The sequence below is a fragment of the Elephas maximus genome, chromosome 4, assembly GCF_024166365.1.
Source record: "Elephas maximus indicus isolate mEleMax1 chromosome 4, mEleMax1 primary haplotype, whole genome shotgun sequence".
In the NCBI taxonomy this organism is placed as follows: Eukaryota; Metazoa; Chordata; class Mammalia; order Proboscidea; family Elephantidae; genus Elephas; species Elephas maximus.
The window spans coordinates 114,393,411-114,454,832 of record NC_064822.1 but is presented as its reverse complement, the minus strand read 5'-3'; the positions used below and the strand labels follow the sequence as shown (position 1 = coordinate 114,454,832).

At 35.2% G+C, this 61,422-nt stretch overlaps 2 protein-coding genes and 3 pseudogenes across 2 annotated transcripts; all 5 read left to right on the top strand.

Moving 5' to 3' along the window:
- The first annotated feature begins 12,725 nt into the window (after window positions 1-12,725).
- On the top strand, window positions 12,726-13,664 carry LOC126076414 (olfactory receptor 6C2-like). The gene has a single exon (XM_049884938.1). It carries the CDS (start codon window positions 12,726-12,728, stop codon window positions 13,662-13,664), a length of 939 nt encoding a protein of 312 aa, XP_049740895.1.
- A 1,204-nt stretch (window positions 13,665-14,868) lies between these two features.
- LOC126076413 (olfactory receptor 6C2-like) lies at window positions 14,869-15,806 on the top strand (annotated as a pseudogene).
- Window positions 15,807-31,156: 15,350 nt separating this feature from the next.
- On the top strand, window positions 31,157-32,091 carry LOC126076412 (olfactory receptor 6C2-like; annotated as a pseudogene).
- Window positions 32,092-41,534: 9,443 nt separating this feature from the next.
- Window positions 41,535-42,468, top strand: LOC126075608 (olfactory receptor 6C2-like; annotated as a pseudogene).
- A 13,108-nt stretch (window positions 42,469-55,576) lies between these two features.
- On the top strand, window positions 55,577-56,512 carry LOC126075607 (olfactory receptor 6C2-like). Its single transcript, XM_049883444.1, has one exon. It carries the CDS (start codon window positions 55,577-55,579, stop codon window positions 56,510-56,512), a length of 936 nt encoding a protein of 311 aa, XP_049739401.1.
- The last annotated feature ends 4,910 nt before the right edge of the window (window positions 56,513-61,422 follow it).

The window sequence follows — 61,422 nt, the reverse complement described above, 5'->3', positions numbered from 1 at the left end:
ACTAACTCATAAAGCAGGCTGTAGGTTGATTTCAATATATTCATTTCATCATATTAAAAAAAAAAAAAAACACAAAAAAAACCTGCCTTAAACGGTTAAGTGGATATTTTCAGAAAATATCAAAATTATCTGTTTATACATCTTATTTGGACAAAACACGTTTTTCTGAGAAAAGCATCATTCCAGAATTATGTAAAATTGATGATAATTGACCAAGATCAATATACTTACTCTTCTGACAGTCATAGCTTCAGATAGTCATTTAACCCCCAAGCTCTTCAGGGTGATAAAAGCTGGCCAGAAATGTCTGACTGGAGACAGGTGGGTGGCTGCCAGTCACTCATTGCTACAAACCCACGCTAACACTCACAGGTAGAGATTTCTCTGAGTTTTCCATCCAGAACCCATTTGAGAGATATATTCATCAAGATTTTATCTCACTTTCAACTTAAGAGGTATTTCGTTTTACTCTCTTTAATGAAGAAGCTTACGTTGGCATGCAGCACTTCTTTCTGGTTTTTTAGAGAACTTGATGAGTGGATGTCTCTGGACAGAGAAAGATATTTACACAATGACAGAGTTTTTTTTTTTTTTTTTTTAACGTACCCAGTCTGTAACTAAGTTAATAAACACTCACATCCTTGGCAACCCTTGTTCAAAATCCCTAAGGAGTCTATTGTGTAACTTTTGGGAAAAAATGCTCCTATAGGCAGCCGTGGGGAAAGTGTTCCCAGAGACATGATAATAATATGCGTATCAGAAACAGGCCAGGACAAAATACATCACTGCAGACACTTTTAAATTAATTGGGGTCCATTTTCCTCATTTATTAATTTTCATAAATGCTTGATTTTCATTGTATAAGTAAATTAGGTAATCAAAGAAAGATTATATGTAAAATCACAAATAGTAGAAAGATACATATCTTTGATATTTTGAATATACAAATCCAGACATTCTATGTTTGTGTCAAAAACATATGCACATTTATTAGACACATTTAAAATAGGGAGCACTTTATAAAAGTAAGGCACTGTGTTTTTCAATCTACAAAAATAGAAAACCAAATATTTCAATTATTCAGATATACTAGAGTACATAAAGTACATGTGTATAGTGTTTAATTTATGATGCTCCAGTACTTTTTAAACAATCTGTATTGTTTGATGCCTTTTTTTTTTGTTTGATACTGTTGCATTTTAAAATTTTTTAAACTTTTTAAAACTTTTTTTAAACTGTTGCATTTTTCAGTTGTATGAGCTTATTCTCTAACTAATTAAAAAAAAAAAGTCAAACCCTTTGCCGTGGAGTTGATTCCAACTCACAGCAACCCTATATGACAGAGTAGAACTTTCCCATAGAGTTTCCAAGGAGTGCCTGGTGGATTCGAACTGCTGACCTTTTGGTTAGCACCCGTAGCACTTAACTATTACACCACTGGGATTGACTAATTGCTATGTATTTATTCTTAACTTTTAACAATTACCAAAATTATTAAAAGAATCATTTAGAAAGCATTGTTAAAAAACTTTGACATAAGTTATTGCAAATGGAACTCACAGAGTGTACATCATCATCAGGATTTCATATTTTATTGCAAAGTGCCATCCAAAAAGGAAATGCCAATAGATGCTTTCAACGCCAAGGTATAGAACTGCCACTATTTGAACACTCACGTAATACTATTTTTTATTTTTAAGATTATTTACATATTTTGGCGTATAAGTTTTAACTGTATTTTTATGTCATTAGTTTAAGTGTTAAGAACTTTTTGATGGGCAAAAATCCATAATTATTTTTTTATTTAAGTTTAGGATTTGAAGATCTTTGACCACCCCAAGCTAAATTATTAAAATATTCTTGGTTTTATTTATTAGATATTTACATCTTTGGTCCATTGCTAATATATTTTCCAATAAGATGTACAGTAAATGTTTTATTTTTTTTTCTAATCATAAAACTACTATTAGTCTTGTTTTGCATGTCTTTTGATGGACACGTGGATTTATTTCTCTTGAATATATACTTAGGAGTGGAATTTAAAGATAAGACACATGTTTAGCTTTATTAGGTATTTTCAAACAATTTTCGAATTGTCACATCTCTTCATACTTCAATGAGCAAATTCATGAAGTTACTCTGCTGTGCTTCTCTTCCTGCTCCCTCTTTCCCACCTCATCTACCTCTCTTCTCCTCCTGTCTTAGTCATCTAGTGTGGCCGTAACAGAAATACCACAAGTGGATGGCTTTAACAAAGAGAAATTTATTCTCTCATAGTCTAATAGGTTACAAGTCCATATTCAGGGCATCGGCTCTAGGGGAAGGCTTTCTCTCTCTCTCTGCTCTGGAAGAAGGTGCTTGCTTGTTTTTGTTTGTTGTCTGTTTTGTAGGTATCCTATAATAGATGGGGACACTTTCTTCTATTCCTGGTTTTCTGAAAGTTTTTATAATAAACAGATGTTGAGTTTCAACAGAAAAATTTTTTTTTTCTGCATTGAGATGATCTAAATATATATTTTCCATTCCTTAAAAGTTTTGAATTATATTCATTGATTTTTAGAACTGTAAAAAAGGTGTGCAGTCCAGTAATAAATCCTATCGAATATCATAGGATTTGATTTGGTAATATTTTATTTAGCATAATTGCTTATGTGCTCATGAGAACTATCATTCTGCAATTATGTTATTGTGATGTCCTTATAAGATTTTGATGTCACAGCTATGTTGATATTTTAGTTTCCTAACTGGAACATTCTTCAAATCCCCCCATGTCTGCCTGCTCTGTGTCTAATATGTTCTCTATAACTCAAAAGTGATTAGATTTAGAAACTACCCTATGCTGGCATGATCTATTTAACTTAAGAAAGAAAATTCTATTCCCAAACAGGATCACATCCATAAGTACAAGGGTTAGGATTCAAACACATATTTTGAGAGAACACAATCCAATCCATAACACTCACCTTGCTTGTTTCCGTTCTCCCAGGGGCTACAGTCATGCATGTCCAGTTTTCTGGTACCTGAAGATAAGTGTTTTATACATTTTGACCAGTTTTCTAGTTATTCATAGCAGGAAGAGATGTCCCAATAAGTTTTTTTTTCTTTGTGAACTTAAAGAATAAGAGTTAAAAATTTATTTTTCTTGATTTATAGGAATTATTTGTTTTGTATACACATACTCCATTAAATACATGTATTGTGAATATTTTCTACCCATCTATGAGTTGTCTATTACTATAGTTATGAGACTTTTCATAAGCAGAAGAGCCTAACTTTATGCTAATTTAATTTTATTAAGTTATAATTAAAAAAAAATTAATAGACATTAATGTGCAGACATAAATGAACTTTTAAAAATATATACAGTTATGTGGGCATGTCTAAGTTGGAATCTCTAGAAGAACAAAACCAGTGAGACATATTTAATTTAATATATATTTAATATGGAGTCTCTGGGTGGCACAAGCAATTAAGCGCTCCACTGCTGACCAAAAGATTGGCAGTTCCAACTCACCCAGAGATGCTTCACAAAAAGGCCTAGTAATCTGCTTCTGAGAGTTCACGGCCTTGAAAATCGTATAGGGTGCAGTTCAACTCTGAAACACATGGGGTCGCTGGGGAGTTCAAATAGATTCAAAGGCAACTGGTCTGAGTTTTTTATGTACACTGAAACTGTGGATAAAAATCCCATGTACAATGGCATATAATAAGGAAGATATCACGTAGTGAACAAGAAACAAAAGATTTGAACATATTTTTAGGGGCAATAGTAAATCTTCATGACAGAATTATTTTTGGATAAGTTCTAAGTTTTATTTTAAAACATCAATTTTGTGTTTAACCATTTTATTTCCTAGTTTGTGGCATCAGTATCAAGGAAAATATACAATCAAAGAAAAAATATTATTGATAATTGTATAAAATTTTATTTTTGGTTGGCTTTACTTTTTGTTTTTTCCCACCTTAATAAATTAAATATTATTTGCACCTATATTTAGTTTTTCATAAGTTAATTGCTTATTTTTAGTATGACAAAACACAGGTAAAGATCTTTCTAGAATTCTCTGCTGTCAACCAAGATCCACCTTACATCAATGATGATATCCTTTGTACCAAGTCTTCTTCTGAATCCAGCTTGAATTTCTGGCTGTTTCCTGTCAATGTACTCTGCAAACATTTCTTATCTTTAGAAAAAATTTTACTTGTGCGTGATATTAATGATATTGTGTGGTAATTTCTTCATTATGTTGGATCACTTTTCTTTTGAATGAGCACATATATGGATCTCTTCCAGTTGGTAGGTCAGGTAACTGTCTTCCAAATTTCTTGGCATAGATGAGTGGGCACTTTCAGTGTTGCATCTATTTGTTGAAACACCTCAATAGCTATTAAGGTCAATTCTGGAGCCTCGTTTTTGCCAATACCTTCAATGCAGCTCGGACTTCTTCCTTCAGTACTATTGGTTCTTGGTCATATGCTACCTCCTGAAATGGTTCAATGTTGACCAATTCTTTTTGGTAAAGTGACTCTGTATTCCTTCTGTCTTCTTTTGATGCTTCCTGTGTCATTCAATATTTTGCCCAATAAAAAGAAAAGAAAAAAAAAAAACTCATACCCTAGAGTTGATTCCAACTCATAGCAACCCTAAATAGCAGAGTGAAACTGCCCCCATAGGGTTTTCAAGGGCAACTAGTGGATTCAAACTGTGAACCTTTTGGTTAGCAGCTGAGCTCTTAACCACTGGGCCAATCCTTCAATATTGCAACTCAAGGCTTGAATTTTTGTTCAGTTCTTTCAGCTTGAGAAATGCCAAGTGTATATCTTCCTTTTTGGGGTTCTAACTGCAGGTCTTTGCACATGTCATTGTAATAATTTTCTTTTTGAGCTGTCCTTTGAAATCTTCTGTTCACTTCTTTTCCTTCATCATTTCTTCCATTCGCTTTAGCTAACTCTACGTTCAACGGCAAGTTTCAGAGTCTCTTCTGACATCTGTTTTGGTCTTTTGTTTCTTTTTTGTCTTTTTAATGACCTTTTGCTTTCTTCATGTGTGTTCTTCTTAATGTCATCCCACAACTTTCCTAACTTATCATCATTAGTGTTCAAAGCCTAGGAGAAACATCTCTAAGTATTTCACTTTATTTCTGGCAACTTACAATTTGTCCAGATTCATAGATCATAATTCTGTGTTCCAATTTTTCATGGATATTTGCAACTGTTTCTTCTCATTTTGAGTAGTATCATATCACAAAATAAAGGTCACGAAAGTTTGTTCCATCCATGCCCTTAAGATTGACTCTACTTTGAAGAGGCACCTCTTCCTCAGTTGTCTTTTGAGTGCCTTCCAACCTGAGCATCTCATCTTCTGACAAAATCTATCAAAGATCAGCTGCTATCTATAAGGATTTAACTGGCCAATTTTTTAAAAGTAGATGGCCAGGTCTTTCATCCTAGTCTGTCTTAACCTGGAAGCTCCGCTGAAACCTGTCCACCATGGTGAAGCTGCTGGTATTTGAAATACGGGCAGTTCCAGCATCACAGCAACATGCAAGCCATCACTGATAGATGAGTGGTGGCAGGAAAAGAAATGAATGAGGAAGTGAAAGAGCTGAACAGAAGATTTCAAAGGGTAGTTTGAAAAGGCAAAGTAAAGTATTATAAAGAAATGTGCAAATACCTGGAGTTAGAAAACCAAAAGGGAAGGGCATACTCGGCATTTCTCAAGATGAAAGAACTGAAGAAAAAAATCAAGCCTCTAGTTGTAATAGTGAAAGATTCTATGGGCAAGCAAAAAAAAAAAAAGCACAAGAAGCATAAAAAGAAGATGAAAGGAATACACAGAGTCACTGTAGGAAAAAAAAAATGGTTGATATTCACCCATTTTAAGATGTAGCATTTTAAGATGTAGCATATGATAAAGAACCAATGGTATTGAATGTAGAAGTCCAAACTGCACTGAAGGCATTGGCAAAAACAAGACTCCAGGAACTGACAAAATACCAATTGAGGTATTTCAACAAATAGATGCAACACTGGAAGCAAGCACTTGTCTATGCCAAGAAATTTGAAAGACAGCTACTTGACCAACCAACTGGAAGAGATGCATACACATGCCTATTCCAAAGAAAGGTGATTCTACATAATGTGAAAATTATCAAACAATATCACTAACATCACACGCAAGTAAAATTTTGCTGAAGATAATTGAAAAGCAGTTGCAGAAGTCCATGGGCAGGGAGCTACAGAAATTGAAGCCAGATGAAGAGGATGTGGAATGGGGGATATCATTGCCAACATCCAATGGATCTTGGCTGACAGCAGAGAATAGCAGAAAGATGTTTACCTGTGTTTTATTGACTATGCAAGGCATTCAACTGTGTGGATCATAATAAATTATGAATAACATTGTAAGGAGTGGGAGTTCCAGAACAGTTCATTGTGCTCGTGAGGAAATTACTGAGACCAAGAGGCAGTTGTTCAAACAGAACAAGGAGATGCTGTGTGGTTTAAAATCAAGTGAGCGTCTGTGTTGTGTCCACTCACCATGCTTATTCAATCTGTATATCCGAGAACAACCTAATAATGATATGACGTTACAATAAAGAGTCTTGCCCTTTGCTATGTAATCTGATAGTTACTGTTGCACGTCTGGTCTGTTTCTGATGCTAATGTGGTTTAAATATGTGTCTCTGAAGACATGTTCCCCAGGGCTACTTGCTCCCCTCCCTACCACAAAGTCTATTACACGATAGATTCATTAGTAACATTTGAAATAGGGTCAACGAGGAAATGTGTTTATTTCACTTAGTTAAAAATTGAGACGGATTTTAAAAGGGCAATTTTGTCAGTGTGGAAATATCTTTCTATGTTCAGAAAGGTCAGAGCATCAACTTTTCCAACATAAAGAGAGATCCTGCCCTGGTCATTTAAAATGTTGTTTGCTCTGGAATTACAGGGAGTAATGAAAATACTTTCTGAATTCAAGCAGAGGCAGGATTTTTGTTGAAAAAAAATCTTTGCCTTATGTGGGTGTTGGAAGACTTGGAGAAAACTGTGTTTCTAGAGCGTGTCTGAGTGTGACTATGGGCTCATAAGAATGAACTATCAGAAGCCACCTTCCTATCTCCACTAAGACATTCTTGGACCTTTACAACTTAGTGATTCAGTGATCCTCTAAAGCCATAATTAAGAGAAAAGCAAGTATTCTTGTTATGTTTCTTTTTTCTTCTTATTTTGTGAACTTTTTTTTTTTTTATAGTGATGCTTTCCTGTACAAAAAGTGTCTATGACAAAATAACTCATATGATCTGTTATTTTACTACTTTATAAAAGGTTTAACTACCATTTATGAAGTGTTGCTTTTTAATATGAGTGATTTAAATATAGTTGTTTACAACCTGTCTTATGTATCAATAACACGAAGGTCATCTAAATGTAGTGTAATTTGTCATAATTTATTCCCACTTAAATGAAAACTGTATATAAATTTACAAAACATTAACCTTCATTGGGTGACTTATTTGCTGATGTTTTATTATTTGATGACCATAAGAATAGTCTTCTAATAGCCTTTTGATCTGCATCTCAACATCAGTGCCAATTAATATTATGACATTGCTCTTAGGATTGTGGGCTATTACTGACTGGCATAGTTCTTTTTTTTTTTCAAGAAGGATACTCTTCTAACTGTATACTAACTGAATGAGGTGCTTAGAAGGGTTAGATATCTGTAAGTTGAGGTGAGAATTGAAGGGAAGTCGCTGGACTGCAGATATAATTTATTTCTGTACCCCAGTTGAAAATGTTGTATATGCTGCCTTTGTGACCCTCATGTTAAGGCAGGGAGTCTATATTTTAGGCATATTGTGACCTGTCCTTCCCCTATTTTGTTATCTTTAAACTCTGGAGGCTAAACTATTGGATTGGCACAACCTGGGAGCTGATAACTGCCCTTATCTAATTAGGAAGGAGGTATTTTAAAGCAGCCAAGTGAAACTCAATATAGCAATCTAATTGTGGTTTCCAAGGCAAATGCTTTTTAGTTCAACAATGTAAGAAAATGAAAACAGGCTCTTAAGACCCCAGACATTACTGAGTGTGAACTTTTAATTTTGAAATAATTTTATATCTACCGAAGAATTGAAAAGATAGTACAGACATTTCACATATTCCCTTCATCCTAATTAATGTTAATTCAGGTCATACATTACATTTGTTTGTCATGTCTCTTAGTCTTCTCCAGTGTGTCCCATTCTCAGTTTTATCTTGTCCTTCATGATTTTGACACTTCTGTAGTTTACCTGTAAGGTATTTTGGGATTGTCTGAAGTTTTCTCATGATTAAACCAAAGCCAAACCCAGTGCCGTTGAGTCGATTCCGACTCATAGCAACCCTATAGAACAGAGTAGAACTGCCCCATAGAGTTCCAAGGAGTGCCTGGCAGATTTGAACTCCTGACCCCCTGGTTAGCAGCCGTAGCTCTTAACCACTATGCCACCAGGTTTTCCTTCTCATGATAAGACTTAGGAATAGATTTTTTGAAAGAACATCACAGGAATGATGTGCCCCTCTTTTATCACAACAAATAAGGGGGCACATGATATCAATATGTCTTATTCCTAATGATGTTATCCTTGATAAAACAAAACAAAAAAATGAACAAACAACAACAACAACAAAAAATTGTTGCCATAGAGTTGATCCTGACTCATAGCAACCCTGTAGGACAGAATAGACCTGCCCCATAGGGTTTCCAAGGCTGTAAATCTTTATAAAGCAGACCACCACATCTTTCTCCTGTGGAGAGGCTGGAGGTTTTGAACACCCAATCTTTCAGTTAGCAGCCGAGTGCCTAACCACTGCCCCACCAGGGCTTCTCTCTAGCTTTAATATTTTGATTAAATTGGTGCCTCCCATGCTCCACTGTAAAATTGCCATTTTTTTTTTTTTCATTTTGATACTGTATTGATTAGAAGTCCATTCCACACTCGGGGAGGAGAATTAAGCTCCACTTACTGGAGGAAGGAAACCCTGGTGGTGTAGTGGTTAAGAGCTACGGCTGCTAACCAAAAGGCTGGCAGTTCAAATCCATCAAGCGCCCCTTGGGAACACTATGGGGCAGCTCTACTCGGTCCTATAGGGTCACTATAAGTCAGAATCGACTCGAGGGCTATGGGTGGTGGTGGTGATCCTGGAGGATAGGGCATCAAAATGTTCATAGACATACAGTTAAAACCACTACTATAATTAATATATCTTTTGGGAAAGATACTCGGACACTATGCAAATGCCCCTCTAATTTTACATTGGGTGGTTCATGTCTGCAGCTTTTGTGGTGAAATTCTATTTGCCTCATTCCTTCTACATTTATTAATCTGAATTCTTCTCTTGGGAAGAATTGCCTCCCACTTTTAATTTATTCTTGTATATCGGTATGGTAACATGGATATTTATTTTATTCTTTGGATAATAAAAGTTGTTGACAAACTACAGTCAATGACCCAAACATGTCCTGTGGTCTGTTTTGCTCTAGCCTGTAAACTAAACATATTCTTTTTTACATTTTTCAAATATCGTCAAGAAGAAGAAGAACAAGAGTAAGAAGAACAAGAAGAGGACAAAGTAACTGAGACTTTATGCGGTCCACAAAGCCTAAAATATTTACTATTTGCCCCTTTGTGAGAAAATTTGCCAATCTCTGGGTTATAATCAAACACTCTTGCTATTTAGTACGTTGGTCAAATTATTCTAGATTTGATCATTGGGAGCTCTTTCAGGATGGCTATTGTATCCTTTCGGTATGCTCTCTCAAAACTTTCTTTTTTTTTTTTTTTGGAGCATTTATTTTATGGCAAGGTCCTTAGATGCTGCAAACAATTTGTGCTGGACCACTAACCCAAAAGGTTGACCTTCAAAACCACCCAACCCAATGACAATGAAGAAGATAGGCCTGGCGATCTGCTTCCATAAAGATTACAGTCAAGAATTCCTTATGGAGCAGTTCTACTCTGTAACACTTGGGGTTGCTATGAGTTGGAATTGAATGGATGGCAATGGGTTTGGTTTTTTGTTGTTTTTTTGTTTCCTTGTTTGTTTTTTGGTTTTTGCTTCATAGGATATAATCTAGGATCATCTTGAGTTTTCCCTATCTGAGTTTAAGATTCGGCTATTTCTCTAAGAAACCTTGATTTCTTTTATTGGTGAATGGCATTGGAAACAAAGATTAGGAGTTATGGTGGCTTTTTAATACTGGAGTGTGACTGATTCTAGAGCCTTTCAGTGGGCAGAACTAGGATTTGTACATATATATGTCACCAGGTGCTCCTTGGAAACTCTATGGGGCAGTTCTACTCTGTCCTGTAGGGTTGCTATGAGTCGGAATCGACTCGACGGCACTGGGTTTTTTTTTTTTTTTTTTTTCCGCTATGTGTGCACATTAACTCACAAATATATACATGCGTATTTATTTCAGTACCTATGTACCTGTATATATGTATCTGTGTGTATATATATACACATATATATATTTTTTTCCCTGTTTGCTTGTTTGGGCCCTGGGTGGCACAAAATGTTAAGTGCTAGACTACTAGCAGAAAGGTTAGCAGTTTTAACCCATCCAGAGGCCACAGAAGACAGGCCTGGTTATCTGCTCCTGAAAGGTCACAGCCTTGAAAACCCTATGGAGTAGTTCTCTCTGCACATGTGGGGTTGCCATGAATCAGAGTTGATGGGCGACAATCAACAACAACAGTAAGAAATACCGGCGAATGAGTAGCAATGGAGCTGTGAAAGGTTTTGGACATGCTGATTCTGATATATATATATATATATATATATATATACTTAAATTAATTGCTCAATAGATTTTACATGGTTATAAAAGTTAAGAGTGATCAAGAGTCAAGAATCAAATGCCTAAGAAAAATCAAGTAAAAATAAAATGCTGTATTTTTGGAGAAGGATGTGCTTAACAAGAGATATTTCAATCGGATATTGTGGCAAGATAAGATTATCATGGATTGAGGACTGAATGATTAGTAAGGAGCAAGAGAACTATCAGGGTAGATGATTTGTAGCAAAGGAAATAAGTGAGGATCAGGAGACACTTGTTACATGTACTTTTTGTTTTTAATCTGATTGTAATCAGAGTGAACTCGACAAAATGATTACATATACATAGGTAATCCCCAATTTATGATGTATTTCAGTTACAACAAACTACACTTGCAACCGTTCTTATTTTGGTACATCTTATCAATGTTGTAGTGCATAATTTGCTGATGTTATCATTCTCAGATGTAAGGTTTCCAACCCACAAAGATAAATAAAAATGGGATTTATAAAGATACTGATAACAACAGGGCAATAATAATCAAAACTAAAAAAAAAAAAAAAAATGAGTTATTTGACTTACATCAGAACCAACATATGACAGAGTAGTCTTTGGAACAGAATTCCATCATAAGTCAAGGACTGCTTGTATATATATATATAGGAGTCCTGGTGATGCAGCAGTTAAATGCTTGCTGCTAACCAAAGGAAAGGTTGGTGGTTTGAACCAACCCAACCGTTCTGTGGGAGAAAGACCTGGCAATCTGCTTCCATAAAGGTTACAGCCTAGAAAAAAAACTATAAGGTAGTTCTACTCTACCACATGGAGTTGCTACGAGTGGAAATCAACTCAATTGCACTCAACAATGACAACAATATCTATATAATAACAATAATGAAAGCATAAAAAAGTCAAGGTGCTATTCTTCAACATTCTTTATCCCCAACAATTTCTTTACCTAATACTATATTATACTGTATTTATGTATTATATTTCCTGAAACCCTGGTGGCCTAGTGGTTAACAGTTTGGCTGCTAACCAAAAGGTCAACAATTTGAATCCACCGGGCACTCCTTGGAAACCCTATAGGGCAGTTCTGCTCTGTCCTATAGGGTCTCTATGAGTTGGAATTGACTTGATGGCAACGGATTTGGTTTTGTTTGGTTTCTTTATATACTATATTTCAAAACACTGAGTTGTATATAGGAATGAATTTGGAGTAAAAGAGAGAATTAATGTAGAAACTTAGAGGTAAGCAGCAGATTTGGAAAGTGATGTTTCTATTTTGGATGACTTTCATTTGATACCAGAAGTAAAATGAAATCACTTCTTTGTTCATAGTAGTGGAAGAAGACATTTAAGTACTATACACATGACCCATAGACTGCATAACTGTCAAACTCATTAGCTATTTGTTTGCATTTAACAGGAAACAACGCTTCAGTAAAGTCGTTCAATTCAAATTGTAAGTAGTGAAGAATTAATTGGACCAAAACAACATTATAATACCTATCAGCTTTTATCACACCAGTGGTCTTTTCTAATTCTATAGAAAAATATATTCCAGATAATAAATGACAGATATTACATTAACTGAAAATAGATGTGACAATGTGCAAGAAGCTATAAAAATAAAGATTATTATAGAGTTAAACTAATATTTAAAGAGAAACTTAAACTAATATTTAAAGAGAAACTTACACTTAACTGGACATATAATGTGCATCAAAGCCTGAGACTGCCAGGCTTTTGAAAAGATTCATTATGAAGTGAAAGAAGAAAATAACTACTAACTGTGATGATTAGATTTTCTAGCCAATGTCCATGGCCATATGATTTCACACAACTTTTCTCAGTTCATGTTAATGAGGAGATTGAGCAGCAGTGCGTGTCAATGATGAGAAACCATACATCAGTAACTACATTCATACTTCTGGGACTGACAGATGATCCTCAAATGGAGGTTCTGATTTTTATATTTCTGTTTGTCACCTACACATTGAGTTTAACTGGGAACCTGACCATCATTATACTCATTTTAGTGGATTCTCACCTTAAAACTGCCATGTACTTTTTCCTCCAAAACTTTTCCTTTTTAGAGATTTCATTCACCACAGTCTGTATTCCCAAATTCCTATATAGCTTATCAACTGGGGACAATACTATTACCTATGATGCTTGTTTTGCTCAAATATTTTTTATCATCTTCCTTGGAGCTACAGAATTTTTTCTTCTGGCCATCATGTCCTATGATCGCTATGTAGCCATCTGTAAACCCCTGCACTATGTGGCCATCATGACTAGAAGAGTATGTGGAAAGCTAGTTTTCTGCTGTTGGATAGCAGGGTTTTTGGTCATAATCACACCACTTTGTCCACTCTTAACCCTGGAATTCTATAACTATAATGTCATTGATCACTTTCTCTGTGATGTTCCTCCTCTCCTGAAGATTTCTTGTTCAGACACATGGTTTATGGAACAGATGACTGTAGCTGTTGCCGTTTTGACTACCATCATGACCCTTCTGTGTGTAGTTTTGTCCTATATGTATATCATCAAGACTATCATAAAGTTCCCTTCTGCCCAGCAAAGGACGAAAGCCTTTTCTACCTGCTCTTCCCACATGATTGTGGTTTCTATGACCTATGGTGGTTGTATCTTCATCTATATAAAACCTTCAGCAAAGGAAGGAGTGGCCATTAATAAGGGTGTGGCACTGCTTACTACTTCATTTGCCCCCGTGTTAAACCCATTTATTTATACCCTGAGGAACAAGCAAGTGAAACACGCTTTCATAGACTTAATCAAAAGAATTTCATTTATCTCAAATAAATGAAGGAATGTTGAAATTGGGCCTCCAGCATACCAGAAAAAAAAAAAAAAAAACAGTAGACCTTGTTAAGCTCGTAGACTTAGACTCTTAATTATTTCATATGTGTCTTGTCCTCTTTTTATTTATCTCTATTTCACATCTTTCCTTTTGCTGCAAATGAACGTCTTCCAAGGTAGTATCTGTCACCAAGAGAATGTTAGTCCATATTTCCAGGAAAAGTTCTTCACCACCACTCAAACCAGTCTTAGAAGAGTGAAAAGATATTACAGCTTAAGTAACAACAACAAAAATGAATTATTGAATAAACGGGAAAAAAGAGAAATAGTGCGCATCACTTCTTTAAATTAAAAAATTCAGATGACAACAGAAAAAAAATTTACATATTATATATAATTTATATAGGAAACCCTGAGGATGTAGTGGTTGAAGCTATGGCTGCTGAACCAAAAGATCGGCAGTTCGCATCCACCCGGCTCTCCCTGGAAACTCTATGGGACAGTTCTACTCTGCCCTGTAGAGTCACTATAAGTCAGAATTGACTCCACGGTAACGGTTTATACATACATACAAACGTATATATATATATATACATACATATACACACACACATACACTCTTATCAAGAAAGAATAAGATAATTTATTAAAAATAAGAAAACTAGAATGTTAGTATAAAAATTAACATATTTTAACACTGAAAATGAAAATGCAAGTTTAAAACCTAGAGACATCTACCTTGGAAAAGGAAACTTTTAGTTTCTTTATTGAGTAAGCAAAGAAGTAGCATCAAGAAAGATCTCCCAAATATGTCAAAGCAATAAAGAAGGGTGGTGGATAAAATTCTGGAATAAAAACACTTGAATGAAAGAGGAAAATATAAAGTCGTCTTGAAGGATACAGTCATCCTTATAAATAGTGTTTACATTTAGGAATAGTCATAGCAACATGGTTCACAATAATCCAAACAAGAAGTACAAATACCCATCAATAGTGGAGTAACCAAAAAAAAAAAAAAAAAAGCCAAACCCGTTGCTGTCAAGTTGATTCCAACTCATAGGGACCCTATGGAATAGAGCAGAACTGCTCCACAGGGTTTCCAATGAGCGACTGGTGGATTCAAACTGCCAACCCTTTGGTTTCTTATCACTGACTCCTGACTTCGGCCTAATCTGTTTATAAGCTTTAGATTGAAAATTTTAAAAAATAGTATGAGAAACCATGCAAGACTAATGACATTTATCCTGCTGAGAATGACAGATGACCCACAACTACAAGTTCTGATATTTATCTTTCTGCTTGTCACTTACATGTTGAGTGTTACTGGAAATCTGTCAATCATCTTCCTCACCTTAGTGAGTTCTCAACTTAAATCTGCCATGTACTTTTTCCTCCAAAATTTCTCTTTCTTGGATATCTCATTCACTACAGTCTGTATTCCTAGATTCCTTTACAGCACATCTACTGGAGACAATACCATTTCTTATAATGCCTGTGCCACTCAACTATTTTTTTTATTTTTTTCTTGGATCAACAGAATTTTTTCTCCTGGCCGTCATGTCCTATGACCGCTATGCAGTCATCTGCAAACCTTTACATTATGTGACCATCCTGAGCAGCAGAGTCTGCAGAAGGTTTGTTCTCTTCTGTTGGGTTGGTGGTTTGTTAATCATAACCCCTTCACTTTGCCTAGGCTTAAATCTGGAATTCTGTGACTCAAATGTCATTGATCATTTTCTCTGTGATGCATCTCCTATCCTCAAGATCTCTTGCTCAGACACGTGGTTCTTAGAACAGATGGTTATAGCCTGTGCCGTGATGACCTTCATCATGACCCTCATGTGTGTGCTTCTTTCCTATGTATTCATCATCAAGACAATTCTAAAATTCCCCTCTGCTCAGCAAAGGAAAAAGGCTTTTCCACATGTTTTTCCCACATGATTGTTGTATCCGTCACCTATGGAAGCTGCATCTTCGTTTACATTAAACCTTCTGCAAAGGAAGAAATGGACATTAATAATGGTGTGATTGTGTTCACTACTTCTATTACCCCCATGCTAAACCTATTTATATATCCTCGAGAACTGAAAAAGTGAAACAAGCATTGAAGGACTCAATCAAAAGAATTTCAGTTCTCTCAAAGAAATAGGGAGATATCGAAATTGGAGATTCAAGTTATTTGGAAAGTTTGGTGAGAGATTATAGGACCAAGGCTAATCAGCAAACTGTTTTTGATGTTGGGTGATATAAGTACAGAAACTGATAGTTAAGCTTTGGAAACCATAAATGCAATTTAAAAAAGCAAATATTTGTTGAACCTAATAATAAAATTTTGAACTTTTATTTTTAAGTCTTTTTACTTCCTTTTTAATAGTTCATTTTCATAGTATTTTGCAAAAGTATTCATATGCAATGAATTGAATTTGGGGAAACAAAACTGATCCTTCATCACAAATAAACTGAGAAACACTGAGCTAGTGAGCCTTATATTTCTAATCTACTTTAAATCTTTGTATTCATCATTATAGTCAGATTAATTTTCCAAAAACATTATTGGCCTTGCAACTAAAACAGACCCTCACCGGTTCATTTTGTTCCCTTCTTACAAATCATTTGTACTAAGGTGCCATCTTTCATTAAGTGATTTTCTAGGAAAAGAAGCGAGATCTCACCTCCAAACCAGTGTTACCAATTCAGCAAACAAATCAGCTGTGTATGTGTGTGAGAAACATACACACACAGTTTTCACCACATATTTATCATCACCACTCTCAAGAAACAATAAGATAAATTTCAAAAACACTTTTTAAAATTTGAAAAATGAAGCCTGTGTAAAAGAGGCTTTATTACCAAAGGAAATATTAATATTTGAGGGAATTTAAGATAACACCTTGAATGAAAATTTACAGTAAAGATTGAGATTAGATAGTTTTTCTTAGGACAAAGCAGGGCAAGCACTGAAACATGGATTGAGACACCATCATAAAACTGGTTAGACTATGCACACGGAAGGGAGCACATCCCAATAGAATTAAATCCAAAAATATATATATATAAAACTCAAGTTACACAACAGGATATAAATTTGAAAACTACATCCTAAAAAAGTTTCTCTTTACCAGAAATCAATAGTGTAAAGTTTAAAAATTATGAAAAGAAAAATCTTCACACTCCTAGCTATCATATTCTTTACCACTGTTCATATTTCTCTCACTAGCCCTCTGTGCCTAGGCATTAAAAAAAAAAAAATCTGTTGCTGTAGAGTTGATTCTGACTCATAGTGACCCTGTAAGACAGAGTAGAACTGCTCCATAGGGTTTCCAAGGAGTGGCTGGTAAATTCGCACTGCTGACCTTTCAGCTAGCAGCCATGGCGGTTAACCATGGCCTTGAAAAGCCTATAGAGCAGTTCCACTCTGCATACGTGAGGTCGCCATTAGTCAGAATCAACTCGATGGTAACAAAAACAACATGGAAACTACACGCCACAACTTAAAAATGTGTTCATTGCAGCAAATGACATTATCTCTCTAGAGATACAAGTTTTAATATCTATAAGTTCAAAGAAGTCTGCATTTGCTTTAAAGATACACATGTAAAGCATAACTGCATAACTGGCCAAGATATTATTACATAATATGGATTATAATATGGATATAAATTTTGTTTTTAAAAATGAAATTTTATAAAATTTATTACATAGGTATTTACTAGAAAGTATGTTATCTACTACAAAAAAGTTTCAAATTTTTATGATAGCAAAAACTCATAAAAATTTTAACACGGAAAACTTACTTTATAATACCTAACTAAAGCAATAAAATTCAGGTAGAAGTAAGGGAAAGAGAATGAAGCTAATAGCATAACTCCAATCTCTGTCATAAAAGAGTTCAAAATGAAATGAACTAAAAATTGATATAAAGAAATGTAGAGGCTAACATCAAGGTCTACTAACACCCAAAATTCAAGCATAATAGCAAAATCTACAAATAAACATTGTCCAAATCTTCCTGATAATCTTAATATTTAATAATTTTAGTATTTATTTACTTTTATTATGAAAGCAAGCATGAGTTTTTTGGAACACAGTTTTCGGTTATTGTTATGAGAGAAACTCCTGTGCCAGCTCCCCTTGCTCACTACCCTACAAGTGATGCAATGAGAGCCAGATAGCACCTTGCACTTATGAGGCTGTGCACTGCAGGAGAGGAATGCTATCATCAATCTGGGAAATTATAATGGATTAGGATGGCTGTTCCCTTTCTCTCCAGAGAGAGGGAAAGAAACCTTTGCTCCCTAGTCACTTACCATCCTTTGGAATATAAAGGTTTCATGCCCCTTTGAAATGTAAACACATAGGGATATAAGTCTGCATATCTGTCTGGAGTTCTCTAGCTATTGGATCACCCAGTAACTCCCAATTGATAGAATTGTCCTTTCAAACTATTATTAAAGTTTTATGGTATAATAACAGATATCCTTTCTTATGAGCTGTCAAGAAAATTAATAACAAACTCTAGCCATGAAGGATGTAGTGTATCAGCACTAGTAACATTAAACCCAGGTTCTTACTTGGCATGACTCACATTGGCCAATAAACTAGAGACCAAGGTGGGAGAACAAAAAGACACATTTATGTCATTGTACAAGGAAATGGAGTCAGTTGGTGCTTACTGCTGCAAAGACTGGGAGGGCAGGCAGGTTACTTTTAAAAGGGTTTACAAGTAGGGAGTTCATACAAGTTAAGTCAGCAACATTCTTTATCATGCTACCCAGGCGCAATGGGATTCACATATAACCTCCAAGCAAAAGCAGGATTCAAATGCAAAGCCTAGGTGGGGGAGCCCAGCAAAGGAAAGGATTTTGCAATACAACACTGTAGGGGAGGGAGCCAGGTAAAGAATACAGCACTGTGGGGGTTCTGTCTCACTCCTCCCATTTCTTTTAGACATTGGTCATTCAAGACTGTCCATTTTAAACTATAGCCTGGCTCAAAATCATCTGGCATATTTTTGGAGAGGGGCAAATATTGGACGCTAGGCTTTTCACTATGGCCACTGACCTCTTGTTGGTTTATAACTATTAAATATTAAAAGAAAAAGAGTGGCTTTTATGCCCTGTTTATGTGAATATCTAAGAGTCTCTCTCTTTTTTTTTTTTCAGATTGTCTTAGTTATTATATTTATACCTCAGGGCCCAGTTGATGTGTCTTTATGAGTCTTTATGAGTCCAGCTCCAGCTGGGTCATATTCTCTATGCTCAAGGACAGACAATAATGATTTCAACATTATTTTCTAAATCATTCCCTCCTGTTGATAAGAGCATGGAGATGACACACCAGTGATAAGTACCTGGACTTAGTCGAGTTCCTAAATGGCCATTGTGGGCTCTTTAAAACCCATGGTGCTGGTTTTCCACTGGATATCATTTGGTTCTTCACCAGAATACCAAGTAAAAGTGAAATTTTCAATCGCATTGCTGGACTAAATGTACATCAATATTTTAGCCTGAGACTTTCTTTTGCCCTTTCAGGTGTGTAACACAATAGAAGGTAAATTTTATTATGCCTGATACTATAAGGATACAGACTAAGAATATTACTACTCCTTGCAGTAACGATCTAGACATGTACTTATCCTTGATGGTAATAAACCAAATAAATCTGGTGTTTGTAAGGGTGTTACTATGTGTAACCACTAATTCTATGTGTGTTTTGTTCTACTTCTCCTGCGTTATTTATCTAACTGCAACAAGAGGTATTTGCTACTGCACAGACTATACTTTCTTGGGCTAATAAAAAATCTTAAGGCTATTTTGTTATCTCATGTCACCTTGGCCAATGAGATCAGAGGTTACTGTTGTATCTTTATTTCATTAGAAATTTTGTTTGTTATTTGTCCCATAACGATTGATAAATTTCTTGAATATTTTTCCAATTCAACTATACTATAACTAGGAATTAAAGCTATCAACCATAGCCTGAGTGTTGGACCAATGGGTTTCTTTTGACTCTCTTTTTATAGTGCGTAACAATTTAACATTACCTTTTCAATATTTACTAGTATTATTACTATGAATATCAAAGGTAATATTAAAATTCTCAAAGTGTGTTGCCCATGCATTCACCAGGTATCTAAACAAGAGATGGCCCATGTAAACTCACTGTCAGTTGGAAAGAAATCATTTAAAACCAGTATAGTTGGATCCACCACATGCAAAGTTTGTCTAGAAAGAGAACGTACAGAAAAATTCACGTGTGACAATCAGATTTTCATTAGAGAATACATGATTCACAAGGTGATATAGGATGGACCTCTGCTGTTGGAGGTCTTCAGCTTACCTGTTTAAAACATACTAAGTGTTCTTCTCAAGGGCAAGCTCTCCCTCCTTGGTCTACCTGTTAACAGTCATGGGTCACTTTCTCAGAAGCAGTAGTATCACAAAATCTTTTATGAGAGAAGAACTTCTAATTCAAGAGTTAGAACAGCTAAACTCTTTAGTTAATAATTTAGGAGAAAGGAAAATGGTGTCTTATGACTAGAAAGTATAACTCTGAAACATCAGCAATATTCCAGTTTAAAACCCATAGCTTTCGTTTACTCAATCCTATCTGTAACGTCTGTGCTTTTCAATTATTTTTTACTTACCCTTTTGGAATAACAGAATTTTTTCTCCTAGCCACTACGTCCTTTGACTGCTATGTGTTCATCTGCAAACCCTTGCATTACGTGACCATAATGAATAACAAAGTCTGTAATAGGTTTGTCCTCAGTTGTTGGATGGCTGGTTTGTTAAACATAATCCCAATTTAAAAAGAAAAGAAAAATATAGGAAAGAGACAACTCCACTTAGTCTGGGCCTAAATTTGAAATTCTGTGACTCTAATGTCATGGATCATTTTTTCTGCGATGCCACTCCCTTCCTAATGATCTCATGCTTAGACATGTGGTTCAGAGAGCGATTGATTTTAGTGTGTTCTGTTTTGACTTTCATCATGACCCTTGTAGTGTAGTTCTGTCCTACATGTATGTCATCACAACAATTCTAAGATTCCCTTCTGCTCAGCAAAGGAAAAAACCCTTTTCCACCATTCTTTCCACATGCCTGGTTTCCATGACCTAGTAGAGCTGCAACTTCATCTATCTCAAACCTTCATCAAAGGAAGAGGTGGCTTTTAATAGGGCGCGTCTCTGCTCATAACTTCTCTTTCACCTGTGTTGAACCCATTTATTTACACTCTGAAAAACAAGCAGATGAAGAAAGCCTTCAATGACTCAATCAAAAGAACTGCATTTCCCTCTAAGAGGTAAGATTTTTAAAAAAGTAGTTGACTAATCTAAATGAAATGATAAATATTCTCTCAACTTTTCTGGTACAATTCTAATAGTTGTGTCTTAATAATTTTTCATCCAGTTTTATTAACATATTTACAACTCCTTTAAGCTTATTAATTTTATAATTTTAATCCTCTACTCCAAATCTGTGTAATGATGACATTGACACTGACGTAAGGCTAAAAGTTATAAATAAGATATAATGTGATAATAAAAGAAAAGGTTTTGTAAGAACTATTACAATTTCAGAACTAGGAAAATACAGTGGGCTAAAACGACATGAAAATACTACCAATGCAAAAACCTGTAAAATAGCCAATACAGTTTAATAAATATTATTTTAATTGTTTAGCTTATCATATAGTAACTAAAGGAAATCCCTAGGTGCCAGAGATGAAAGTCTATTAACTGACACTAAATGTGGCATAGATTGGAGGAAAGTGGAAAAAGATATTTCAGAGAGTATCCAGATAAACTGTGTTAATAGTCACGTGGAGAAGTAATATAACAGTAATCACATGATAAAAAAAATAGAATTAACACAATGGCACGAAATTAAGATTAAGATTAATGCACACTTGATGAAAAGGTGAATATTAAAACATTAAACCCCTTTCCCCCCAAAAACATTGAATCAATTCCAACTTATAGAGACCCCATAGGACAGAGTAAACTGCCCCATAGAGTTCCCAAGGCGGTAATATTTTTGAAAGCAGATTGCCACATCTTTATCCTGCTGAGCAGCTGGTGGGTTCAAACCACCTACCTTTTGGTTAGCAGCTGAGTGCTAAATGATTGCACCACCAGGGCTCTTTAAAAAAAAATAAGCAAGTAGCTTACTCATAAAATGAGATGGTAACTTTGAGTAATTATGTCCATTAATTGAAAAAGAAAAATACAAGAAAGAGACAAGTGTCCTAACATAAAATCCTGATTGTAGACCCACATAGTAGAGCTTTCAAAGGCAGCAAATTAAATGTAAAAATTAAAAAAAAAAAAACAGTGAAGATTAATTTTACAACTAATATAGGTAACTATTTGATTAAAAATTTGAAGCTAAAATTACACTCTATCAAGTAAGCAATAAAATTGGAAGAACTTGTATATAGAGAGGACAACACAGAGAAATTTGTGTTCTTAAATATCATTACTATTAAAAATTTTAAAGAAGACTAAAAGTAGAGGAACCTATACTCAGCTTAAGTAATTAGAAATAGCATAAGATAAAGCAATGTGGGAAATGGAATTTAAAGATAATCATTAAAAGCAGTAAAAATAAGAAGATGAAATAATACAGAAGCTGATTCTATGTAAAGTCCAGAAAATGTAAGCTCATACACACACAAATAAGGAAAAAAAAAAGAGAGAAAGTAAGCAACACATTCAAAATTACACATAAGAAACATGATATAAATATCAATACACAAGAAATTCAAACCAATACTAATATATACTGCATCCAATTCTACAACAAGAAGATAGAAAAATTGGAAGTAATTCAAACTTACTTGGTAAAATAGGAATTAAATTATAATTTGTATATAACAATACCACACAATTTGGGGGAAATGAATAAAGTTCTGCCTATTAAATAGAAACTGGACCAAATTGCTTAAAAAAAAATTCTTACTAACTTAAAAAAAAATCTTACTGCTTAAAAACAGAATTCTAAATAATTCCATTCCAAATTAAACCATTTCAAACCACTAATAAAGAAAATATCACAACTGTATTCACATACATAAATAGAAACTTCCTATATAAAATACATGCAATTTAATTCTAGGTACATATTAAAAGAAAAATGGATTATGGCTAAGCAGACTTCAGTAATAAAGAAAAAGCTGTATTTTGGAAAACTCTATTCACATAATTTATCATATCAATCATTTTTAAAAAGTAGATATCAAAAAAAGATATAGGAAAAGATAAATATATGCTGAGACAACTTTTAAAAATATTTTACACTCATTGTAAAAAATTCTCGGTACATTGATAATATATTTGTGAACAAAATAAAAACATTTTAAGAGAATAAAACAACACCAGATTATAAATCAAAACCAAGAACCAAATATGGATGACTAATCACCGCTTCATTATTCAAGGTTGTTTTGGAGGATCTTGAAAAGTCAGTAAGATGTATTAAAGAAAAGATAAATATTGCTTTTTAGCAATATTAATATGCATATTTAAACATTTTTAACTCTTTGAAAATGAAATGTGTTTTACAATGCCTGACATTTTAACATTACATCATAGTTTAGCAGCATTTCTTCTGAGTAGCAATAAAATAAATTATGTCTTTCATTGATGTTATTTTAATCTCAGTTAAAGAGATACATATTTTGCTAACATTACTGAAAAACATATAAATAAAAGAAACTAAAAGAGAAAGAATAGAACTGAGAAAAATATTTGATAAGTTAGAGAATGTATTGAAAAATCAGTAGCCAATTTTTATATTGCAGTAAATAACTAAAAGGCAAAGTAAGAAAAAAAATATCATTCACAATAGTAAAAATGGAACATTATTGAAAAGAAAAACATGATTCTCAAAATGAAGAAGTTGGTTTAAAGGTATAAAATATGATCTGAAAAAAAAGAAAAGTTATCTTATTCTTGGGTGTAAAGATATAATGTCAGAAATATAACAATCCAGCCAAAACTAATGTACAAAATTTAATGCAATTCTCAGTAGAATTGCTGCAGTTATCTTATTAATCACACAAAATTAATTCTAGATTCACGTGAAATAATTAAAACTCATAAATACCCCATAAGTGTATGAATAAGATTCATTGAAAAATTAAAACACATATTGACCTAGAACAGAACAAAGAATACAGAAATAGATTTGTTCAAAAAAAGCCAGTGTATTATACTGCAAAGGTGTAATTTAAGTAGGATGTGAAAAATATTATTTAATGAATGCTGATATCCCAACAACTTACTGATCTGTAAATAAACAACATTGGGCCTATTTTTCATATCACACACAACAATAAGAAATCCCAACAAAACATGCAATATAAGAATTATAGGAATCTAAAAAAACATGCAATGCCATGGGTCAAGACATTTCTTAACAAAATCAGGACAATACACTAAAGAAAATCTATTTTTGAATATATGTAATTTAAAACATTTTGCAAAAAAAACATACTATAACCTAAGTAGTAAAAAATATGTGGCAGGTTAATATTTATATTATAAAAAGGCCTCTTGCATATTGCAAGATGATACATAAATAATTCAAAAGGAAAATAAAAATAGGTAATTTGCATAATAGGAAATTGAAATTGGAGTTTAGCAACAAATACACAACAATTTGCTAAAACTCAGTAACAGTAAAATCCAAAAGATAATGTTTATGTTGAGAAAGCTCTTGCCCACCTTGCTGACTGAAATTCTTCGAAAATGACTATCTCACACGGTGTCTGTTACAATGTAAATTGTTCAAGCTTATTTTGTACAGCAATCAGAATGCATCTCAGTTAAGAGTGCACGGTAACTTCTGGTTCTGCCAAGGTGTTGTTGTTGTTAGGTGCCATCAAGTTGGTTCCGACTCATAGCAACCCTATGTACAAGAGAACGAAACCCTGCCCAGTTCTGCACCATCCTCATAATCGTTGTTACGCTTGTGCCCTTTGTTGCAGCCACTGTGTCAATATATCTCACTGAAGGGCTTCTTCTTTTTTTGCTGGCCTTCTACTTTACCAAGCACGATGTCCTTCTCCAAGGATTGAGCTCTCCTGATAACATGTTTGAAGTATGTAAGATGTAGTTTTGCCATCCTTGCTTCTGCCTAGTTCCTTCCCATTACAATTAAAACACTATAGATATAACCCAAGAAACAAGTGTGGAAGTCCCCGAAAGATAGAAATATCCAGCATATAATCAAATATCCCTTCTCCTACCAACAATCAAGAAAATAACAACACGAATGAGAATGACACACCAACACAAGATGAATCAGGTATTGGGTTTATCTGTTATTGGATTTTAAAGGAATCCTCATAAAAGTGTTTCAATCAGCAATTATGAATTATCTGGAAACAAATGAAAAAAAAGAAAGATCTCAACAACAAAAAAATAGGGGTAAAAGAAAAGAACGAAATGGAAATTACTAAATTATAAATAGGCAAATAAATAACTTAGGTAAAAAACTTGTTTGATGAGTTCAATGTTGCTATTAGGTGCCTTCTAGTCTGTTCTAACTTATAGCAACCCAAGAAGGAAATGCTGCCCAATACTGTGCCATCCTCACAATTGTTGCTGTGCTTGATTGTTGCATTGTTGCAACCACTGTGTCAGTCCATCTTGTTGAGAGTATTCTCTTTGCTGACCCTCCAGTGAGTTCAATTTAAAAAGAAAAACTCTTTGCCGTTGGGTCAATTCCAACTTATTGCGACCCTATAGGACAGAGTAGAACTACCCTGCAGGGTTTCCAAGGAGTGGCTGGTATATTCGAACTGCTGACATTCTGGTTAACAACCATCCGTGCTCCAATGAGTTCAATAGTGGAGTGGAAGTGACAAGAGGAGAGAAACCATGAATGTCAGAATAGCTCAATATAATTTACTCAATCAGGGGAAAAAAAAAAGAAAAGAAACTAGAAAAAAAAAAAAAGAGAGTCTCCGGGGCCTGCGGGACAATAACAAAAGAGCTAACATTTCTGCTATTAGACTCTCAGGAGAAGAGAAAGAGTGTGGGGCTGACAGCGTACTTGAAGTAGATTTTTACATCTGAAGTGATATTTAAAAGTAGGTGATAATAAACATATATACTAGAAGCATAAATCAACCATTAAAAGAAAAAATAGTATAGGTTATAAGTCAGCCAAAAACACCAAACCAAACCTGTTGCCATTGAGTTGATTCTGACTTCTGGCAACTCCATGTATTATAGAGTAGAACTGAGTTCTATAGGGTTTTCTTGGCTGTTATCTTTATGGAAGCAGATTGCCAGGCCTTTCTTCCCAGGTTCCAGTGTGTGAGTTCCAACTGCCAACCTTCCAGTTAGTAGCCAAGTGCAAATCTCCAAAATCACCAAAAGTGCAAGGGATAAAAGAAAATCATAAGTAAACTGGCCTTCATCAAAATTAAACGTTTTGTGCTCTATGCCGTTAAAACGGTGAAAACACACAATGGGAGAAAATATTTAAAAATCATATATCTGATAAGAGACTTGTATCCTGAGTACATGAAGAACAGTTAGAATTCAACAACTAAAACACAAATAACCTGATTAAGAAATGAATAAATGATTTCAATAGACATCTCTTCAAATTAAGATATACAGATGATCAGCAAGCACATGAAAACTTACTCAACGTTATTAGTCACTTAAAAAACAACAACAGTTGTAGAGTTGACTTCAACTCATGATAAGCCCAGGTGTGTCAGAGTAGAGCTGTGCTCCATAACCCAGTGACCCAGTGCCGTCGAGTCGATTTCGACTCCTAGCGACCCTATAGGACAGAGTAGAACTGCCCCGTAGAGTTTCTGAGGTGCTCCATAGAGTTTTTAGTAACTGATTTTTCAGAAGTAGATAGCCAGCCGAGTGCGTTAACCGCTCGCACCACCCATGGACTCACTATTAGTCATTAGAGAACTTTAAGCCACAGTGAAACACCATTATGTACCTACCGGAATGCTAAAATTAAAAAGACTGATAGTTCTAAGGGGTGACATTGATGTGAAGCAACTGGAGCTTTTATGCATTGATGTTGGGAATGTAAAATGTTAAAGGTATGTTGAAAAAAGTTTGGCAATATTTAAAAAAAATAAACATGCCCCTAACCTATAAAAACCATTCCACCCCACTCCAAGGTATCTACTCATGATAAATGAAAGCATTTTCCATACAAATTTTATAAAGGACTGTTCATAGCAGCTTTATGGGTAATAGGTACAAGCTGGAAATAACCCTAAACCCATCAACATTGGAATACTCAGCAGCAAAGGAATAAAATATTAATGCATACAACAATAGCGACAAATCTTAAAATCATCATGCTTAGTGAAAGAAACCAGAGCAAAAAATTGGTATAATACTGTACGATTCTATTTAATTAAAGTTCTACAGAAAACAAACTAACCTGTAGTTAGCGGATGACTCATCAGCGGTTTCCTGGGGACCAGAGGTGTGCAGAAAGGGTATACGAGGGATTACAGAAGTGCCTGAGGATACTTTAGGTGTGACAGATATGTTCACTCTTTTGATTATGGTAATGTTTTCATGGGAGGGTGCATATGTCAAAACATCAAACGGTATACTTTGAATACATAGCGGTTTATTGTATATCAATTTCCCTTCAATAAAACTGTTTAAAATATAGGAAAGTGAACTGCATAACCTGAAGTTTGATGTTTTCCTACTGTCTCTAAGGACATTGGAGCGAAGGCAGCCTCTGTCTTGCTTTTGCCAAATAAAATTACTCCAAAGATTTGTTAGAGAATTTGGAATGTAAATCACCAAGGACCCTTTGCTCATACATTTATTCGCATGAGAAAATCAAGGCTTATCTTTTTCAAACCTGGGTATCTGCCCTAAGATACTGAAATACCAACTTTTTCAAAATAAGAGAGTTTCCAGCATTCCGCTGCCATTAGAATTGTTATTTTTCCTTTTAAATGCTAAAATACACCAGAAAATATTTTCTTAGGCCTCTAATACTAAAATGTCCATCTTGAGAAAGCCAGTGCAATTTGTTGGCGACGACAATCTCAGACAGCTCTCTGCGTGTTCGGAGAAGCTGTGAGCGTCGGCGTGGATGGGTGAGCAAAAGTAAAGAGCTGTTCACATGAAACGCTTCTGCGCATCCACCACTTGCAGCTTAGTGGCTTTAAGAACTACTCTTTTTAAACAACTTCCAGAAGTTATGATTTACTGAACGGGAAAGTAAGTATGATATAGTCTACAATTTTTTTTTTTATCAGTAATACTTCCTTTTATAAAACCTTGACCATAGTTTTTCCAAGAATAAAGATATTTCACCTGTCTGTATTAAAAATTAGATATGTGAATTGTAAGTTGTAGATTTTACGGTCTTCCATATGTATATACGTGTGTATATAAACATGTACATACATATGTATACACATACATATACATACGAAGGAAACCCTGGTGGTGTAGTGGTTAGGTGCTACGGCTGCTAACAAAAGGTCAACAGTTTAAATCCATCAGGTGCTCCTTGGAAAGTCTATGGCGCAGTTCTACTCTGTCCCATAGCGTTGTTATGAGTCAGAAACGACTCCACTGCAATGGATTTGGTTTTGGTTTATATATATATAAATATATATATAATGTCATAGTAATAAGTGGGTGTATAAAGGAAGTCTAACATGGAAAATATGAAAAAGTGACATCAGCTACACAATCAGTCTCAAACTGAAAAATAAAAGCCACCAATGTGTGTGTGTGTGTATGTGTGTGTGTATTTGTCCCATCATCTCTCCAAAAGACTGACTTCAGTAGCATCGCTCATTAGAGAGCCTGCCTCCCTTCAAATATTTATTGGAAGATAAAATAAACAGAGATCAGTCAGTTACACACGTGTCAGTTTATTGAATTTTGTCTTATGATAGCTTGCAATATTTTGTAAGAAAAAAATGGATACTTTTCTACAGAGCGTTGAGAAATTCCCTTAGGGTGTGGAGCTGAGCAAGGTTAACAGTGAAAGAGGTGTTGCCTGAGAGATAAGGAGAAAGGATTGCAGAAAGATAAGCACGTTGCAGAAATCATTCTTCACCGTTGTTGTTAGTTGTCACCAAGTAGATTCCAACTCATGGCAACCGCATATGTGCAGAGGAAAACTGTGCTGTGTAGGGTTTTAAGGCTGTGACTTTTCAGAAGCAGGTGACCAGGCTTGTCTTCCAAGGTTCCTCTGGCTGAGTTTGAACTGCCAACCTTTGGGCTAGTAGTCAAGCACTTAACCCTTTGCGTCACTCAAGGACCTCTAATCTAATCTAATATATATGTCGAATGTCTGTATTCATTCCCTGGGAGGGTTCTAACTTTCAGGCAAGCAAGCCATAAGCCTAGGTCAGTGCTTCTGCCCTGTATTGGTTACTGACACCCTGTAGGTTTAATAGAATGAATTGGTCAAAGAGATGTGGTTGTTCTGCTAATTCACTATAAATAAAATACGGTAAAATAAACCATGAAAAGAAACTGTTCACAAACTAACCAACTGGGATTTCAGGGGATTTTTTTCTTTTTTTCATTCACTGATGGAGGATTAAAAGCATTAAGACATGGATTGTAAATTACAAACATTCGAGTCCCCTACTAAAACCCTACTACAGTGATTAATTTTTGATGCCTGAGAAAATTACTGTGGAACAGATTTTAACATAAATTCAGGCTAAAAAAATTTTGACTCTGGATTTTATATTGCATTAATAGATAAAGTGAGGAGGCAAACATACTATCAATGAAAGTAAATTACTTATTTGTAAGATCAGAGAAGGAAGAGCAGATAGTAATAACTTCTATCAGCCAGGACGGTAACACGAAGAAGCAGAAAAGTAAATCACTTTACAATGTCACTTAATTGATAAAAATATCTAGTATTTAAAAGAAAAAAAATGGACAAGTATTTCTAGTAATAGAGTCAAAGATAGAAAAAATTTAATAAGCTAATTCAAATCAGAACAGCATGAATTTAAGTCCAACTAGGAATAAGTAGTTTTATCTATCTCTGCTTGGTAAATTTAGGATATATAAATTTATTCAGATAATATTCTTTAAATATTAATCATATAACAGGATTGTCCTAGTTGTTCTGGCTATCACAGTAAGAAAGATTCAGAAAATGACCTCATTAAATACATTCTCCAGCTAACCACTTCGATAATGGCAAGTATCGTTTGTTATGAGATCACAGGAGAGTGCATGTGGGCTAAGATAATTTCAGAAATCTTTCCAGAGGAAGTGGTGCTTCAACTGAAAATCAACAATGAATAGCTGTTACCCAGATTAAATTGAGGAATATGGGACAAAGTACACAAGAAAAGCACTTACTACATTACCTGGCATAGAGTACATGGTTAACAAATGGACAATGTTAGCACGCAGGATAAGGGGAGAGGAATAAGAGATGTGGAAGATTATGTCTTCTGTTTCAGGCACTACTGACATGGGAAAGCATGTAATTTGCACAAGTAGGTATGTTTGGTAGCAGGTTCAATACATAAGTAGATATGTTTGGCAGGCAATTCAAGATGTAAGCCAGAAAAAAAAAAAATCCATTACTAGACATGGACATTTAGTAATCATTAACTGAAAGACGTTATATAAAATTGTAAAAATTGTGGGAAAAACAAGGAGAAAATGAGTAGTGAGAAGTAAAGAGAACTAATTGGTGGTTCAGTGGTAGAATTCTCACCTTCCATAAGGAAGACCCATGTTCAATTCCCAGCCAATGTACCTCATGAGCAACACTGCTGTTCTGTTAATGGAGGCAGCAAGCAATGTTGCTATGATGCTGAACAGGTTTCAGCAGAGCTTACAGACTAATACAGACTAGGAAGAAAGGCCTGGCTATCTTCTTCTAAAAATTAACCGATGAAAACCCTATGGATACCAACCAATCAGGGAGAGTTTTGATAGGCTATGCATGGGGTCTTCATGACTCAGGGACTGAGGGACTGCCTGAACAGCAGCTAACAATAGTAAGTCTAAGGAATCAAACAGTCAAGAAAGTAAGATTTTATATATACATATATATATATAAAGACAAGGAGGGAAGCTCGTATGTGGTTTCATAACTAAGGTTCAGGATTTTTCATAGGAGAAAATATACTTTTCCAAAAAATAAACAAGTAAAGCTGGAACACATACCCTGTGTTGTACTCAAGACTCTTTAGAGTGAGTTCAAATGATATATTACAACAAGATTCTTTTGGCAAGGACCAAATTGTCAGCAAAAAACATAGCATTAATGTGAATTTTTATTTAGCTTGGAGTCCAAATGACATTTTTGCTACCCATAAAATCATATCACATTAGCAAAAAAATCTACTCATATCTGTAGCATGATTTAAAAAATAATAGAGAGAAAAAAGAGTGGTTAAGTTAGATTTCACAGTGATAAATCATCTATAAAATTATCTCTCTGAATTATTGGACATGCAGATTGGACAAAGCTATCAGTGATGGAAAACTATACAATAACAACATTCATACTGCTTGCACTGACAGATGACCCTCAGCTGCAGGTACTGATTTTTATCTTTCTGTTTTTCACCTACATGTTGAGTGTACCCAGAAACCTGACCATCAACACACTCACCTTTGTGGATGCCCAGCTTAAAACTCCCATGTGCTTTTTCTTACAAAACTTTTCCTTCTTAGAGATCTCATTCAGCTCTGCTTGTATTCCTAGATATTTGTATAACATAGCAACAGGTGACAATGTCATACCTACAATGCCTGTGTCATCCAAGTGTTTTTTACTGACCTCTTTGCAGTAACAGAATTTTTCCTCCTGGCTGCCATGTCCTATGATCGCTATGTGGCCATCTGCAAACCCCTGCATTACAAGACCATTATGAGCAGCAGAGTCTGCAAGAAGCTCCTGCTTTGCTGTTGGTTAGCTGGATTGTTGATCATAATCTCGCCACTTAGTCTGGGACTAAATCTGAAACTCTGTGACTCAAATGTTGTTGATCATTTTCTCTGTGATGCTTTGCCCCTCCTGAAGATCTCATGTTCAGGCACATGGTTCATGGAGCAAACTATTATAATCTGTACTGTACTGACTCTCATCTTGACCCTCATGGGTGTAGTTCTGTCCTACACTTATATTATCAAGACAATTTTAGGGATCGTATCTAACCGGCAAAAGAGAAGGGCCTTTTCCACCTGTTCGTCACACCTGATTGTGGTTTCCATCACCTACGGCACATGCGTGTTCATCTATATGAATCCTACAGCAAAGGAAGAAATGACCACTAATAAAGTGGTTTCACTACTCATTTCTCCTATTTCACCTATGTTAAATCCATTTATTTATACCCTGAGAAATAAGCAAGTGGAGAACGCTTTCAAGGACTCAATCAAAAGAACTGCAGCATTCTTAAACGGGTAAAACTAAAATAGAAGTCAATAATAGTATTAAAATAAAAGGTGAATGGCTGATAAAACTTTCTACAGGTGCTTGTAATTTTCTTTAACTGTAAGAAATTACATTTCAGTTATTGTATCTTTCTTGGGTCCTCTTTACATTTATTTCATTGCACTTTGATTAACTCATTCATTTCCTCTGCTTTTTACACAAATTTTTGTGGAGGATTTTGTCTAAGTAAAGATAATGATAATATATTTCTCATACAAACATTTTTGGATAAACATAACCTCATATAACTAAATATCATGGTATGATACAAATTATTCTTTAGCCTTCCATAAAAGTGATAACAAAATACTGGTGTTACTATATGCAAATGTGGATAAATAATACAAAATTTCTAATAAGAATTAGAATTTTATGTTAAAATACTGAGCAAGATGGATAAGGACTTGATGTAATAATACAATGAAAAATTTAGAAAAAAGATAATAACATTTCTAATACACAAGGAAAATAAATCAGAAACACACAAAAAAGGCTGGATAAAATTTCACAAATATTGTTTTGAATATATCCAAACCCATTGCCATCAAGTCAATTCCAACTCATAGTGACCCCATAGGACAGTGTAGATCTGCCCCATAGGGCTTCTGAGGAGCAGATGGTGGATTCAAACCGCCAACCTTTTGGTTAGCAGCCCAGCTCTTAACCACTGCCCCGCCATAGCTCCTTTGAATAGACAGCTGAAAGTAAATGTTCAAATGTGGTCAATGCAAGGTGTCAGATATTCAGATTACACAGAGATATAGATAATAATCCAGTCTATGACCTGCAGATTCCCAGGAAAGCAAAGACTGGAGAATGGTGGAAGGGCAGGCTGTTAAATAATGGGTCCCAGTGGCTTGGGTTTAAATGTTCACATGGATATGGGTGATTAAGCTTCAGGGTTCATGAGAGCACTTGAAACTGACAAAATAGCATAAAAAAGACGACTTTGAAAGTGTGAATAAAGGAAATAATTACTGACTGTCATGAAAAGATGACAATTTTGCTTAAGAAATTTTTCCATATCTTTTTGGGCTATGAGGCATAGATTAAAAATAAATGAATAACAAAAACGTTGGCAGTAAGTCGATTCTGACTCACGTTGTTGTTGTTGTTAGGTGCCGTCAAGTCATCTCCGACTCGTAGTGACCCCATGCACAACAGAATGAAACACTGCCCACTCCTGCGCCATCCTCACAGGTGTTGCTACGCTTGAGCCCATTGTTGCAACCACTGTGTCAATCCATCTCTTTGAAGGTCTTGCTCTTTTTCCCTGACCCTCTATTTTACCAAGCATGATGTTCTTCTCCAGGGACTGATGCCTCCTGATAACATGCCCAAAGTCTGTGAGACATAGTCTCGCCATCCTTGCTTCTAAGGAGCTCTGGTTGCACTTCTTCCGGGACAGATTTGTTCATTCCTTTGGCAGTCCACGGTATATTCAATTTTCTTTGCCAACATCACAATTCAAAGGTATCAATTCTTCTTTGGTGTTGCTTATTCATTGTCCAGGTTTCACATGCATAGGAGGCGATTGAAAACACCATGGCTTGGATCAGGCACACCTTTGTTTTCAAGGTTGACATCTTTGCTTTTCAACACACCTTAACGAGATTTTTTGCAGCCAATTTACCCAATGCAATGTGTCTTTTGATTTCTTGATTGCTGCTTCCATGGGTGCTGATTATGGATCCAAGTAAAATGAAATACTTGACAATCTTTTCTCCATTTATCATGATGTTGCTTATTGGTCCAGTTGTGAGTATTTTTTTTTTCTTTATGTTGAGGTGCAGTCCATACTGAAGGCTGTGGTCTTTGATCTTCATCAGTAAGTGCTTCAAATCCTCTTCACTTTCAGTAAGCAAGGTTGTGTCACCTGCATAAAGCAGGATGTTAATGAGACTTCCTCCAATCCTGATGCCACATTCTTCATATCGTCCAGCTTTTCAGATTATTTGCTCTGCATACAGATAAAAAAGTATGGTGAAAGGATACAACCCCGACACACATCTTTCCTGACTTTAAACCATGCAGTATCCCCTTGTGTTGAAAAGACTGCCTCTTGATGCATGTACAGATTCCTCAGGAGCATAGTTTAATGTTTAGAATTCCTATTCTCTGAAATGTTATCCATAATTTGTTATGATCCACAAAGTCGAATGCCTCAGCTTAATCAATAAAACAAAGGTAAGGGTCTTTCAGATATTCTCTGCTTTCAGCCAGGATCCATCTGGCATTAGCAATGATATCCCTGGTTCCCTGTCCTCTTCTAAATCTGACTTGAATTTTTGGCAGTTTCCTGTTGATATACTGCTGCAGCCACTTTTGAACGACTTTGAGCAAAACTTTGCTGGCATGTGATATTAATTATACTGTTTGATAATTTCCACATTCAGTTGGATAACTTTTGGCGGGGGGAATAGGCATAATTATAGATCTCTTCCAGTCCGTTGGCCAGGTAGCTGTCTTCCAAATTTCTTGGCATAAACAAGTAAGCACTTCCTGTGCTGTATCCATTAATTGAAACATCTCAAATGGTATTCCATCAATTACTGGAGCCTTGATTTTTCCCAATGTCTTCAGTGGAGCTTGGATTTCTTCCTTCAATACCATCAATTCCTGATCATATGTTACCTCCTGAAATGTTTGAACGTTGGCCAGTTTCATCTTCTTTAGATCCTTTCTGCGTCATTTAATATTTTCCCAGTAGAATCCTTCAGTATTGCAAATCGAGGCTTGAATTTTTTCTTCAGTTCTTTCAGCTTGAGAAATGCTGAGCGTGTTCTTCCCTTTTAGTTTTCTATCTCCAGCTCTTTGCACGTTATCGTAATAATTTATTTTGTCTTTCTGAGCCACCCTTTGGAATCTTCTGTTCAATTCTTACTTCATCATTTTTTCCTTTTGCTTTAGCTACTCGACTTTCAAGAACAAGTTACAGAGTATCTGACATCCATTTAAGTCTTTTCTTTCTCTCCCGTCTTTTTTAATGACCTCTTGCTTTCTTCATGTATGATGTCATTCCACAACTCGTCTGATTTTCGGTCACTAGTGTTCAATGCATCAAATCTCTTCTTGAGAAGGTCTCTAAATTTAGGTGGGATATACTGAAGTTCGTACTTTGGCTCTTGTGGACTTGCACTGACTTCCTTCAGTTTCAACTTCAACTTGCATATGAGTAATAGACGATCTGGTCTGCAATTGGCCCCTGGACTTGTTCTGACTGATGATACTGAGTTTTTCATCTTCTCTTTCCACAGATATAGTTGATTTATTCCTGTGTATTCCATCTAGTAAAGCCCATGTGTATAGTTGCTATTAATGTCGGTGAAAAAAAGGTATTTGAAATGAGGAAGTCCTTGGTCTTGCAAAATTCAATCATGTGATCTCAGACATCATCCTATCACCAAGGCCATATTTTTCAACTACCCATCTTCTTCTTTGTTCCCAACTTCCACATTTCAATCACCAGTAATTATCATACTGATTGTACATTTGATCAATTTTAGACTGCAGAAGTGGGTAAAAATATTCAATTCTTTCATCTTTGGCTTTAGAGGTTGCTGTGTAAATTTGAATAATAGTCATATTAACTGGTCTTCCTTGTAGGTGCATCAATATTACCCTGTCACTGATAGCTTTGTACTGCAGGGTACCCAATAGATCTTGCTATTCCTCTTCAAGCTGCCATTCCTGGCATAGGAGACTATATGATTGTCTAATTCAAAATGACTAATACCAGTCCATTTCAGCTCACTAATGCCAAGGATATTGATCTTTATGTGTTCCATTTCATTTTTGATGATTTCCAATTTTCCTAGATTCAGACTTTGTATATTCCAGGCTCCGGTTTTTAATGGATATTTGCAGCTGTTTCTTCTCGTTCTGAGTTGGGCCACATCAGCAAAAGAAGGTCCCGAAAGCTTGACTCCATCCACATCATTAAGGTAAACTCCATTTTGCAGCAGCAGTTCTTCCCCAGTCATCTTTTGAGTGCCTTCCAACCTGAGGGGCTCATCTTCTGGCACTACATCAGACAATGTTCTGCAGCTATTCATCAAGTTTTACTAATTCTTTTCAGAAGTAGACCATCCGGTCTTTCTTCCTAGACTGTCTTAGTCTGGACGCTCAGCTGAAACCTGTCCACCATGGGTAACCTTGCTGGTATTTGAATACTGGTGGCATAGCTTCCAGCATCATAGCAACACACCAGTGCTCACAGTATGACAGACTGAGAGACTTGTGGGGGTCCAACTCACAGAGACCCTATAAGATAGCGTAGGACTGCCCATAGTATTTCCAAATCCTTATGGAAGCTGACTTCCACATCTTTCTCCAGCAAGGTGGCTGGTGGGCTCTAACCACAGATTTTTTTTGGGTTAGCAGCCCCCTCACTTAGCCACAGGGACACCAGGGCTCCTTGAGCTATGAATAATGGTGTATCGGGTCTCTTTTTTTCCCCTACATCTTTCTAAAGGAGACTAAACAGTCCAAGTTCTACTAAAAAAAAAAAAAAATCACACCCATTGCAGACATGTAGAGTCTATAGTGATTATTGGACAGAGCAGAGCTGCCCCATAGGGTTTCCAAAGTTGTAAATCTATGGAAGCTGACTGCCACATCTTTCTAACCACCAACCTTTCACTTTTCAGTCTAGGCTAAAACACTGTGCCACCACGGTTCCTTTCTATAAAAATAATTATTAATAATAGATATAAATATTTAAACAGTGAATCCAAATATAACACTTTGAAAATTAAATACACATATGATGAAATATAGACATATCATGACAAAAAAAAAAAATTTTTTTTTTTTTTTTACAATGCACATAAATTTTAAAAAGTTATACTCAGAAAAAATTAAAGAATTCCACATCCTTAAATATATTTACTATTAAAAAAATAAACAGGACAAAAAATAAAGCAACTCACACACATTATAAGAAATTTTAAATGCATAAAATTAATCCAAAGTAAATAGAAAATGGGTCTAAGGATAAAAAATTAAATTATTAAAAAGGCTAAACAAATACAAAACTGATTCTTCCAAGAATTCAGGAAAATTGATAACTTTCTAAGAAACAGGAATAAAGACAAAACAGAGAGAGAAATATATGTAAGACAGAGTAAGAAAAAAAGATATAAATACTAATGTATAAAATTAGTTTATGGGTAAATTTTCTGCAAGTTTACAGAAAGAAATAAAAGTAAAAATGCAGAGCCAATAAACACTTTTTTAGAAAAACAAAATTTAACAAATTTAAACCAAGATGTGCAAAATTTAAATGTGTCAATTGCCATACAACATTTGAAAAGGCAAATAAAGATTTGCTATTAATGAGGTGAAGAACTCTGTTGTTTTACCATTAATTCTACCTTGACCATGTTAAAAAAAAAGACAAACTCATTATGAATTCAACTATCCAAACAATAAAAAATTCTCCTTAATTAATTTTATGAACTCATCTTGTAATAATTTTACAATAATCTGAGTCTTACTGTTTAATAAAAAATTCTCTGATGAATATACATACAATATTTCAAATAAAACCCAACAAAATAGAAATAAAATAATATAATATGATAAACCAGGATCTATCAAATAATACAAGGTTGAAGAGAGATAGGTAGATGATAGAGACAGAGAAGTGTGTGTATGAAATATACAAAGTATGAACTCTGACTACAATATAACTAAAATAGAAGACAGTAACAGAAAGACATCAGGAAAATCTTTCAATACAAAGAAAGTAATTAACACAAATGTAAATAAAACATGAGTCAAGAGAGAAATCAAAAGATTTGGTAAAAGTATTTTGAAACGCATGAGAATTAAAACATAACATCAAAATTTGCTGAACGTGGCTAAAGTAGATTATAGAGGGAATCTGTAGTACTAGATGCCAACAAGAAAAAAAGAAGTCTGTAATAATTTTCTCAATTTTCTCCTTAAAAATAGAAAAAGAGAAAAATTGACATTAAACAGCAGGAAAAAAAAAAGAAATCATTATAGAAATTAATTGAAGTAAAGAGGAAAACAATAGATAAAAGCTGCTTAAAGAAAATTGAGAAAGAAAAGTGAGAGAAAACACAAATCACCAATATGAGGAATGAGAGAAATGATATCGCTGTAGAGTTTACTGATGTTAAAGTAATAATAAGGGAGTATTTTTAAAAATGTATAACGATAAACTGAAAACTTAGATAAAATGGAAAAATTCTATAAAACACTTTGCAACAATGAAGGCAATTAAATAGCAGGGCTATCATCTGTCATAGGGCTATCATCTAGCTACACATTTTAATCCCAAGCATATGTTATTATGTTTATTTAAAAATTTAACTAACTTTTTAAGAGATTTAAATAATACAAAATATTTTATAGTTACCCACTTACGGCTTCCATATGGCCCAGCCATTCTACTCCTACAAATTTACCCAATAGAAATGAAAGCACAAGTTCTTAGAGAAGTATGCATAAATGTTCATAACACCTTTATTTGAAATTACTTTAAAAAGGTGACAAATATCTGTCGACAGGTGGATAAACAATTTTTTTCATAGCCACAAAATGGAATTTTCCTTAGAAATAAAAAGGAATGAATTATAAATACATGCAATACCGTGAGTAAATCTCAAAAAAAAAAAAATGCTGAATAAAATAAGCCAGATCAAAAAAAAAAAAATGAGTACATACTGTCTGATTCCATTTATATAAAATTCTAGAAAACACATACTCATCTACAGTGGGAAAAAAACCCAGATCAGTCAGTCATTGGAGATGAATGGCAGCAGTAGGCGGGTAGGCAGGAGGAAGGGATTAAGGAAAGCTTTGGAAATTATGGATATGTTCACTATGGCAATTATGGTGATACTTTCCAGGAATATGTATATGTCAAAACATCATATTGTACACTTCATATCAGTTTATTTTATGTCAGTTACCATATTTTTATGCAAATAATGCACGGGCTCTATGTTTGTTTTCCAGCCATGCTCTTCCCCCAACAAGATACATTTGCAAGTTCACTACGCTGATATTTCATTTACAGCTACATGTATTATCCTCCTTTCTCCAAGGACACAGTCCCTCTGAAGCCTGTTACTTTTTTTTTTTTTTTTGCCAAATTTTATAATCAGAAAATTCATTGACTCTTGAAAGTAGGTCACGTAGGACCCTTTGTTTTTTTACTTAATGGCATTTTCAGCAAATTAAAAAAAAAAAAAAAGCCACATTTGATATTGTAAGGTTACATCTCTTTGTCTTGATGATTTAGAATATCTTCTCTTCCACGAGCGGACAGAGTTCCTGATATTCCCCAACGTTAGAGATAAATTATTTTCTTTTCAATGATGGCAATAGTGAGAATATATTTGGGGGCCGATAATAGCAATAAGGCCATTGTAAGAATGTCTGCCCAATTTGTTGGGATGGAAATTGCTGGGAGTGCTATACATTGCTGAACGTCCTAATGAATGTAAAGATACAAATGTCTTTATAAAAATATTGCTTTCCACATTGCAGTTTGAGTATTACTGTGTTTAAAGAACCAACAGAAACTCGATTTACTAAACACAAAAGTAAGTATAATAAAGTTTGTCTCTTTGATTGTAACCCCCTTTGTAGGATGTAGGTTATATTTTCCTCTATAAAATATAACAGGTTTCAAGGATAATTTATATATTTTCTAATATATCCAAGTATATTTCTGAGATGTTATTTTAAGAATAAATTTCTCTTGTGTAGATAAATGTTAGTGTCTGCAGGTTTATAATGCATTAAATACGTAAATAAATTTTCATCTAACTTAATATAAAAAATATTAAGGGCAAATCTGGTCACAATTCAACTTCCAATTAAAAACAGTAAAGTATATTTATATGTAGAGAAACATATGAACAAGTGGCAACATCTCGTTAAAGAACCCTGTGTTCATTTTGAACATTTGCTTGAAAGATAGAATAAGCAATTACTCAGTTACACTTTAGAATAAATCTGTTTATTAACTTCCACTACATAATAAGTTATAATATCTTAGAGAAAAAAGAGGATTGAACAATGCTTAAAGTTTAAAGGGCTTCATAAGGTTTCATAGTAATGCACTGACTACCTGACAGATCAGGAAAAAAAGACAGAAGAAAGGTAGACAGGCTGCAAATAATATAGCTCTTCTATAGTTCAATTGATATCAATCATTGATAGTTGTTAAACGAGAGGTAAGTTGAAGTTTATAACTTTCAGGTAAACCATGAGCCTTCATCAGTGCTTCTTCCCAGTCTTGGTAGCTGTGAGCTGGGTGAATAAAACCAAGAAAAATCAAACCCAGTGCCGTCGAGTCGATTCTGACTCATAGCGACCGTATATACAATCATTATCTTGAAGTTCTCTTATATCAGTGAAAAGAGAAACTTTTCCTTTTGGATGCCCAGTTTGTTTTTCGAGCAGTCTCACTTTATTGTATAACTTACTGTGCTTTCTTACCGAGGCAGGGGCAGAGTTGGCTTTGACTATTCACCCAGCTACTGACAGTAAGTTAAACAATAAAGTGAGACTGCTCATAAAACAAGCTGGGCACCCAAAGGGAAAAGTTTCTCTTTTCATTGATGTAAGAGAACTTCAGAAAAAAATTTTTTTTAAGAGAACTTCAAGATATTGATTGCATATTGAAAACATTCGAGTCTCTACCAGTGTAATTAATGATTAAAGCCTGAAAAAATTCTGTAGAGCAGCTTATCACAAACTCAGAATCTGAAGGTTCTTGTCTTCTGGATTCAATACTCCATTTATTATTAGTAAATACCAACAATGGACATAAAACAATTCATTTGACTGGAAGATCAGGGAGGGAAGAGAAGGCAGTTATCACTTATGTCAGCAGTAAATGTAAAGAAGAGTCAGTAAAGTAAATGTGTGCTCAAAGTCAGAAAAATGTGGATTGTGTAGAGAACCAAGAGTTGTTTATAAGAATAAAACACATTTGTCCTAAAAGCAAACTAACAGACAAAAAACTTGGTTTGGAACAAAGACCTCAAGCTCTCCTCTAGAATCTGTACAGTGAGACCAAATTAAGTATTATGTATTAGCATTGTTTAAAGAAAGAAAACGAAAGACCCACTGTCAAGAAAAGACATAAAAGCAATGGTGCAATTTCTTGATTTAGTTGGTGAGTAGGGAAGAATATTTGAGAGACAAAGGACAATATTGCTACCCATAAAATTACACCTCTTCAGCAATCTATTTTGGTCACATGAGAAAATCCTAAGCAGAGGATGGAAGTAAAAACATAAAGAAAAAAAAAAAAAAAGCCTAATAAAGAAAAAAGCCAAATACGTTGAACTTTTTGAAAATTTAAAACAATCTATAAGAAACATTTTCTGAATACCACATACAGATTGGAGAGAAGTCAGAAGTCAGTGATGAGAAACGGCACAGTAACATCATTTATTCTGCTGGGACTGACCGATGACCCTCAGCTGCAGGTTCTGATTTTTATCTTTCTCTTTCTCACCTACATGTTGAGTGTAACTGGGAACCTGACCATCATCACCCTCACCTTTGTGGATTCCCACTTGAAAACACCTACGTACTTTTTCTTAAAGAATTTTTCTTTCTTAGAGACCTCATTCACCTCTGCTTGCATTCCCAGATACCTGTATAACATAGCAACAGGTAACAAGGTCATTACCTATAATGCCTGTACGATCCAAGTGTTTTTTACTGACCTCTGTGGAGTAACAGAATTTTTCCTCCTGGCTGCCACGTCCTATGACCGCTATGTGGCCATCTGCAAACCTTTGCATTACATGACCATAATGAGTAGCAGAGCCTGCAGGATTCTCATTATCTGTTGTTGGATGGCTGGTTTCTGTGTAATAATCCCACCACTAAGCCTGGGTTTAAATCTGGAATTTTGTGACTCTAACGTGCTTGACCATTTTGTCTGTGATGCATGTCCCCTTGTGAAAATCTCATTCTCAGAAACATGGACTGTGGAACAGACAGTTATCATCTGTGCTGTGCTGACACTAAATATGACTTAGTTGTGTGGTTCTGTCATACGTTAGTATCATCAGAACAATATTTAGATTCTCCTCTGTCCAACAAAGGAAAAAGGCCTTTTCAACTTGTTCTGCCCACATGATTGTGGTTTCCATCACATATGGCACATGCATTCTCATTTATATGAATCCTACAGCAAAGGAAAAAGTGACCATTAATAAAGTGGTTTCGCTGCTTATTTCTTCTGTTTCTCCTACATTGAACCCATTTATTTATACTCTGAGGAACAACCAAGTTAAGAAAACCTTGAAGTGCTCAATCAAAAGACTTGTATTGCTCTCAACTAAGTAAAAGAAAATATTTTTAAGAATGTTTCAAAACAAAAAGTAAATGGCCCCAGATATTTTTCCTTTATGTATTTCTAATCTTCTATACTTCAGCTGATGGCATAGTGGTTAAAGCATTTAGCTGTTAACCAAAAGGTTGGCGATTTAAAATTACCGTCTGTGGGAGACTGCTTCCCTAAAGATTTACAGCCTTGGAAACCTGATGGGGACAGTTCTACTCTGTCCTATAAGATTGCAATGAGTTGGAATTGACTCAATGGCAGGTTTTTTTTTTTTTTTTTTTTAATATTTTAGTTGCATTGATTTTATCAATCCTTTTTTTAAAATAACTTCCACAAACCCTGCTCAAGCCTTTCTTGTATCTTCATTTTTCAAACCATTACCTGAAAATGTTTTACATCTTGTTAAGAGAATATAGAAGTAGATTTCTCAAAAATTTATTATTTGAAATGAAATTAACTTCATAATATTAAATTATAAGGTATAATAAAAACCATTATCTAGTCCAGCAAATATAGGGTAAAATCCCTTTTAATTCTACATAAATACACGTAACGATATTCAAACATCTTAAATAAGAGTCATTTTATGTAAGTCTAAAAAGGACAAAAATGGCATAATGTAAAAATATGAACAACAGTCTAGGAAGAGAATAGCACTTTTAATATTGATAAAATAGATGTTTAAAATGACATGGGAATATTACTATTACAAAAATATAAAAATGCTAGATAAATTTTAGTAAATGTTAATTTGAATCTATTGCTAAAAACATTGCAGTCATAAGTAGAGGGTGTCAGAAATAAATATGCAAATAAAAGTAGAGCAACAATCTACAAATTGGTAGGTGCTCAGAAGAACGTGGACTGGAGACTGAGAGCAAGGCGTTGCATTATGGATGTTAGGGATTTCAGTTTAAAGTCTCAAGAGCAAAGTGATAAGAGCACTTGCAATGACACATCAGCAGAAAGTTCAAAACCAGAAACCAAACATATTACTGTGGTCAGTGGCATCACTAGGGTTGGTGTCACTGAGTTTAGTAACTCATGGTGTCACCCTACCCCATGGACCTCCTCCCATACCAGGCTACACAAAACCCTTAGTAACGTGTTTTTGTACTAACGTTACTTGTAAATCATAATTCGCATGTATTACTTCTTCTTTTCCTTTAATTAGTACTTCATTTCCTAAAAGTTATTGATATAGGTTCACAAATACTAATGACCACAATATTGTAGCTAAACCATCAGAAAATTTAACATAATCAGGGACCATGAAAACATCGCCAGCAACGAAAACTACAGCTCATGCTTGTAGCAGGTGCTCTGACTAGAGGGCATTAGATGGCTCAAAAAGTAAATTAACATAGAGTTGTAGCCTTGTAGATATATTGATACACGTAAGCTACTCTTATAAAAAATGTTCTTGTCTTTATAACCAACTAAAGGAATATTTTGATAAAAAATAATAAATTTCTGCTGAAAAACTGCACAAAAATTTTGTAGACAGTCATTCCGGTGTCACCCCCTCTGACAATGTTACCCAGTGTAGTCCAACCACCCTCACACTCCCTTAGTTACACCACTGATTGTAGAGTTGATTCTGACTCTTGGCAAACCTATAGGAAAGAGTAGTACTGCACCATACATAGGGTTTCAAGGGGAGAGTCCTATTAGCTCAGTGGTTGAGAGCTTGGATGCTAACCAAAAGGTGAGCAGTTCCAATCCACCAGCAGCTCTTTGGAAACCCTATGGGCCAGGTCTACTCTGTCTTGTAGGGTCACTATGAGTCAGAATTGACTCATCAGCAATAGGTTTTGTTGGGTTTTAGTGTAGTCTTTACAGAAGCAGATTGTCACATCTTTCTTCTGTGGAGCAGCTGGTGGGTACGAACTGCTGAATTTTGGTTACCAGCTGAGCCCTTAACCACTGCACCACCAGGGCTCCTCAGCAAAAAGTGAAAACTGACAAACTGTCGCACTCTTAATGAAAGTTTGGATTAAAATTCATGAACATTTTCCTAGAAAGATTACAATTTTTTTTGAAAAAATATTGTCTGCCACTTTTATGGCTATGGATCACAGGATAGTATTTCTCAAGTGTATTTGATACCAATATCTACATCTAAAGGAACAGCAAAATGTTTAAACAGTTGGCTGTTAACTGAAAGGTTGGCAGTTCCCATCGACCAACTACTCCATAGGAGAAAGATGTGGCAGTCTGCTTCCATAAAGATTACAGCCTTGAAAACCCTATGGGGCAGTTCTACTTTGTCTTGTCGGGTAGCTATGAGTGGGAATTGACTCAAAGGCAATGAGTTTGGATGGGTTTCTTTGCCTCCATCTGACACAAATTAAGCTTTTCCAGTCCAACTTCTTTTATACTAGTTAAATTATCAGATATAAAGTACAGAAAAGATCCACACAAATATAATTCTTTGGAAACTAAGGTATTCTCATCTAATCAACTAATTAGTATCCAGAAAACAAAGAAATATCAGCACTATATTACAAATTACTTGCAGCATGGAAAAACCTATACTTAGTAGGAATTCTGCTATCTTAATGTATCCATTATTTACAAAAATGTAAACTACAATAAAAGAGAGGGACTTATGCTTATCTTAATAAATGTGAAAGAGAATAAAATTAAGAATAAGGAGGAAATGTAACTTAATAAATGTAGAAAATGAAACCAATAAGTTAAAGAAATTCAAAAACTAGTTCTTTGAAAAGCTCAATAGCATAGATAAATCCCTCCTCAATGAATGTGAATGAATAAAAAACAGAAATATTCAATACTTCATTGTACAATCTTACAAATTCAATGAGATAAGACAACAAAATAATCAGAATAAATATGAAAAATGATATATGAAAGTACTACATGTGAGTGACTATAAAGTTTCATTTTACTTCTTTGAAGTGAAGTGACCAATGGACAGCATCTGGCTTCATTCATAGTTTAGTTGACAATATTTTCTCTCCATTACTGGTACATAAAATAATGACACGTGGTACAATTGATGGTGTCTTAAAATTGATTAATTGTGACATCCTTTTTCCACTGATGATATTCTTACGTATTCAGAAAACTCGAGAAACTCCAATAGGAAACTGGTAGAATAAGAGAATTTGGTACTCTGGCTGAACAAATGGAAAATATTTAGCAATCAATACACTATTTATAATACCAACAAGCAACTAGAAACCAATGAGCAAATATCACTATTTATAATCCTTGCAAGCATTTACTTGCCAAAAGAATAAATAAAACATGAAAGATACGGGGCACATTTAAAATACTTATATAGGTTTTTTTTTTGAGGGAATATAAAGATAATTTGAACAAAGGAAAGGCAATCAGTATTCTTAGATGAGAACTTTTAATGTAAGCAATGGTGCAGTGATTAATGCACTTGGCTGCTAACCGAAAAGTTGGTGGTTCAAACCCACCAGCCACTCTGTGGGAGACAGATGGGGCAGTCTGTTTCCATAAGAATTTACAGCCTTGGAAACCCTATGAGGCAGCTCTATTCTTTCCTATAGGGTCACTTTGAGTTGGAACCAACTTGATAGTAGTGGTTTGGTTTGGTTGAGGATGTTTGTGTGTGTGTGTTTGTGTAGGTGAATTCAGAACCCTGATGGCACAGTGGTTAAGAGTTCAGCTGCTAATGAGGCATATCATTGCTGATATCAGATGGACCCTTGCTGAAAGAAAACACTAGGAAGATGTTTATTTGTATTTTATTCGCAATGCATAGGCACTGGACTGTATGGAGCATAACAAATTATGGATAACACTGTGAAGCATGGGAATTCCAGAACACTTACTGGTGCTTATGAGGAAACTATACATAGATCAAGAGATAGTCCTCAGAAGAGAACAAGGGGATACCACACGGTTTAAGTCAGGAAAGGTGTGTGTCAGGGTTGTGTCTTTCACCATACCTACTCAATCTTTTTGCTGGGCACATAATCTGAAAAGCTGGACTATATGAAGAAGAATGGAGCATCAGGACTGGAAGAAGACTCATTAACAACCTGCCTTATGCAGAAGACACAACCTTGCTTGCTAAAAATGAAGAGGACTTGAAGCACTTACAGATGAAGATCAAAGACCACAGCCTTCAGTATGGATTACACCTCAACATAAAGCAAACAAAAGTCCTCACAACTGGATCAATAAGCAAGATTATGATAAATGGAGAAAAGAACGAAGTTGTCAAGGATTTCATTTTGCTTACATCCACAAACAACACCCATGAAGCAGCAGTCAAGAAATCAAAAGATGCATTCCATTGGGCAAATCTGTTGCAAAATTATTCTTTAAAGTGTTGAAGAGCAAAGTTATCATCTTGAATACTAAGGTGCGCCTGACCCAAGCTGTGGTGTTTTCAGTCGTCTCAAACACATGTGAAAGCTGGACGACGAATAAGGAAGACAGACGAAGACTCGATGCTTTGAATTATGGTTTTGGCGAAGAATATTGACTATACCATGGACAGCTGAAAGAATGAACAAATCTGTCCTGGAAGAAGTACAACCAGAATGCTTTTTAGAAGCAAGGATGGTGAGACTATGTCTCACATAATTTGGACATGTCAGGAGGGCTCAGTCCTGGGAGGACATCATGGTTGGGAAAGTAGAGGGTCAGCAAAGAAGAGGAAGGCACTTAACTAGACGGATTGAAACAGTGGCTGCAACAGTGGGCTCAAGCATAACAATGATTGTGAGGATGGCACAGGACCATGCGGTGTTTTGCTGTGTTGTATATTGGGTTGCTATGAGTTGACAGCACCTAACAACAACAACAAGGAATTATTTATTGCAAATACCTTTTTCAAACAACATAAACAGAGACTATACACATGGACCTCACCAGATGGAAAACAAAGGAATCAAATTGACTACATCTATGGAAAAAGACAATGGAAAAACTCAATATCATCAGTCACAATGGCAGGGGCAAACTGTGGAACAGGCCATCAACTGTTCAAATGCAAGTTCAAGTTTAAGCTGAAGAAAAATAAAACAAGATCACAAGATCAAAAATACGAACTTTTGTATATCCCGCCTGTATTTGGAGACCATCTCACAAACAGATTTGACACTTTGAGTATTAATGATCGAAGACCAGAGGAGTTATGGGATGATGTCAAGGACATCATACATAAAGACAGCAAAAGGTCATTAAAAAGACAGGAAAGAAAGAAAAGAACAAAGTGGATGTCAGAGGAGACATTGGAACTTGCTCTTGAACCTAGGGTAGGTAAAGGAAAGTAGAAATGATGAAGTAAAAGAGCTGAATAGAAGATTTCAAATGTTGGCTCCAGAAGACAAAGTATAGAATTATAATGAAATGTGCAAAAACCTGGAGTTAGAAAATGAAAAGGGAAGAACCTGCAAGGCATTTCTCAAGCTAAAAGAACTGAAGGAAAAATTCAACCCTCCACTTGCAATTTTGAAGGATTTTATGGAGAAAATACTAAACAATGCAAGAAGCATCAAAGGAAGATGGAAGGGATATGGACAGTCACTGTACCAAAAGAATTGGTCAACCTCCAACCATTTCAGGATGTAGCATATGATCAACAATCAATGGTATCGAAGGAAAAATTCCAAGCTGCACTGAAGGCACTTATGAAAGACAAGGAATTGTTTTTCCAGGAATTGACAGAATGCCAATTGAGATGTTTCAACAAACAGTTACACCTCTGGGACTGTTCACCTTTCTATGTCAAGACATTTGGAAAACACCTTCCAGTGCAACTGACAGGAAGAGAGCCATATTCATGCCCATTTCAAAGAAAGAAAGGTGATACAATACAATCCAGAAATTATCGAACAATATCATTAATAACCCCCACGCATCTGTCAGTTTGTCTTACTATGGGGGCTTGTGCGTTGCTGTGATGCTGAAGCTATGCCACTGGTATTCAAATACCAGGAGAATTGCCCATGGCAGACAGGTTTCAGCTCAGCTTCCAGACTAAGACAGGCTAGGAAGAAGAACCCACTGGTCTACTTCTGAAAACAATTAGCCAGTGAAAACTTTACAAATAGAGGCGGAACACTGATATAGTGCAGGAAGATGAGCCCCACAGATTTGAAGGCACTCAAAAGACGACTGGGAAACAACTGCCTCCTCAAAATGGAGTCGACCTTACTGACACGGATGGAATCAAGCTTTCAGTACCTTCATTTGCTGATGTGGCACGACTCCAAGAACAAACAGCTGCAAAAATCCATTAATAATCCAAATGTGGAATGTACAAAGTACGAATCCAGGAAAATTGGAAATCCTCAAAAATGAATTGGAACACATAAAGATCAATATCCTAGGCATTAGTGAACTGAAATGGGCTGGTATTGGTCATTTTGAATCAGACAATCATATAATCCACTATGCCAGGAATGACAACTCGAAGAGGAATGACACTGCATTTATTGTCCAAAAGAACATTTCAAGGTCTATCTTGAAGTACAACACTGTCAGCGATAGGATAATATCCATACACCTACAAGGAAGATCAGTTAATATGACTATTACTCAAATATACGCACCAACCACTAAGGCCAAAGATGAAGAAATTGAGAATTTTTACCAACTTCTGCAGTTTAAAATTGATCAAACATGTAATCAGGAAGCACTGATAATTACTGGTGATAGAAATGCAGAAGTTGGAAACAAAGAAGAAAGCCCAGTAGTTGTAAAATATGGTGATAGAAAAAAAAAAAAAATTGGTGATAGAAACGTTGCCAGAGATGACCTGATAGAATTTTGCAGGACCAACAACTTCTTTATTGCAAATAGGTTTTTTTTCACCAACATAAACGGCAACTATACACATGGACTTTGCCAGATGGAATACGCAGGAATCAAATCAACTACATTTGTGGAAAGAGACATTGGAAAAGCTCAATATCATCAGTCAGAACAAGGCCAGGGGCCGACTGCAGATCAGACCATCAATTGCTCATATGCAAGCTCAAATTGAAACTGATGAAATTAGAACAAGTCCACGAGAGCCAAAGTATGACCTTTATTATATTCCACCTGAATTTAGAGATCATCTCAAGAACAGATTTGACATGTTGAACACTAATGACCAAAGACCAGACAAGTTGTGGAACAATATCAAGGACATCTTACATCAAGAAAGCAAGAGGTCATTAAAAAGACAGTAGAGAAAAAAAAAAAAAAGACCTAAATGGATGTCAGAAGAGACTCTGAAACTTGCTCTTGAACGTTGAGTAGCTAAAGCAAAAGGAGAACATGATGAAGTAAAAGAGCTGAACAGATGACTTCAAAGGGCATCCCAAGAAGACAAAGTATTATGATGACATGTGCAAAGACCTGGAGATAGAAAACCAAAAGGGAAGAACGTGCTCAGCACATCTCAAGCTGAAAGAACTGAAGAAAAAATTCAAACCGTGAGTTGCAATACCGAAGGATTCTTTGAGGAAAATATTAAACAATGCAGGAAGCATCAAAGAATATGGAAGGAATACACAGAGACACTATACCAAAAAGAATTGGTCAACGTCAACAATTTTAGGAGATAACATATGATTAGGAACTGAGGGTACTGAAGGAAGAAGTCCAAGCTGCACCTAAGGCATTGGCGGAAAACAAGGCTCCAGGAATTGAAGGAATACCAGTTGAGATGATTCAACAAACAAACGCAGTACTGGAAATGCTCACTCGCCTATGCCAAGAAATTTGGAAGATAGCTACCTGGCCAACTGACAGGAAGAGATCCATATTTATGCCTATTCCCAAGAAAGGTGATCCAACCAACTGGGGAAATTATCAGACGATATCATTAATATCACATACAAGCAAAATTTACCTGAGGATCATTCAAAGGCAGTGGCAGCAGTGTATCAACAGGGAACTGCAAGATATTTACACCGCATTTAGAAGAGGATGTGGAACCAGAGATATTGCTGATGTCAGACGAATCTTGGCTGAAAGCGGAGAATGCTAGAAAGATGTTTACCTGTGCTTTATTGACTACGCTAAGGCATTCCACAGTGTGGATCATAACAAATTATGGATAACATTGCATAGAATGGGAATTTCAGAACACTTATTTGTTCTCATGAGGAATCCATACATGGGTCAAGAGGCAGTTGTTTGAACAGAACAAGGGGATATTGCATGGTTTAAAGTCAGGAAAGTTATGCATCAGGGTTGTATCCTTTCACCATTCCTATTCAGTCTGTATGTTGAGCAAATAATCAGAGGAACTGGACTACATGAAAAAGAATGGGGCATCAGGATTGGAGGAAAACTCATTAACAGAAGGAAACTTATTATGCAGAAGATACAATTTTGCTTGCTGAAAGTGAAGGGACTTGAAGCATTTACTGATGAAGATCAAAACCATAGCCTTTAGTATGGATTACACCTAAACATAAAAAAAAAAAAAAAAAAATCCTCACAACTGGACCGTTAAGGCTGTGAATCTATGGAAGCCAACTGCCACATCTTTCTCTCACAGAGTCATTGGTGGGTTCCAACCACCAACCTTTCATTTGTCAGCCTAGGCTTAACCACTGCACCACCAGGGTTTCTTTCTATAAAAATAATTAATAATAATAGATATAAATAATTAGTGAATCTAAATATAACACTTTGAAAGTTAAGCACACATATGATGAAATATGGATACAGCATAACAATTCATATAAATCTTAAAAAGTTATACTTAGAAGAAACTAAAGAATTCTTTATCCTTAAATATATTCACTATCAAAAAAAATCAACAGAAAAAAAAATAAAGCAACTCACACCCATTATAAGACGTTTTTAAACCCATTAAAAATTAATCCAAAGTAAATAGAAAAATGGACCTTACTAAGGACAAAAAAATTAGGTTATTAAAAAGGCTAAATTCAAAGCTGATTCTTTTAAAAATTCAGGAAAATTCATAAATTCCTAAGAAAGATGCATGAATATAAAACAGAGAGAAAAATATATGTAAAGTGAAGAGTAGGAAAAAAGATATAAATACTAATACATAAAATAACTTTATGGGTGTTTTTTCTGCAGGTCCACAGCAAAAAATAAAACTAAAAACCCAAAGCCAATAAACACATTTTTAGAGAGATAAAATTTAACAAATTTAAACTGAGATGTGGAAAATGTAAATATGTCAATTACCATACAGCATTTGAAAAGGCAAATAAAGATTTGCCACTAACTAGGTAAAGAAATAAATTGCATTACCATTAATTCCACCTTCACCATGTTAAAAAAAAAAAAAAAGATAAACTCATCAACTATGCAAACAATAAAAATTTCTCCTTAATTAATTTTATGAACTTGTCCTGCAATAATTTTACAATAATCTGAATAGGACAGTAAGAGATAACTATTAAATTCACTGATAAATATAGATACAATATTTCAGATGGACCCCCAAAAAATAGCAACAGAGTAATATAGTATAATCAACCAGGATCTATCAAATAATACGAGGGTGAAGAAAGAGGTAGGTGATAGAAGATAGAGAGGTCGGTGTATGAAATACAGGAGGTATGAATTCTGACCACAATATAACTAAAATGGAAAACAGTAACAGAAAGACATCAGGAAAATCTTTAAATACAAGGAAACTTACTGGCTCAAGGGAGAAATCAAAAGATATATTAAAAGTATTTTGAAATGAATGAGAATTAAAACACAAGATCAAAATTTGTTGAAAGTGGCTAAAATAGAGGGAATTTATAGTACTAGATGCGAATATGAAAAAAAGAAAAGTCTGTAATAAAATTTCTCAATTTCCCCCTTAAAAATAGAAAAAGAAGAGAAAAATAAATTCACATTAAGCAACAGAAAAAAAAAAAAAAGAATTGTTACAGAAATCAGTTGAAGTAGGAGAGGAAAACAATAGATAAAACCTGCTGCTTAAAGAAAATTGAGAAAAAAAGATACAGAAAGGACACAAATCACCAATATGAGCAATGAGAGAAGTCACATCACTATAGAGTCTGCTGATATTACAATAATAACAAAGGAGGATTTTTAAAAATGTGTAATGCTAAACTGACAATTTAGACAAAATGGACAAATTCTATAAAGCACTTTGCACCAATGAAGGCAGTTAAATGGGGTTCGATTGTTAAAGAAAACTTGTAGGACTATCACAGATGTCAGTGCTATCATCTGTCATAGTGCTATCATCTAGCTAAACATTTTAATCCCAAAGATACGGTATTACATTTATTTAAAAATTTAAATAACTTTTTAAGGGATTTCTATAATACAAAATATTTTGTATTTACCCACACATAGCTTCCATATGGCCCAGCCATTCTACTCCTACAAATTTACCCCATAGAAATGAAAGCATGTGTTCTCACAGAGAAATATGCATATGTGTTCATAACAGCTTTATTTGGAATTACCTAAAAACCTGAAGTGACAAATATCTGTCAACAGATGAACAGATAAACAAATTGTGTCATAGCCACAAGACGGAAGTTTCCTCAGAAATAAAAAGGAATGAATTATAAATACGTGCAATAGCATGAGTATATCTCCAAAAAATATGCTGAGTAAAATAACCCAGACCAAAAAAAATGAGTACATACTGTATCACTCCATTTATATAAAATTCTAGAAAACACGTACTCATCTACAGAGGAATGAAAAACCAGATCAGTCAGTCATTGGAGGTGAATGGCAGCAGTAGGCGGGTAGGCAGGAGGGAGGGATTAAGGAAAGTTTTGGAAATGATGGATATGTTCACTATGGCAATTATGGTGATACTTTCCAGGAATATGCATATGTCAAAACATCATATTGTATACTTCATGCACAGTTTATTATATGTTGGTTACCATATTTTTAAGCAAATAATGTGCACCTTGTATGTTTGTTTGCCAACCATGCTCTTCCCCCCACAAGGTATTTTTGTAATTTCACTACGCTCATTTTTTATTTACAGCAACAGGTATTATCCTCCTCTCTCCAAGGACACAGTCCCTCTGAAGCCTGTGTTACTTTTTCTTTTTTGCCAAATTTTATAATCAGGAAATTCGCTAATGACTCTTGGCACCAAGAGCTCTTTGTTTTTTGACTTAATGGCATTTTCAGCAAATTAAAAAAAAAAAGGCCACAGTTGATATTGTAAGGTTACATCTCTGACCTGATGATTTAGAATATCATCTCTTTCACCAGTAGACAGATTTCCTGATGTTCCCCAATGTTAGAGATAAATTATTTTCTTTTTCAATGATGGCAATAGTGAGAATGTATTTGGGGGCTGATAATAGCACTAAGGCCATTGTGAGAGTGTCTGCCCAATTTGTTGGGATGGAAATTGCTAGGAGCGCTATACATTGCTGAACCTCCTAATGAATGTAAAGATACAAATGTCTTTATAAAAAGATTACTTTCCACGTTGCAGTTTGAGTATTACTATGTTTAAACAACCAACAGAAACCCTGATTGACTAAACACAAAAGTAAGTACAATAAAGCTTGTCTATTTGATTATAACTCCTTTTGTAGGATCTAGGGCATATTTTCCTCTATAAAATACAATGAATTTCAAGGATATTTTGTATATTTTCTAATATACCCAAAATATATTTATGAGATGTCATTTTAGAATAAATTTCTCTTGTGTAGATAAACATTATTGTATGGAGGTTTTTAATGCATAAGATACATAAATCTTCGTTGAACTTAATATAAAAAATACCAAGGGTAATTTTGGTCACACATTCAACTTCAAATTAAAAATAGTAAAATATATTTATATATATAGAAATACATAAACAAGTAGCAACATCTCATTGAAGAATGCTGTGTTCATTTTGAACATTTGCTTGAAAGATAGAATAAACACTTTAGAATAATTCTCTTCATTAACCTCCACTATATAATAAGTTATAATATCTTAGGACAAAAAAAGAAAACAATCTATATTGAGGATTGTACAACGCATAAAGTTTAAAGGGCTTCATAAGATTTTCTAAAAATGCACAGACGACCTGACAGATTAGGAAAAAAAAAGACAGAAGGAGGGTAGACAGAACGCAAAAAAATATATGTCTTCTATATTTCAATTTGAAATCAATAGCTGATAGTTGCTAAATGACAGAGAAGTTGAAGTTTATAACTTTGCAGTAAGCCATGAGCCTTCCTCAGTGCTTCTTCCCTGTCTTAGTAGCTGTGAGCTGGGTGAATAGTCACAGCCAACTCTGCCCCTGCCTCAGAAGAAAACAGAGTAAGTTAAACAATAAGGTGAGACTGCTCATAAAACAAACTGGGTGTCCAAAGAGAAAAGTTTCTCTATGAATCAATGTAAAAGAACTTCAAGGTACTGATTGCATTTTGAAAATGTTTGAGTTTCTACCATGTAATTAATGATTAAATCCTGAAAATTCTGTGGAGCAGCTTATCACAAACTCAGAAGAATCTGAAGGTTCTTGTCTTCTGGATTCAATATCCTATTTATCATTAGTAAAAGTACCAACAATGGACGTAAAATAATTCATTTAACTGGAAAATCAGGGAGGGAAGAAAAGGCTGTTATCACTTATGTCAGCAGGAAATGTAAAGCAGAGTCAGTAAAGGTGTGCACAATGTCAGAAATAAGATGGATTTTGTAAAGAGGACCAAGAGTTGTTTATAAGACTAAAACATATTTGTCCTAAAGGTAAACCAACAGACAAAAAAACTAGTTTTGGAACAAAAACCTCAAACTCTTCTTTAGAATCTGTACAGTGAGACCAAATCATACATTGTGTATTCGCATTGTTTAGAGAGAAAAACAAAGACCCAACTGTCAAGTAAAGACTTGAAAGCAATAGTGAAATGTTACGATTTAGTTTGTGAATAGGGAAGATTACTTGAGAGCCAAAGGACGGTATTGCTATACATAAAATTATACCTCTCCAGCAATCTGTTTTAGTAACATGAGAAAATCCTAAGCAGAGGATGGAAGTAAACCATGAAAAAAAAAAAAAAACACACACACACACACAAATGAAGAAATAGCCTGAATACGTTCAATTTTTGAACATTTGAAATAATCTATAAGAAAAATTCTCTGAATACCACATACAGATTGGACAGAAGGCAGAAGTCAGTGATGAGAAACGGCACAGTAACATCATTCATTCTGCTGGGACTGACCGATGACCCTCAGCTGCAGGTTCTGATTTTTATCTTTCTCTTTCTCACCTACATGTCGAGTGTAACTGGGAACCTGACCATCATCACCCTCACCTTTGTGGATTCTCATCTGAAAACACCTATGTACTTTTTCTTAAAAAATTTTTCCTTCTTAGAGATCTCATTTACCTCTGCTTGTATTCCTAGATATTTGTATAACATAGCAACAGGTAACAAGGTCATTACCTATAATGCCTGTGTCATCCAAGTGTTTTTTACTGACCTCTGTGGAGTAACAGAATTTTTCCTCCTGGCTGCCATGTCCTATGACCGCTATGTGGCCATCTGCAAACCTTTGCATTACATGACCATAATGAGTAGCAGAGCCTGCAGGATTCTCATTATCTGTTGTTGGATGGCTGGTTTCTGTGTAATAATCCCACCACTAAGCCTGGGTTTAAATCTGGAATTTTGTGACTCTAACGTGCTTGACCATTTTGCCTGTGATGCATTTCCCGTCATGAAAATCTCATGCTCGGACACATGGATTATAGAACAGGCAGTTATCATCTGTGCTGTGCTGACCCTAAATATGACTCTTACTTGTGTAGTTCTGTCATACGGTAGTATCATCAGGACAATATTTAGATTCTCCTCTGTCCAACAAAGGAAAAAGGCCTTTTCAACTTGTTCTTCCCACATGATTGTGGTTTCCATCACCTATGGCACGTGCTTTTTCATCTATATGAATCCAACATCAAAGGAAGAAGTGACCATTAATAAAGTGGTTTCACTGCTCATTTCTTCTATTTCTCCTACATTGAACCCATTTATTTATACTCTGAGGAACAATCAAGTTAAGAAAGTCTTCAGGAACTCGATGAAAAGACTTGCATTGCTCTCAAATAAGTAAAAGAAAAAAATATTTAAAAAAAATCAAAATAAAAGACATACGGCCCCAGGTATTTTGTCTTTATTTATTTTCAATCATCTAAGCTAGGAGCCCTGGTGGTGTGGTGGTTAAGAGCTAGTGTGCTAACCAAAAGGTCAGCAGTTCAAATCCACCAGCCACTCTTTGGAAACCCTATGGGACAGTTCTACCCTGTCCTATAGGGTTGCTATGAGTCAGAGTTGGCTCAACGGCAATGGGTTTGTGTTTTTTTATATTTCAGCTCTTGGCACAGCGGTTAAAGCATTCATCTGCTAACCAAAAGCTCAGCGATTCAAACCTACCATCCGCTGCGTGAGAGAAAGATGTGGGAATCTGTTTCTGCGAAGACTTACAGGCTTGGAATCCGATAGGGGCAGTTCTACTCTGTCCTATAGGATTGCTATGAGTCAGAGTTGATTCAATGGCAGGTTTTTGTTTTTTTTTTTTAAATACTTTAGTTACATTTTTTTTCTCAATCCTTTTTTAAAATAGCTTCCATGAACTCTGCTCAAGCCTTTCTTTCATCTTCATTTTTCAGTCCAATATCTGATTGATTATGTTTTGCATCTTCTTAAGAGAACATATAAGTAGATTTCCCCAAAATTTATTTGAAATGAAAACAACTTCATAATATTAAGTTATGAGACATAATAAAAGCCATTACTCTAGTCTGGTCAATATAGTGTAAAATCCATTGTAATTCTACTTAAATACACACAACAATGATATCTAAACACCTGAAATAAGAATAAGGATGAAAAATGGCATAATGGAAAAATATGAACAACAGTTTAGGAAGAAAATAATAGCACTTTCAATATTGATAAAATAGAGTTTTAAAATGACATGGAAATATCACTCTCACGAACATAAAAATGCTGAATAAATTTTAGTAAATATTATTATGAATCTATTGATAAAAGCATTGCAAAGTTGCAAGTAAAAGGTGTCAGAAATAAATATACAAATAAAAGTAGAGAAATAATCTATAAATTGACTGGTAGGTGCTCAGGAGAGCTTAGACTGGAGGATGAGAGCAGGGTGTTGCGTTACGGATCCCAGGGATTTCGGTTTAAAGTCTCAGGATCAATGTGGTGAGAGCACTTGAAATGGCACAATAGCAGAAAGTCCAAAACCAAAAACCAAACCCATTGCCCTGGTCAGTGGCATCTCTAGGGTTAGTGTCATTGAGTTTAGTAACTCACGGGATCACCCCACTCCATGGACCTCCTCCCGTACCAGAGTATACAGAATCCTTGGTAATGTTTTTTTTGTACTGTTACTTGTAAATCATAATTCCCATATATTTTTCCTTCTTTTCCTTTAATTACTACTTCATTCTTAAAAAAGTTATTGGTATAGGTTCACAAATACTAATTACCACTATTTTGTAGGTAAAACATCAGAACATTTAACAAAATCAGCAACCATAAAAACACCGGCAACAATGGAAACAACAGCTCATGCTTGTAGCACATGTGGAAGAAACTACACTATTCAAAACATCATTGTAATTGGGTAAAATGATAGCTCTGACTGGAGGGCATTAGAAGGTTCGAAAAGTAAATTAACATAGAGTTTTAGCCTTGTGGATATATTGATACATTTTTTTTTTTTTTTAAGGTGGGCTTACGAAAAATGTTTTTGTTGTTATGACTATCTAAAGGACTGTTTTTATAAAAAAATAATAAATTTCTGCTGAAAAACTGCACAAAAGTTTTGTAGATGGTAGTTTTGGTGTCACCCCCTCTGACAGTGTTACCCGGAGTGGGCCGACCCTCTCGCCCTCTGCTAGTAACACAACTAGGTATATAGTTGATTCCGACTCTTAGGAAATCTATAGGACAGAGTAGTACTGCCCCATAGGGATTCTAGGGAGGAGTCCTGTGGCTCAGCGGTTAAGAGCCTGGGTGCTAACCAAGAGCTCAGCAGTTCCAGTCCATCAGCAGCTCTTTGGAAACACTATGCGGGGAGATCTACTCTGTCCTGTAGGGTCGCTATGAGTCAAAATTGAATCATCAGCAATGGGCTTGGTTTGGTTTTGGTTTAGTCTTTATGGAAGCAGATTAACACATCTTTCTTCTGTGGAATGGCTGGTGGGTTCAAATTACTGAACTTTCAGTTAGCATGTGAGCCCTTAACCACCGCACCACCAGGTCTCCTCAGCAAAAACTACCAAGTTGTTGCACTCTTAATGAAAGTTTGATTAAAGAATCATGCCCAATTTCACAGAAAGATAATAAATTTTTTTTCTGAAAAAATACTGTCTATTACTTTTATGGCTATGAATCACAGGAAAGATATTCTCAAGTGTACTTGATACCTGTGCCTACATCTAAAAGAGTGGGAAAATGTTTAAACGCTTGGTTGTTAACTGAAAGGTCGACAGTTCAAACCCACCAGCTGCTTCACGGGAGAAAGAAGTGGCAATCTACTTCCATAAAGATTACGGCCTTAGAAGTCTTATGGTGCAGTTCTACTCTGTCCTGTACGGTCACTATGAATTGGAATCAACTCAAAGACTATGAGTTTGGATTGGTTTTCATTGCCTGTTGTTGTTGTTCTTAGGTGCCGTCGAGTCAGTTCCGACTCATAGTGACCCTATGCACAACAGAATGAAACACTGCCCGGTCCTGAGCCATCCTTACAATCGTTGTTATGCTTGAGCTCATTGTTGCAGCCACTGTGTCAATCCACCTCATTCAGGGTCTTCCTCTTTTCCACTGACCCTGTACTCTTCCAAGCATGATGTCCTTCTCCAGGGACTGATCCTTCCTGACAACATGTCCAAAGTATGTAAGACGCAGTCTCGTCATCCTTGCCTCTAAGGAGCATTCTGGCCGCACTTCTTCCAAGACAGATTTGTTCGTTCTTTTGGCAGTCCATGGTATATTCAATATTCTTCACCAACACCACAATTCAAAGGTGTCAATTCTTCCCTGGTCTTCCTTATTCATCATTGTCCAGCTTTAACATGCATATGATGTGATTGAAAAGGAATTCTGCTATCTTCATTGTACCCATTATTTACAAAAATGTAAACTAGAATAAAAGAGAGGAACTTACACTTATCTTAATAAATGTGAAAGAAAATAAAATGAAGAGTAAGTGAGAAATGTAACTTACTAAATGCAGAAAATGAAACCAATAAGCTTAAGAAATTCAAAACCAGTTCTTTGAAAAGCTCAGTATCATATATAAATCCCACCCCAATGAATGTGAATGAAAACAAAACTGAAATATTTAATATTTCATTGGACAATCTTGGAAATTCAATGAAATAAGACAACAAAATAATCAGAATAAATATGCAAAATGATACATGAAACCACTGCATTTCAGTGACCATAAAATTTCATTTTACTTTCTTGAAGTGAAGATATGTGACCAATGGAGAACATCTGACATCACAGTTTAATTGACAACATTTTCTCTCCATCAGTGGTACATAATATAATGGCATATGGTACAACTGATGGTGTCTTAAAATTGATTAATTGTGGCATATCCTTACTTCCCTAATGATATTCTTACATATCCAGAAAACTCAAGAAACTCCAATAGGAAGCTGGTAGAATAAGAGAATTTGGTACTCTGGTTGAACAAATGGAAAGTATTTAGCAATCAATAGACTGTTCATCATAGCAACAAGCACCTAGAAATCAATGAGCAAATATTATCTCTATTCTTAATATTTGCAAGCATTTAATTGCCAAGACAATAAATTAAACATAAAAATACAGGGCACATTAAAAAAAAAAAAAACTATAAAATATTTTAAAAGAATACAAAATATAATTTGTACAAAGGAAAGACAATTCATATTTTTAAATGAGAATTTTTAATATAAGCAATGGTGCAGTGATTAAAGCACTTGATTGCTAACCAAAAAATCAGGGGTTCAAACCCACCAGCCACACTGTGGGAGAAAGATGTGGCAGTCAGCTTCCATAAAACTTATAGCAGAGGAAACCCTATTAGGGTAGTTCTACTCTGTCCTGTAGGGTAGCTTTGAGTCGAAATCAACTTGATGGCAGTGGTTTGGCTTGGTTTTGGATGTTTGTGTGTGTGTAGATGAATTTGGAACCCTGGTGGCACAGTGGTTAATAGTTCAGCTGCTAATGAGGGATAACATTGCTAAGTCAGATGGATCCTGACTGAAAGCAGAGCATACCAGAAAGTTGTTTATTCACAATGTGTTTTATTCACAACGCAAAGGCCTTGAACTGTATGTATGGATCATAACACATTATAGATAACATTGCAAAGAATGGAATTCCAGGATACTTAATTGTTCTCATGAGGAACCTGTACATAGATCAAGAGGCAGTTGTTCGAAGAGAACAAGAGGATACTTTGTGGTTCAAAGTAAGGAAAGGTGTGCATCAGGGTTGTGTCTTTCACCATACCTATACAATCTGCAGGCTGACCAAATAATCTGAAAAGCTGGACCATATGAAGAAAATAGGGCATCAGGATTGGAGGAAGACTCGTTAACAAACTGCCTTATGCAGATGACACAGCCTTGCTTTCTGAATACAAAGAGGACGTGAAGCACTTACTGATGAAGATCAAAGACCATGACCTTCAGCAGGGATTAAATCTCAGCATAAAGAAAAGTCCTCACAACTGGATCAATAAGCAAGATTATGATAAATGGAGAAAAGATTGAAATTGTCAAGGATTTCTTTTCACTTGGATCCACAATGAACACCCATGGAAGCAGCAGTCAAGAAATCAAATGATATATTGCATTGGAAAAATCTGCTGCAAAAGCCCTCTTTACAGTGCTGAAGGGCAAAGATATCACCTTGAAGACTAACATATGCCTGACGCAAGCCACACTGTTTTCAATTGATTCACGTTCATGTGAAAGCTGGACAATGAGTAAG

Bases quoted from the DNA above. Each gene is read 5' to 3' on its own strand.
- LOC126076414 (XM_049884938.1), top strand. From the start codon at position 12,726: ATGAGAAACCATACATCAGTAACTACATTCATACTTCTGGGACTGACA.
- LOC126075607 (XM_049883444.1), top strand. From the start codon at position 55,577: ATGAGAAACGGCACAGTAACATCATTCATTCTGCTGGGACTGACCGAT.